Here is a 72,089-nt window from a genome sequence, read left to right as displayed (position 1 = left end):
TAAGAAACTAAAAGTTAAAATATACAAAACAGTAATTTTGCCTGTAGTATTATATGGGTGTGAAACTTGGTCCCTTACATTGAAAGAGGAACATAAATTGAGAGTATTTGAAAATAAGATCCTTAGGAAAATCTTTGGACCTAAAAGGGATGAGGAGACAGGTGAGTGGAGAAGGTTACATAATTTAGAACTTCATAATTTGTACTCATGTCCAGATATTATTAGAATAATTAAATGAAGAAGACTTAGGTGGGCAGGCCATGTGGCACGAATGGGAGAGGAAAGGGGAGTTTACAGGATTCTTGTTGGGAAACCAGATGGTAAGAGACCTATAGGAAGGCCCAGACGAAGATGGAGGGACAACGTTGAGATGGACCTAAAGGAAATCGGTAGGGATGGGAAAGAGTATATAGATCTTGCTCAAGATAGGGACAGATGGAAGGCCTGTGTTGCTGCAGCCATGAACCTTCGGGTTTAAGAAGGCTAGAGAGTTAGTTAGTTAGTTAGGTTGTGATGTGGTTTCTTGTAGTGGTAGGGTAGATATTCGTATGGCAAGGTTCCAGCGTACACTAGCCAGTAATTTCCGAAAAAAAAACTTCATTTTTTTTATGATGGTAAAGTGGTTCGGTGATAGGCTATCAGTATTACACGCCGAAGATTATAGGTTTGACTTCTGTTCGATTACCCCTATTATTATTATATATAGCAAGTAAGTATTGTATTTAATTAATAATTTAAAGAAATAAAAATGTTATATATTTTTTTTAAAAAATAACACTCCTTTCTAATGATTTTTCAATGTTATTTTTGAAAATAATTTTTCAGAATATGTTTTTGAATTTCTCATCATTTTACTAGGATTTGCATAAAAATTATCCATGTCATATTCGACGAAATGTCATGTACAGCGAAAGTTATACATTTTTATTTTAGGGAAAATTATCAAGAAACAAAACAAATAAAAAATATTGACATCCTTTTGTGAATAATATTTATTTTACATTATTTTTTGTTCACCATACATAGTTGTATTCTTGTAAAAAGGCATGAAAAACAATATATTCTCTACATTTCGCAAAGCAAATAATATACGAATTTTCGTAATTAGTAAAATGCAATAAATAATTTTTCGGTTTAATAAGAAATAAAATTCGCAGAGTTAACCGAACGGTGAATCGAACACAGAATTTTACAACCCATAAAATGCCTTGTAGCCTTTGCAATGAAGTGATGTAGATTCAAGTAATAAAATTTCATTCAAAATCGCACGTTATAAGATTGTTCAAATATATTAAATCAATGTGTCCTTAAGTTATTATACTGTCAGCCATTTGGCACATCTAGTTACAAAATCTCAGCATATCACCATTCACTAGTTAATCGAATTGATTATTGATTCACTTCACAGTTCAATGTGCAACAATAGTTTCGACTCATATCACGTGAGATGTAAACTCAATTCAATTCTCTCATTGTATGTAACTTGTATGAGGAGCTCATGTAGAGATATCAATTATGAGCTCTAAGCTAAATTTCATGCTACAATCGCTTGATCAACTCTTGCGTCTCGCTGCCAGACATTCTACGTTCCTGTTTGCTCCAGGTCGCTTCTGCATTTCATTATCATTGTTTTTACCTCTGTTTCATTCTCATCGTCGTTATAAACCTACGTAATTTCTACTGTTTACAGTAGACAGAATCTACTGTTATCAATTGTAGTACTCTACTGTGTCTCTCGGAAATCTACTCAAAATCAATGATTTCCTACTGGACACTTTCACTAGGCCTAATGTGTAATTACAGTTGAGGAACTACAAGTGAAATATTCTCTTCAGTACTACATGTAATATTGCATGTAGTGTGTTTGAATTTGAATTTGAATTCAAAATTTTGGGTGCGTCAGCACTTATGCTATTTTGCACCTGTCACTTTATACGGGGGTCCAGCCCCTTACCAGAACTAAAATAACATAACTGTAACGTCGTGTTCTAACTAAAATATTAAAATATTCTGAATTCGGATAAAAGCTGAGGCTGTAAAGAGGCACTCAGCACCCACAAGGACCAAACACAGGACAACACAGAACATTATACTGGCCACGGGGCCAGTCGCCAGAACCTCGTTCGTCTGCAAACTGAAGTCCCGGGTGTACTACATGGAAGCAACAATAGGGTGTACATACTTCGTGGAAGGTCATCCCTTACACCCTTGTAGTGTGTTTAGCTCAGCATGTTAGCTGTAAATATAACTTTTTATTCCTCCTCACTAACAATTTGTTTTTATATCTATTTAAAATTTAAACCAACCTCACTTCCATGTAGTACACCCTGAACTGCATTTTGCAGACTAACGAGGCTCTGGTGACTGGACCTACTGTTAGTATAATCTTTGTAGGACTGTGTGTGTGTTGTCCTTGTTTGTGCTGACTGTCTGTCGCTTTACAGGCTCAGCTTTTAACTCAGGTAAGGATATTTTAGTTTTCAGACACGCTTTTATTTTTGTCATGATAAGGGGCTGGACCCCGTATAGCGTGACGGGTGTAAAATACCCTAAGTTTTCAGGCACACAAATTGTAATTCAAATTTAAAAAATCTTAACATAGATGTTTCAAAACACCTATTGATCTACTGAAACCAGTACAGTAGAGAAACTGCAAGTGAAATTAATTTATTCAGTATAGTGTATAATATGTTAAGTTAAATATTTTGGCTGTAAATATTAATTTCATACTCCCTTATTATTTTTTTGTATTTATATGTTTTTGAAAATCTGAACACAGTAGATGTTTCAAAACACCTATTGATCTACTGAAAACAGTAGACAAAAGTTTCATTGGAGAAAGTAGAAAAGAGTCATGAGATAATACCCAAAGAAGTCAACCATTATGAATTAATGTTACATACTTTTTTTTTATTTCACTTTCCAAAACCTAGGAGCTCGAAATAATACATGGTATGCGATTTATTAGACAGTCTGCTTATCTGTAATTGATTCGTCGTGCCCAGTCGGGGATAACTTCAGTTCAAGGTAAAAGGGGAAGGGGAAGAAATCCACCACAGTACCATGACGTATGAAGTAACTTGTTCACAGGCATCCAATGCAACTGATAAGGGTTCACCTGACCTTAGAAGTGTGGGAAACACGTTTCACGCTGGTTTCCAAAATGCTGTGGCTAAATCTGGAACTAACGGTGGAATAAGAAATAGTTTGTAACATTTAACAATGACATTTCGCATTTACAAAATATGAGACATGTAGACTTTGATTTATTTATTATAGTAGACGGTAGAGAATTACTTACCACGAAAGTCAAGTTCTAAATTCCAGACATCAAAATCTACTCCAGGTTGTAAAATACATTTGTGATAGACAGCAGATAGGTTAATACGGTTTACAAGATTGCTAACGACTCTTAAGCCAAACGTTCAACGAAGGTTATTGAGTGATAAAATGGGAAATTGTTAAAAATAGCGGCCTAGTTGAGTGACGATCGAAGGTTCGAATCTCTTAGAGAACCGGCTATTTTTGACACTAATTTTTGGTGCGTAATATATTTAATGTATTGTCGACATTTATAAGAAACAAAATATGAAAACTCTCCTCCTCCGTAACGGTGCGGTTTAAGATTCTGTGCTTTGGACTCCGACTGCAGCGGGACGGCATAGATTCTAGTCGTCCTGGGTTCTCGGCCTGTTATTTGTATAGGACCGGTGGCAACCCACCATCGTGAGGAAATTGGGGAGCTACGAGTGACTGGTGTAACCTGGTTTCAGATATCTTCTATAACGGCTGAGGGTTCGACGTGCTGACCAACGTCAACTCGTTGCCAGGTGAATATAACTCTAGGTAGGATTGTGGAAGGGAGACTGACAGTCGGGAGATAGCCCATGGCCCTTCGAGGTTTTAAAATATGAAAACTATTCCTTCCGTAAATCTAATTTCTCGTCATTGTCACGTGAGATTTCTTTTCAGTATGACTCCTGCAATACTAATTATACCGCGTTTGTTAGAACCTGTCCCGTTTCCCGCGCTAGGGATCGCTCGACAGTTTCGGTGCCAATGAGAAACGAGGAAAAAATCGTCTGCTGGGCAGCGAGGAGCGAATGAAAGCCAGAAGAGAGAGGCGCTTACGTAGACGCTGCTGCCACGTTCCGTATTTTAATTGGCTGCCTGGCTTTGACTTTCCCCAGCACGGAGAAAAGCCAGCGATCAGCTAGCGCGGGAACCGGGACAGGTTGTAACAAACGCAGTATAGTTCCTAAGTGAGATAATGAGATGGACAGAGAGATATTAAATTATGAGTTCACTGTTTAAAAAATAAGCATTAACACATTTTTATATTCACATACCTCTTTACAAATTCCTGAGCACGTCACTACAAATGAACCAATCTAGTGCACACTAGAGCCTTGGCTTATCGATACCTATGGGGTATCCTACAATTACAGTAAAACCACAACCTCAATTCTCGAAGCTGTAGCCTCTCCATGTAAAACGATTGCGTCGTAGCTATAGTACATTTTGCTTAAATGTTTTGTGACATTCATACCACCTTTATTTCATTTGCTACAAAGGAGCGTTTGGGTGTGTCGTTTATCAAGAGGCGAATTGGTCTTAACTCATAATCATGCCGTAAGAAGGAACGAACTCGTGGGGTAGTGGTTATCGCACTGGGTTGTCACTCTAATGGTCGTAGGTTCAAATCCCCACGGATTTCTTATTACAAGAATTGGAAATTTTAGTGGTCTCAACGCATCTAAAATCCAAAATACTAGATCGACGTTATTTTCTACTGAATTCTAAATCCACGTTATACACAGATAGGCTAATGTGGCCTGGAACTACAGTTTAAAGTGAGTTACGAACCACTATGTGTCTCCACTTGTTATCCTGCACTGAACGTAAAACAAACAGCTCCCCGTCCCCATTTTTAAAACAAATTTACATTAAATATGGTATTTATAAGATAATCATCATTGATTTGATTGTTTTTATTACTGAACGTCAAATAAAACATTTTCCACAATCACCTCTTCGTCCCATCTCTCCCAATATCTTTCTGTCCCTCTCTTTTCTCCCTTCCCCATCCCCCACACACATGTATCAAAATAAATATTTTCTTAGGTTTATATGTGTATAAATATAACATTAAATACCCCCCCAAAATACTATTTATTTTCTACTTTCCGTCACCCCTCTCCCATTCCCACAACCCCTCATTATTATTGGCGTTCGCCAGACCAAGTGGTAATGTATCGACGTCTTGTAATCAGTGTGTCCTTTTCCGAGTTCCGGTCAGGTCGCATAATGTTTCAGATTCCAATTTAAATGTATCCCGAGTCGTGATTAGCCTATGTGTGCAAAAAGTGATGTTAAAACGAACTCTTGACCTCAATAATACAAGTTGTGTATTTTCTTTCAGCTGTGGTTCCCTCTTTTCGCGAGAAATAACGAATTAACCTAATCATTAACTCAACAAATAAAAATGCATATCTAAATTAATTAATGAAAACTGTTATTACACCCAAACCACTATTTTATCGTAAATGTAAATGAAATGTCATCTCACGTAGTGAAAACAATGTGAAAATTGTTCTAATGAGTGATATATGATTGTCAAACACATACATGAATACATTATATTAAGCTCGTGAACTATAATTGGGACAATTTAATACTAATTTGAAACGATTAAAGGCAATTAAAACGACAAAGTAAACTTTTGCGCAATCTTTCTGCCGATTCGCATTATTGAAACAATATTTAACCAATGGGGACGTTATCTCATATTTGGAAATGCTGCATTGTTTGAACTTCCTGTGGACAAGACCGTGAGTCACGCCTCCTGCTCCTCCGAATCGAACTTCACTCTGATTGGTGGATCGTATATTTCACAACACTTCCTTGTTTCAGAGCTACCAACATAATTTAGTACGACGTTGGACTTAGAAAAAATCCATGCGACAGATTTTTTGAACATGACTGTACAAACGGCCTTCCGTCCCTCTCCAACTGTAAACAAAATATGCCCCCACAGATGGTAGAGACAGTGACTTCGTTGTTGGGCTTTCCACCGACATCTACCTGTACCAGTTGGTAGTTCTTCTATTTGCAGATGATACAGTGAAGAAGAAGCCGTTCTCAGCAATGCAACGAACAAAATGGAAGAAGATCTACACAGTGGTTACGAAATTAAATTAAACGTCAAAATAGAACAAAGATTGTTGTATACAGTAGAAAATTCCAACGATAATAATGATAGGACATGGTTTGAGCAATACTTATGTACTTGTAATCATAGTATTAATTTCTTCTTATTCTGTAACTGTCATACAAAGCGGTTATATTTGTCTAATCTTGCTGTAGCGTTGTCACGAAAAAGCATGTTTTTACATATTGGTCTATGTTCAATTTTTGCAATTATGTAAGTGGAATTTATTGTTTTTCACTTGTTAGCTCCTTATGAAACGATTGAAAATGTATATAGTATGTTGTTGACATTTGTGAGAGGTAGTTTTCTCGCGCATGGCTACCTCTCAGCTCTTTCTCTTCAACACCAAGTAATGCTAGGAATATTCTCTTGAAACAGTCAAAATGTTGCTTTCAAATCTAAGGTGTTAAGGCTGTTGTATTTCCGTTTTGAAACGCAGAGAACGAAAAAACAAGAATTGCTGACTTTTGTATTGACTTTTCTCTTTGTTATGTAAGTGATTTTCATTTTTAAGGGGAATCCCCAAATGGCGTAATAGTAGCGCCGTCCTCTTATACCAAGGAATCCCGGATTCTATATCCGATGGAGACAATATGCACAGTAATTCGGATTCAATTTTAAACTGTAGGTCCAGTCCCGATTATCCTATCTGTGCATAAATTGGACTTAAAACATAACCAAAATAAGAGTTGCGTATAAAGCAGTTACAAATAAAAGTACCTTTTCGAGTAACCGTAACGGAAACTAGTTTCTATTTTAAGTAACAAGTAACGAAAGTTGGTGGAAATCTTAGTTACTTTTCGCTGTGTTCACGCAATTAGGTTTTTAAATAGATAAGGGTTTACGTACAATTTTTGTTTTCATAGTTTTTTTAATATATGACGTTAATTATAGTACTACATTATAGTAATTACAGTACTATGCATAATACTGTAGTAAAAGTGGCAAAAAGTGGGAGGGGAGGGCAACTGCTGAAAGTATAACTGAACTGAGTTACTTTTGAGCGAAAAACAGTAACTCCGTCACAAGTAACAAGTAGCAAGGTTCGTTTTAGGTTCCCGGTTTCGATACCCGTTTAAGGCACATAGCGGTTCGGATCCTACTTCAAACTGTAGGATCAGTACCCGATTAACCTATCTGTGCATAAAGTGGACTTAAAAACAAACTCAACCGTTTTAGGCCCAGTATGAAGTTATATAAACTAACTGGAACTGGACCTTCAAAGTGATATGCGAACCACTTTGCAATGCACCTGCACCTGGAAACAAACCCAGGACCCTTTGATAAGGTGATGACGTTTGTAGACTTTGGTGAAATAGAAGTAGCCTAGTTCTACGTTAATTGTATTGTGCCCATTACTTAACGTTATTACCTAGAAACCAACCAAGCCAGGATTCGATTTCTGGTGGCGACTTATAAGAGTGTATTAAAACTAGTCACGATTAGAGGAAAAGGTCTAAATATGGGCCCCCCATTTTATGTTGTCTTTTTTGGAGGGGAAAAAATAATATTTCAAGCACCTGCCTTTAAAATGGATATCTATGAAATATATACATAAATGTAATAGCATGCTAAAGTATAGAAAGTCTCCATTTTCTTAGAAAAAATAGCAATTTCCAAAAAAAATTTAAAATGATGTATTTCAAAATTGTGGTCTAAGTATTGGCTACTAGTGGCTATATCACAAAAAGCAAATAAAATTTTAAAGAACAGTCATTTATCGCTAAAACATTATAAAATTCATATTTATGAATAATCTGTTGTTTTGAAAATCACGCGGAATGGAAAAAATCGAAATAAGAAAAACATCCAAATATTTGTTGAAAATGTGATCTCAACATTAGACCTCATGTCATAACCCATATTTAGACCATCACGCTATTTTTCTTCTTAAATTTATTTTCACTCTCTGTGGTACATATTTCACAAACAAATCATGACATTATAAAAGCCCACATTTGTTTTATGTACCGCTAATATCATAACCTATACAAAGCAGAGGACAATTCAGAAAACGCTGAGTTAAAACATACCTCCAAACAGATTTCGGGGGTCGCAATTCTATAACAGCGTCCAAGGCCGAAACTAACCACCACTTTATCTTTCGAATTATCTTTGTCCTTGACAGATAACCAGTTCTCGTAGCCTCTGCCAGGCTGCAGCACACGGGAGCGCTGATAACTCCAAAACCCATAATTAAACCATCACCCATATTTAGACATTCTCCTCTAATGTATTTGCGAAGAACTTCGTTTCGTTCTCATATTATCCTCAACAGGATTGCTTGAACATCGTTTATTCGCTGTAATACAATATTATCCTAACATTACTTGTCATAACGCTTAATCATCCATATCGGGAGGACATTTGCCCCGTCCTCCTCCCGCTAATCCCCTAAAGGTTATCGCCCACTGAGACGTCGGAAACGCGCCACCTCGAATGGAAAATGCTATGTGCCTTTCCGAGGATAGTCCGTCCATGTACCGTACCGAACCACGCCGCCGTGCGGAACATTTTCCATGAGCTTCCCGGAGCTAAACGAAGAGACGCGGAATTACACGAGAGGGCATTTGGAGACGTGGCCAACATAAATTTTTCAGCCTATACCCTGACGCAGTAATCTCTGGAGCAGGCGAAAGAGAGTCTCTGCGCAAGTAGTGACGCGAGCCGGCTCCACCAATGAACACGTGAGAGGCAACTCGATTGCGTGAAGGGGGGCGACTGCAGTTACCAGCCTTCGCAACAGTGTGAACTGCTTCGCTTTGCCCAGTTGATTTCCTCTCCTTTTCTGCTCCAGGGATAGTAGGGACAGGGTATAGAAACCTGAAGACTTATGACACGGAAATATTTCGCTTCGGTTCCACGCCTTTCGCTGTAGAGGTTGTTAAGCATATCGCCCACGGAGATACGGGGAAAGGAGTAGAAATGCGGCAACAGAACTTCTATTGTCTGCTTCTATTGAAATCAAATGGTGTAACGCCCAGTACAGGGAAACGCGCGGAAACGAAGCGAGAATTTCCATGCCAGAAGTCTGCTGGTTATCTTAAAGGTTATCGCCCAATGAGACCGGAAACTGGTTTGTTGCGTTCTGTTGCCGCGTTTCTCAGGCTTTACCCGCGTCTCAGTGGATGGTATGATTAATGCAGTGGTTTCCAAAATGTGAGCCGCGGCTGACTTACAAGGGACGCCGCGAAATGTGATATGAAATACGGGGAAAGGAGTAGAAATGCGGCAACAGAACTTCTATTGTCTGCTTCTATTGAAATCAAATGGTGTAACGCCCAGTACAGGGAAACGCGCGGAAACGAAGCGAGAATTTCCAGAAGTCTGCTGGTTATCTTAAAGGTTATCGCCCAATGAGACCGGAAACTGGTTTGTTGCGTTCTGTTGCCGCGTTTCTCAGGCTTTACCCGCGTCTCAGTGGATGGTATGATTAATGCAGTGGTTTCCAAAATGTGAGCCGCGGCTGACTTACAAGGGACGCCGCGAAATGTGAAATGAAATACGGGGAAAGGAGTAGAAATGCGGCAACAGAACTTCTATTGTCTGCTTCTATTGAAATCAAATGGTGTAACGCCCAGTACAGGGAAACGCGCGGAAACGAAGCGAGAATTTCCATGCCAGAAGTCTGCTGGTTATCTTAAAGGTTATCGCCCAATGAGACCGGAAACTGGTTTGTTGCGTTCTGTTGCCGCGTTTCTCAGGCTTTACCCGCGTCTCAGTGGATGGTATGATTAATGCAGTGGTTTCCAAAATGTGAGCCGCGGCTGACTTACAAGGGACGCCGCGAAATGTTCCAATATTTTCAGCGAAATTATATGGTTCTTTCAAATATTTGCTTACTTAATACTTTTTACATGTAAAATGTTCCTGAATTTGAAATGTGTGTTTATTTTTTAACTTGAGGCAAGCAACCTAACCACGCTAACTGAGCGCTGCAAGTGTTAGATATACCTACATTCTGACTTGGGCGCCGCGGGAAAATCTTGAAACACTAAGGGTGCCGTGAAACGAAAAAGTATGGTAGGAAGAAGGAACGGACAAAACATTTGAAGGCGGGGTTTGCTTTCAACCTCGTTATTCGTACTCGTATTGGCTACCTGGGAATATGGTAGGCAAAATATCAAAGCGAGGGAAGAAGCGTTATCCTCTTCTTTACAAGTCCCCCGGGCAAGCATTTTCTGAGGGTATTGCTAAACTGTAAGATATGGAAACTATTAAAAAAGCCGTTACACCACTCATCATTAATGCACACGAGGTTTCTTTCTACGAAATATATTGTCCTCTTCTTCCTAACGCGATAATCCCCTCGTTTAACTCGAGGAAAAGGCTACGGTCACGTGGTTATTGTCCGCCTGAAAGATCAGGAGACGCCTGGCTGGCTTTTCGATTGGTTTGTGAAGCGCCTGACGTCACAAAGGAGGATTCTCTCGCTGCTAATTGAGAATTGTCCACAGGGGGTGACGGATTATGTAGGTGGAGAAGAGTGTTGACCTTGTACGTTGGTGAATACTTTAATAGGCTTCATGAAAATTGTACATACTGTGACACCCTTGCATATTTTCGAATGCTTGATAGAGGAAAATTCGAGTTCAAAGAGAGAGAAAACCACTAGCTGACGCGGTACGTTATCTTGCGTCAAACCTACGTCATAGATGTTGGCTTTCTAGGGGTGATGGACTAACAGAAAAATACTTAACTTGTACGAGGCACATTAAAAAAGAAAGGGTCGATTATTTATAAAAAGCGACTGGCAACAGTGAGCAGATCGCGCCTGCGCAATAACATCAACTGTTCTATTGGCGACATAACAAACATATTTTTGCTAGCCAGCTGTTGGTTATCCTGTAAGATAGAGCACGTTAAAATGGCTCCGCGAGAACACAATCCTGACTGTTGAGAAGTACGGTCTGTGATTTGATTTCTTAGCGCCAAAGGTCATAATGCTGCCGAAGTTCACGGAGAAGTGTATGGTCCGAATGTAATGACTGAAGGAAGAGTAGGGCAATGGTGTTGTACATTCACACCCACCAAAGGCGAAAAAGTTCCAGCAAACTCCATCTGCACGAGAAGTCATGGCAACTGTGTTCTGGGACGAACAAAGTTTGTTTTTGGTGGATTTCATGGAACGCATCGCAGGCGTACCGTGAAACGGTATCAAAACTGAGATGTGCCATACAAAACCAACGAAGTTGGATGCAGGCGGCAGGCAGCACACTTCTATGCAGAGGGTATGAAAAAGCTTATTCAACGGTGCCAAAATTCCTTGGAAAATTATGGTGACTATATTGAGAAATGAAGCAGATATGCAACCGCTAATACAGTATTGCTACACTTCTTTTCTTCTTTGATATAATCAATCGGTCCTTATTTTTTTTAATGCGCCTCGTACAAGAGAATTATAATATTACCAAATAATGTTCCAACTTGTCATCATTTATTTAAAATCCACGTTTTACAAATTATGTCTGTGGTAATTCAAGGTGCAATGCTCAACACGTTATTTTGCATTCATTCAGAGTAAGGAAACATTGTTTACAAATTATACTTTGAATAAGGCTGTGTGATAGGATAAATGTAACAAGTAGGTGCCACAGACGACACCTACCCTATTTCTGGATTTTAGACCCAAAACCACTTCCAATTTAGCAAATATAGTTAGAATACCTTTAGAAAGAATATCTCATTCCAAAAATATATCATATTTTTTCCTAGGCTCCCTGGCTCTTTCTTTCGGTCCAGGCTGGTGGGTCACTAAATTTCTGCTTCTATTTGGAGTTCTAGAAGTTCTGCTACTCAATGGTCTGTTTGCCGAGACAGCTTTCAAATATCTACCCAAGTGAAATTTATATCATCTTCAACTTCCATATCAATTCCATAATCTTCCAGGGCCTAATAACCTACATCCAATATCTCCCAGGGCCTCAACTATAAACTTCAAAAAATTCAGAACTGTTGTATACGTTTCATATTTAACCTAAAAATAAAAGAACATGTATCACCCTACTTAAAGAAACTTTCTTGGCTAAACATTAACAATAGAAGAAAATGCTCATCTTGATGCACAAAATACTTAAGAGTGCCCCTTCCCCCAAATACTTATTCGATAAGAGCTGCTGTCGTAGAACTTCGGTCGAACATAATATCCGCAAGAAACACAATCTAAAAATCCCCAAACATAAAACCGCCACCTATAACAAGTCCTTCATTGTTACAGGGATCAGGGAATGGAACAAACTGCCTGCACCAATGAGTAACATTATTTGCCATCAAAGTTTTAAGAAACAACTAAAGAACTTACTATTGTCCCAACAACTACATTAACCTTCATATGTAAACAATTGCACCTGCACTTACACATCACACAATGCATACCTAACACCCCCCCCCCGCACACACACAATAAACTACTGAAAACTTATTACTTATTAATTCAATGTATCATTTTATTATTGTATAATCTTTATATTATCTTTATTGTATTATCATGATCAATGTGTTTTTTCTATGTTTTTATTAATTTATTGCATCTTTCACAAGGGTTGGTTGTAAGAACGGCCCACGAAGCCGAAACACGCCAGCTTAAATGAAGACCATTCTATTCTATTCTATCCGAGTCATCAAAAGTTGGTATCTATGCAGCGCAAGCAATGTCCTCTTCGTAGTGTTAATTTGATAAAAGATGGTCCTCTGTTTCACTACCTGAGTCACCTGAACTAACCACCATCATTAACGCTTGCTTCTCCTTGCCTTATCAGTAAAGCCCGGATTTTTATGTAATATCAACCCCTAAAATATGTAACAAAAATGTCTGAAATATGTAAAAAATATGTAAATTCATAATGAAATATGTACTATAAATATTTATTCCAAACGTTACTTCCTATTTTTGTTACATTTTTACCTCACAAAGGGATATGTTTATTTCAAAAAGACTTACAAAAATTGAATTTACAATATTACAATGCTTACATTAAGTATTTTTTATGTTCTTATAGAGCAAAAATATTAACCACAATTTGCCCGACCCTGTGGCCGAGCGGTTAGCACATCGCGCTGCGACGCCAAGGGTCCCGGGTTCAAATCCCGGTCGGGCTTGGTTGTTTGTGAATGTCCATTCATCAATTTCATCCTTTCATCACTCATCCTCATCTTCGCAAATTAGCCAATAGGCACAAAACGCGAAGTAAAATAAACTAAATCAATCAATCAATCAATTAACCACAATTTGAATATATTCAATATTTAATATACAATGTCACCAGGTACCATTCAAAATGTTCAGTAGTAAATTTTCGTTGCCCAAATTTTTCACTCAAAAAGCACTTACAAAAATTCAGGTTACCTTTGATCTTGGGGCAGGCACTGTATTTAATTATTTAACTTACAATATGTTACCAGGTACATTTCCAAATGTTCAGAAGTAAATGTTTGTCGCCGATCAGATAATATGTTCTTGTACGCAGAGAAACTTCTCTCCACGTCACAAGAAGTAACCGGAGCGTACTTCAGGAGGTGAATGTGGTCGGGAGAAATATCATTGGGAGGGTTAACTGTTTCACCATTGAGAATGCGGCTCACTGTAAATAAGCTGACGTAACCTGGGTTTCTTTCAGTCACTGCGTCAAATTTTCTTCGAGCTTTCTCTCCCACATCTCCTCCAACAGCAGACAGTTTCTTTCTTGCATCCTCATATATATCCATGGCTTCCAGGAGAGGAAGCCCAACAGTTTCAAGTTTTTTTATGCTTGTATCAATCCAACCAAAATTGCTGTTTATGTATGCCATATCGCAAGCAAGTTTGGTGTCTTTGAAGAGATTTTGAGCAGTGCGTACCGATACAGCTGAGTCCGCCGAAAATGAGTCAAGCACAGATTTCACTTCTTCAAAATGTTCGTTGTAAAACTTACTTGCTCGGATCCAAGTGCCTCATCTAGTAAGAATAGGTTCCGGAGGAAGTGGTACACCTGGCAATTGTTCCTTGTAAACTTGCACACGTTGTGGTGCCTTCAGAAACACCTTTTTCGTGGAAGAAATAAGTTGGTTGACTTCCGGGAAATTGCCTCTCACCTCCTCAGCAATGCGTTGGAGAGCATGTGCCAAGCAAGTAAAGTGGATCAAGTTAGGATAAAACACTTTAAGTGCCGTAGCAGCTTTTAACATGTATGACGCACTGTCTGTGAACATGAGAAGAACTCTCTCTTCTTGTACGCCATCCGGATACAACAATTTAAGACTGTCATTCACAAATCGTGCTATGGTGGAATGATTAGTACGCTCTAGAACTTTGCAATGCAATGAGATGTGGTGTAGATGGAGAATCAGCAATTAGCGTTCCAACAATGAAATTACTTACATACCGTCCCAAAGCATCAGTTGTTTCGTCGATGGAAATCCACACATAGGAACTGCCTACTTCTGCCTTAATTGATTCTAAAGTTTCTTTGTAGGAATGTGGAAGATATCGCTTTCGAAGGGTTGACTCGTCAGGAAGTTTACGGCCACAATATTTTTCCAGAAAATCCCGGAACTTCGGTACTTGAATTTTATACCAAGGGATGTTTGCTGCAATCGTTGCTTCGCACATTTCCTTGTAAAACACACTGAATGAAGAATCCTCTTGCATCTGGGTTAGTAAAACTTGCTTCTTTTCACTCCGTAGTTGTTTGTTTTTCACATGAAGTGAAGTGCGAACATGTTGATCTAATTGAGACTTCATAGTGCACCCAACTTTTTAATCGCACACTCGACAAAAAATAACTTTACCATCCGTAGTAAATGCATCATCGACTGCTATCCAAGATCGCAACTTTTGAGATAACGAGGAGGTAGGATGAGACATTCCAGCTTTCTACAGCTAAAACACTGTTTAAATACTGAGGCAAGCTTTTCTTAAAACTCCAATGGTTAAAATGAAAAGGCGACGAAATATATATACGAAATTCTACGGTTGAGTTAACAATACTTCATTCAAGATTTGTCGCCGCAGGCTGCAAAAATCAAAACGATCACAACAATGTACGGATAAAAGGTAAGTGCCTCTCAGCGTTGTACTTGCCGCCTTCCATTGTTGGTTCTCTTCGTTCGCTGTGTGTTGCTTGCCGCTCCATGTTACAAACTGGAAACTGAAACACTGTCGAATCTTGATGTAATTATTACGATGCGGCGAATCAACGAACTGCTATGTACGTACAACGAAGGCAAATCGCACTTTTAAGTTACTATATTTTTTTAGACCTGGAAATGGGGAGGGGAAGTGAGAAGATACTTTTTAACTAGTAAGCCAAAAGTTCATTGGATTTTCCTCTTAAGGACTGTTTTATGTAAAAAATATTTCATATCTTAGGAATATGTAACATTTAGTAAAATATGTAATATAAAACTTCACTGTGACATCTCTACTGACGTAATTCGTCAATATATTTTAATTCCACGCTTGTACATATAAAGGAAAAAATATGTAATTACATAGAAATCCGGGCTTTACTTATCAGTTCATTTCGTATCTCGTCCACGGTAAAAAATCGTAAATTCATAGTCATGGCTGTAGTGGCAGTTGGAACACACACAACAAGGCAATGTCAAACAAGACACTTACATGCACACGCCCTCAAACAATATGCAACTACCAGTAGACACGTTAGGTAGTGACACAGACGACTAACTCCACGTCTACTTACATACTGGCTAGGAACATATACCAGATGTGAGAAACCTCTAACCGGTTTTCACGCGAATGAATGCAAAACAAGACCGTGGGTGTCACGTATGACATAGCCTTGTTGTACGTACAGTTTCCAATAAATTTGGTTTAAACATTGCATGCATTCGATGTTCTCAAGCTAATATGAAAATGTATTTACATTATGAATATGTGAATATCGTATAGTACCCAAGGCGTTGGGTAAAAGTAACAAGTCTGCTATTATCCTTAAACATAATAGGAAGCAGAGAAAGGAATGCTGAATAAGTGATTACTGAAACGTTAGGTTATTGACTTGAGAGAGGGGAGTTGGCGAGTGAACGGGATTGTGATAGGATCGGGGATGAAGATCGCAAGTGTGTGAGGAGTGTGAATTGAGACAGGAGATGAGCCATGTGACGGGGACAATTGAGATAATTGAGAGGACGATCTGTGGAAATAACCTACATCCGGACGAGAGGCAGGTAAAGTTCTTTTCCTCCTAATTACGTCCATATCGATTCAGTCGTGGAGAGTATAAAACCCATTTATGGTGCGAGTCAATTGTTGCCACACAACTCGAGTGCGACCTCTCGCACATCATACTTTAGGCCCAGTGAGTGATAACTTTCTGGAAGATGAATGACGAATAGCTATGCCACTCAAGAGACGATTCAGGGTATCTGGTTCGATCCCGACGCATCAATAAGGTTGCGTTACGATATATATGCAAGCATGTTATTTAAGACTATATTTAAATTTTGTGTTGAAATGTGTAACAAAATTGTATCTTAATATTTCGAAATATTTGCTGGCATAGACTGCTAAAAATCCAGAGGCTGAATGCTGGAAGGTACAAAGTTCTCTTACCGCTCCCTCCACAAAATCATAAAATCTAATTCGCACACATTCCAGAATTCCACATCTAAGTCGCCACATGCATCATATCCCTTAACCCACTTACTATTTGTATTGCATTGGTAAACTCTATATCCTATACCCGACTGCACCTTTGCACAAAATTAGTTCAGGTTGAAAAGAAGTAACACACTCAACTAAAGGAACCTAATCTATCTAATGCCTCTACTTGCAAACCACTAGTAATAAAAATAACGAAATAAAAGAAAGGAATGTTTGCTGCAGCTGGATATTGCGGGATAGTCCTACTTTTATGAGGTGGTAGAGAGAAATCCAATTTGTTTTCCACACCTGCAATGGAGCTGGAAGCTGAGATTTCCGAGAGGAATTCTCAAACAAAAGGGAGGAAAAAGTCGTAAAAAACGGAGGAGGAAAATAATAAAAATAAAGAAAACAGTAGCTAGCAGAGGAAAACGAGGAATTTTAATGCGTTTCTCCTTGTTTTTCGCGGCAAGAGTGCAATCCGATTCGCCGTAGGGAATTTCCTCTTTTAAACTTTGTCTCCCCTCTTTCTTGCTTTAAGAACCGTCACAAAACAAAATTATTCGAGCTTGTTCGTGTGCTTATCTCGTCGCTTAAGCAATTATGTGTTTCATTTCATTAAACGCTTCTTGAAAACTGTTGCGGCAGTGGCTACAATTAAACATAACTGGTGATAATTATCGAAGCGTAACTTGCACAACGTAACACACCGCTCTTGGCAAACATTTATTATCTTTACACAGACTTAATATTTATGAAAATAAAGTTTTATTTGAAATAGACAGTAAATAGTAAAGTGTTTACACACTATTTAGTTTTAAGAAATACTCAATTACTAAACAGTGTAGCAAAATGTAAATGAAGAGTTATGTTAATAAAGAAACCTAAATTTCACGATTATTGGAGTGAGAACATGACTTAAGTTATATGTTTTGTACAAAATGACCTTCTTCAGTCCGTGACTTACACTATGTGTCGATATCGTAGATATCTGTTGCTTTCTGACTATGAGATTTTTGAAAATTTATTGTCGAAACAAAGCAAACTTTCTTGTGGGTTATATTATTCAAACTTTCATATGAGTCATAAGATTCTGCAGGGTTACAATTGCTAAAAATGTAGACATATATAGTGTAACTACAAAACTACATAACAGCCGAATAGTAACTAACGCTATTTATATTTCTAATATACCTTTCAGAAGTGATAACAGATGTTGCTAATAACAAATATATATCTTATATTAATTACAAGCAAGCTTCAACGAATGAATGATCTAATTTACCCTACTTAATTCAGATTCATAAATTCATGTAACCTGTAAAAGAAGAAAATGTAGTTTTCAATTCGTTACTACATATGAAAGGGTACGTTCAGACAACAGCAACACATATTTGAAATTTTGGTATACAACTTATCCACATCACGTTTAAGAATAACATGAATAGTTAGAGCAATGTGCAGCGTTAGTCGTTATAAATACCCGACAAAGCATTTTGTATTTTTTCCACACTTAGAACATTCCTATTCAATTACAATACACCCATGTATTTTATTATGTACAACTAAGAGAGGGCACACTAGTCTCTGTACATTCTAGACAAATTGCACGCATACAGTCCTCCTGTTTTAGCTGAAACCAACGTCGGTAGTGTGCATGTGCTAACTGGATGAGTCCAGTGGGAAAGTAGGGGTCTCTGAGCTAGACAAGCAAGTGAAGCAAGTGCGAAAGGATCTGAATTCCCTGGAACAATATGACCGTCGCCTGAACCTTGTTTTTCATGGCATCAACGAAAGTGAGGGTGAAAAGTGTGAAGTGATTGCTTCAAAAATCATCAATGAGCAGGTGAAAGTGAAAGTGCCACAAGATGTGTTTCATCGTGTTCACCGACTGGGAGCACCGCGACGTGATGGCAAACCCCGGCCGATCATTGCGCGCTTTGTTACCTACGCCCAGAGAGACTTGGTCTACAAGAACAAGAAGAACCTCAAGGCTACAGGGACAGGTATTTTCATAACTGAAAACCTCACGAAAGCAAATTTGGACCTTTTTCACAAGGTAAGGCTTAGTAAAATATTCGAACGAGTATGGACAACCGATGGGAATGTACTTGCCTTACACAACGGAAACGTGGTTAGGATTAGTGACCCGGAGGACATCGCAAAGTTCAGCAGAAAGTAACGCTGTCCCGCCACACTCCCCTCCTAACGGTGGTTGTGTTTATTTTTGGAACTGCTTCCCCCATCAATGACGTACGGGCAACGGTGACCGGTCAAAAGTAGAGGGGAGGGGAATGCAGGAGAACATTCCGCGCCGAACCATACAAACCTTGCAATACTCTCTGCATTCCTCAATGGTGGCGAAAGGAGGGCATGAACCTGTCGCATAATAGACTGTTATATAAATGTAAACAACCCTCAGCTTGTATTCTAACTCACGTCAGAATATATCGGCAAGCTCAAAATTCTATATTTCTCCCATTTTTAGTTAATCAACAAATAGTTTCATTTTTTTTTTCTTCTTTTGTGTCAGTTTTCACATTTTTATACTAATTTTTACTTTTTTATTCTTAAATTTTTACATTTACATTTTTATTTTTTACATTTTTAAAAATTTGATTGTAGTAATAAGTCACTATGATAACTAGCACCTGTTTTTTTGAATTAAGTGTTATGCGTATGCACATTTTCATTGTTATTGCCATATGCAATTCACACTCGGGACAGAATATATACTCCATGACCAACAGTGGAGGAAACGATAAATATAAATGACCCTACCAATGTAGTCAATGGTGCAGAAACGCCAATCCCAATCAGAATTCACTCCAGTTACTTTGATGAGTCGCCCATTAATATCCGCCACAACAATTACAATATAAAGGAACAGCTCGAAGCTGAAATAAATAGATCTGAAAATGGCTTTAAATTATGTCATCTAAATATTCAAGGTTTACTCAACTCCATAGACGAATTTAAAGAAATGATATCGAACTTAAACTTTGACCTGATAGCCATTACAGAAAGCTGGTTAAAACCGAATATTAGTAATAATATAGTGGACATCGAAAATTACACATTAGTTCGACAAGATAGATTAAACAAATCTAGAGGTGGTGTGTGCTTATACATATCTAAATCGCTTAAATGGAAACTTTTAGACGGGTTCGTTAATAATGATATCGGCGTAGAGTACCTTGTAATCGAATTAACTATCGATAGGAAAAAAATTGGACTTATGGTAGCATATAAACCCCCAAATGTCAGCTATACTCACATCAGTCACGTAGCAGATATCCTCCAACACCTATACTTAAATTACGATTACTTCATTGCGTTAGGCGACTGGAATATCAACATGTTAAGAAAAAACGAAAGCAGTACTAGACTCCTTCAGAGTATAATCAAGGAAGTTCACGGGAAACAATTAATTACCAAGCCAACCAGAGTGACAGCGACGTCAAAGTCATTAATTGATTTAATCGTTTGTTCACAAGATTTAATTGTAAAGCAAATTGGGCAGAGCGAGTTACCTGGAATCACAGATCACCATATAACATACTCCATATTTGACCTGTACGCACCAAAACAACCTAAAAAAATTATCAAAATTAGAAATTTCAAAACCATGGACTTGGACAAGTTTCGTAAAGACGCGGAAAATGTGGAATGGTGTAAAATCGAAAGAAACGAGGACGTAGATGCAGCGGTGGAGGCCTTGAATGATAACATTATCAGATTAATAGATAAGCACGCCCCCCAGCGAAAAATTCGTGTAACCAAACCTCCCGCCCCCTGGATTTCAAATCAAGTAAGGGAATTCTGGAAGTTGCGCGACTTCTTTCATCTAAGATATGTAAATACAGGAGACCCAGACGCTCTCCTATCGTACAAATACTTCAGAAACAGAGCCAAAAAAGCAGTCAGAAACGCAAAATTTAAGCACTATAACGAAACGGTAAATATGAATGTAAAAAATGCTAAAAATTTATGGTCTAACCTCAGAAGCCAGGGACTTTTACCAAATAAAAAGAGTAATGCGCTCTCCTCAGATACATTTCGGCCGAATGCGGTAAACGAGTTCTTTGTTAAGCCGAGTGCACCCTCAGATAACAATGCAGCGGTGATTGATGAAACTAACACGTATCTTGAGCAACCCAACAATGACACGTTCTTTTTTACCCCAGTAAGTAGCGATCAAGTACGTAAAATTTTTAACAAAATGAAATCAAAAGCGTGCGGTTATGATGGCATAAACCTAACTGTTTTACAGTATTGCATCCCCTTTTGCTTAGAAGCTCTTACGCACATTATTAATCTTTCCCTTTCCAAAGGTTGGTTCCCTCAAGAGTGGAAAAAATGCGAAGTAACACCTATACCTAAGAAATCCAACCCCACAGAAATAAAAGATCTACGACCTATTAGCATTCTATCCACAATGTCCAAAATACTTGAAAAAGTAATTTATGAACAAATACTTTCACATATTCAAGGTTTCCTACCACAATTTCAATCTGGCTTCAGAAAAATGCATAGTACTTGCACTGCGCTGGTAGATATCGTAGACAATGTAAGTAAAGGAATAGATGAAAATGAAGTTACACTTTTAGTCTTGTTGGACTATTCAAGAGCGTTCGACTCGATCAATCATGAATTGCTATTGGCCAAACTGTATCACTATGGCGTTACCGGAAACGCGTTAAATTGGTTTCGATCATATCTCGGCAACAGGAAACAACGTGTGAAATATCGGGAACCGGAAGTCACATACTCTAAATGGTTAGTTGTTCAACAAGGCGTCCCTCAAGGAAGTATATTGGGTCCACTACTATACATGATTTACGTAGCTGATTTCGACCGCGCTGTCCAATATTGCCACTACCATCAGTATGCTGACGATTCGCAAATCTATATTCAGTGTAATACAGAAAACTACGATAATGCGATTACCAAACTTCAATTCGACCTTGATGCTATAACAAATTGGTCACGGAGAAACTCTCTTCAATTAAATCCATCAAAATCTTGCTTCATGACCATAGGAACTCATGGTACCCTTAAGAAACTTCACAAAAACGCACCTTCTCCTCCAACTCTTGGCAGTATGCCGTTAAGCGAAGTGGATACAAGCAAAAACTTGGGGATTGTGTTCGATAGACACTTAAATTGGGAGCCACAAGTCGAATTTATTGTGAAAAACTGTATGGGGAAACTTAAATCTTTGTATCATTTAAAACATACTCTGGACGCTAATGTTAAAGATCGTCTTATGCAAGCACTCGTCCTATCCACATTAGACTATTGCGCTCCAGTGTACAGTAATATATCCCAGGGCTTAAACTATAAACTTCAAAAAATTCAGAATTGTTGTATACGTTTCATATTTAACCTAAACAGAAAGGAACATGTATCCCCCTATTTAAAGAAACTTTCTTGGCTAAACATTAACAATAGAAGAAAATACTTAACACTCACCTTGATGCACAAAATACTTAAGAGTGGCTCCCCAAAATACTTATCCGATAAGATCTGTTCTCGTAGAACATCAGCCGAACATAATATCCGCAAGAAGCACAATCTAAAAATCCCCAAACATAAAACCGCCACATATAACAAGTCCATCATTGTTACAGGGATCAGGGAATGGAACAAACTGCCTGCACCATTGACTAACATTATTTGCCATCAAAGTTTTAAGAAAAATCTGAAGAACTTACTATTGTCCCAACAACTTCATTAACCTTCATATGTTAACAATTGCACCTGCACTTATACATCATATAATGCATACCTAACCTACCCCCCCCCCCCCGCACACACATTGAAGACTTATTACTTATCTTTACTCAACGGTACATATACTAATATATTCAATGTATCATTTTATCATTGTATAATCTTTATATTATCTTTATTGTATTATCATGATCATTATGTGTTTTTTTTTCTTTATTTTTATTTTTATTCATTTATTGTATCTTTGACAAGGGTTGGTTGTAAGAACGGCCCATGAGGCCGAAACACGCCTGCTTAAATAAAGACCATTCTATTCTATTCTATTCTATTCTATGGGAAGCACACATACAAGTAACGTGTTTGGCAAAATACATTAAGAGGGGACAGTAGTGGAAACGTATTGCTTCTACGCACTCCTTGTAGGTATGCCTACTATTTAACCTCAGTTGTAACATATTTGGATGATTTTTTTTTATGGATTTTATTGCGTTCGACGATGTTCTAGCCCTATTTTTTGCTCAATCTCATTTTGGAGCCTCTTCATTGTAGGTATGCCATGATCTTACGTAATATAACTTAACCTATTCACGTTTTTACAGCCTTTTACAGGTTAAAATAACCTACAAAGTGTAAAATGGTTGTTTCTACGCAACCCTTGTAGGTGGACCTATAGTGGAACCACAAGGAAAGAAACCTGCGCAGACCCCATCGCGCTGGCGGGTGGGGGAAAAAGACAGGAGGAAGGAGCCTTCAGAGCGGCCAACGTCAGTGTTGCCAGACCTATTGATTTCTCGGTAGGATTCCATAATAAACTATTGCTATGGCACCTCCGACGGCCTGCTCAAAAACAAGTTTCCTGGTCACCTTACTTGAACATGGAGGGGAGAGTGGAACTCCACTCAGCCATGAAAAGTGCTGTTTGAACTGTGAAATTATGCCAAACGATGTGCTAGGACATTATTATTATTTTATTACTATTACTACATTACCATGGGCGTCCGGAAGGGGGGACGTGCCCCCCCTGGAAAATGAAAGTCAACCAAAGATTATATATTTTTCACATATAATTTCATTTCAGCTGCAATAATGTGTGTTAATTATTGCATGAATATGATACATTGAAATTTAAGCAATGTTTTTTGAGGGAGCAACACTATTATTGGAGAAAATGTGCCTTCTTTGCCCTCCCTGGAAAAAAATACCTTCCTTGCCCCTGCCTGGAAAAAATCCTGCGGACGTCCATGTACATTACTATTTTTAGAAGGTTGTATTTTATCCCACCCGAAAATGTATTTCTATTGTAGTTATTTTACGTCGCTTTTGTGCCTCTACGGGTAAGTACGACAACAAGGATGAATGAAAAACTGATGAAAAGAATGAAGTGACACAAACACAGTGAAACGTCCTTGTCTTACTAACTATAGTGGAACCACAAGGAAAGAAACCTGCGCAGACCCCATCGCGCTGGCGGGTGGGGGAAAAAGACAGGAGGAAGGAGCCTTCAGAGCGGCCAACGTCAGTGTTGCCAGACCTATTGATTTCTCGGTAGGATTCCATAATAAACTATTGCTATGGCACCTCCGACGGCCTGCTCAAAAACAAGTTTCCTGGTCACCTTACTTGAACATGGAGGGGAGAGTGGAACTCCACTCAGCCATGAAAAGTGCTGTTTGAACTGTGAAATTATGCCAAACGATGTGCTAGGACATTATTATTATTTTATTACTATTACTACATTACCATGGGTGTCCGGAAGGGGGGGCGTGCCCCCCCTCGAAAATGAAAGTCAACCAAAAATTATATATTTTTCACATATAATTTCATTTCAGCTGCAATAATGTGTGTTAATTATTGCATGAATATGATACATTGAAATTTAAGCAATGTTTTTTGAGGGAACAACACTATTATTGGAGAAAATGTGCCTTCCTTGCCCCTGCCTGGAAAAAATCCTGCGGACGTCCATGTACGTTACTATTTTTAGATGGTTGTATTTTATCCCACCCGAAAATCTATTTCTATTTTAGTTATTTTACGTCGCTTTTGTGCCTCTACGGGTAAGTACGACAACAAGGATGAATGAAAAACTGATGAAATGAATGAAGTGACACAAACACAGTGAAACGTCCTTGCCTTACTAAGTAGAAATACTGACTTCGTAGCGTGGGCAAATTATTTTATATATGTATGTGTGTGTGTGTGTGTGTGTGTGTGTGTGTGTGTGTGTGTGTGTGTGTGTGTGTGTTATATATTAAATGCAGCAACATAGAGGCAGCATAACTGACGAATAAAGCATGTGTTAATAACAAGAAATTTGCTAGAGAACGAAGCGGCATAGTTCAATTACTAAGGAAATAATGCACCCTCCCCCCCGTAGTTGCTTGGAACTTTCATCGGCTAGAAAATACTTAATTTTCTATCCTTAATATACTATTCTATACTTAAATACTTAATTTTCTACAAAATTATAAAGCGGCATGGGCGTCCAGAAGGAAGTGCAAGGATGGTCGCCACCCGCACATAAAAGGACTTATTATTTCAGACGTATGAGTTAATTTCAGTTACAGTAATTTACATCCATTATTATAATAGGGATGTAGGAACGTGATAATTTCAAACTCAAGTGGTGTTTCCTGAGAGGGCAACATTAGGATATACGGGGTAATATGCCTCGTTTACCCGCCTGATAAAAATACATTGTTTCCCCCTCGCTGGAAAAAAATCTGCAGACATCCTCTTGCCCCCCAGTGCGCAAGTCTATGCCGCCCCCGAGAAGGTCGTTCATCCGCTACAATTAGATCATCGGATTTTGTAGCAGATCTTCTGGTTTCCCAAGGAACAATCTCCCGATTTTTTCAAGTCTGATCTGGCAACACTGCCCCGAGGACCGATAATGGCAGGGAAAATGCGCGAACGCTTTTGAGGGAAGGTTTTTTTCCTTGTGGTCGAGCTATAGTATTTAACCTCAGTTGTGTCATATTTTGATGATTTTGATGATTTTTTTATGAATTTTATAGCATTTGACGATGTTCTAGCCCTATTTTTTGCTCAATCTTATTTTTGTAGGTGGTGGGCCCTCAACGTAAACGCCTACGATGTATTTGGGGGCCTTATGTTTTTTTTGTAGGTGGGGGACCTCAGCGTAAACGGCTACGATGTATTTTTATGATGTGTGAGCCCCCCCCTTTTCACGATGTATGTCGTGGAATTGGTTCAATGCCCCCCACTACTTTTGAAGGGGCAACAGTGGGGGCTCGCAGTGTTGCCAACTTACTTCTAAAAAATTTTACCATAAGATATTTTACAGGCAAAGCTAACCTACAAAATAGAAGTTGGCACTACTCAGTATTGTCATAACTGCATATTGGGGGCTCGCAGTTATAGAACTCGTCGAGCAGTAGCAGATAAAGCAAGAATCGTTTTCCTACAGCCCATGGTTTAAGAATTACAAAACATCTTAGAAATTACATCTTGAAATTTTAATCTAAAATAACTCGGAACTAGCAAGCACTAATCATCATCTGTCTAATAGGTTGAAGAGTACTTCTAATTTTTTATCGAATGCTATTAAAATTTTCGAATTAGGGTCAAAACTACTAAGCCTTCAAAACAAGTTTCTTAAAAAATAAAAAATGTATATATTTCCGAAACTTGAGGGGATGGAATTAATTTTGTTTGCTAGTCGAGACTTTTTCGTCAAACTCTATCCAACAAACCTATAATTATCATCCTAGGTCAATTAGGAGCCAAGAAAATTAATTTCTTAGAAAACGTCTTAAGATATTTGTCTTAAGAAAATTTTCTTGACAGACCGGAAGTGACATCTTGACAGACCGGAAGTAACATCTTGACAGACCGGAAGTCGACTTTCTTAAAGATTAAGATATTTGTCTTAATACATTTTATAAGACGTTGAGTATCTCGACTCCTATGGGAGCTAGAACCATGTAACTTTGGTCTATGTATATACTAGTGCTTTTCCAACATGTTCACCCACCTTAGAACCTTCACAGATAAAAAAAGTAAAGTTTCCACCTGTGCACATGTATAAAATTTAAACTCCAACCCACCAACATTCCCATTATCATACTGATTTTTTACCTTCCCAAAGCTTTTTTAGCACTCCATTCACACACCTCCACTGTAGACCTCATGGTAAGTGAATTGGGCAATAAAATTCAGTCAGTTATTTCATTTGCAATAACAGAGCCATCTATGTGCAAATGTTGGAACTCGATGAATGCTTGAGGGGGAAAAGTCATTCTTTTCAGTACGTCAACATATTTAACTCTTTTTGCCAGTGAATGGGTTAGGTGAATTGCAACGACGAAGGCCATCTAGCAATACGAACTTAGCTTATGCCGGCGTAATTCGCTAAAATATCTTTAAATTTGCATATTCCTCATACCGCCGTATCTTGTTCTATTAGACCTCTTCAACAAAATTGCCAATTAGTGAAAATTAATTGAGCAACAACGGCAAAAGAGGTGCTAATAGGGGGCAAGCATACAGTGATATGAGAATATACAAATTGTCGGTTTCTTCGATTCAGGCAGATGGATCGAATTGAAACTGGGATATTTTGCATTTTTTTTAATATATGATAGCTAAAAAAACAGAGATTTTGATTGGCTAATAATTTATACGTGGTGTTTTCTGATTGGTTTAAGTAAGAAAAATTTCTATTGGCTCTTAAATCTATATAAGTCAGAGCACAGTGCTGATTTCTCACCTTTGCTGGATCGGCAGAGAAACCCACATCGCGGGGATAGAACCTGAACGGGCTCCACCAAAGTATAGGAGACTAGAAGCATATAATTTGGCGGAAAAACCCAAGTAAGGACATAGAGTCTTCATAGAGAATAGTAATATCACGTTGAATTTTAAGTTGGTGATATCCCATTAAATTTTTATATAAAAAATTTTAAAATTTATATAAATAACATATCTGAAATTTCTATCGTTTGTTTGCTCATATTTTAAAGCATATAAAAAATGGAATCACCTACCTGTTTTACTCGTAAGAATGATAAGATCGAATGTGTCACTTGTGGGATACTAATTTCAAAGAATAATTTATCGATACATAAGACAAGATGTAACGGAGCAAATTGTTTGTTACCTTCTAAAGCCTGTGCTCAATGTGGAAAAGAAATTAGCATTCGAAATCTAAGTAGACATTTGAAAATTTGCAAACCATCGACCGGACAAGGAACATTGAAAAGAAAAATTGATTATTCTGTAGCTGAAGCTTCTGCTCCAAAACAAATTAAATTAAATAATAAATATAAACCAGTTAGGTCTGCATTTAATGGTCGACTTCGGGATTTATCATTTACGTCGGAAGCAGGCCGTGACATTCCTTGCGTGAAGCGAAAACTTTTGTACTGAATACTTTGAAAAGAAATCTTGAAAATAATTCCATAAAAGTATACGTTGATTTATGTTCCGAATATGAGAAAGTCGATGGTACAACAAAAGTTTTTTTATCATCGTACCAAAAACCAGGCTCTTTATTTGGCAGATGTTGAAAATTTGGACGAGTTTTACTCTAATCTGTGAAATGAGTTGATTATGAAACATGACACTTTCGAGGCTAAGGGGTCGGGATGGTCTTTATGTGGTACTCCTCATACATTAACCGTTTACGTGAACAAAGTCATGCCTTTTTCTGCATCGAGTTACGTTCCTCTACCACCGACCATTCAAGGCAAGAAAGTAGTGTTAAATATTCAAAATAATGACTGAAAATGCTTTTTTTGGTGCATCTTGGCAGCTCTGTATCCTGTTCATTGGAAAAATAATCCAGAGCGAGTTTATCATTTCAGGCAGTACGAGACAGAGTTTGAAAATGTAATGTCTAGCATTGAATACCCCTTGACATTGTCAGACATATCAAAGTTCGAGTCATGCGCACGAGATTCTGATGGAAAACGCATTGCTATTAATGTATATTCTTATACGTCAGAAAAACATCTTGTGCATCCCATCAGGATAAATGATATCAACGATAATAATGCTCATGTAATTAATATTCTTTTAATTTCAAACAACAATATTCACCATTACTGCCTTATTCGTTCACTATCACGAATAATCAGAAGTCAAGCAACGAAGTATGCAAATCACATCGAGGTTTGTCCAAGGTGTTTGACCACGTTTAGTGATCGAAGAGAATTCAATCACCAAATATATACCGCACGGCAAATTGCTATTGAAAAACGTGTCGAACATGAAATATATTGCGGTGACAACAAACCAGCTCGAATGTTGATGCCCAAAAAGAACGAAGTCGAAGAATTCAAAATTTACAAGCCTTTGTTTGATCATTAAGCCATTATCGTCGCAGATTTTGAATCATTTCTAAATCCACTCTCCACCTGCAAACCAAATCCAAAAATTTCCTCCACAACGCCATACCAGCTTCATGAACCAAATAGTTTTGGTTACATTGTCATACGGCAAGATGAAATAAATAAACCCTATGTATACCGTGGACTGAATGTTATCGAACACTTTTTTGAAAAGATGGAAGAGGATGTTGAGAAAATTGGCAGCTTCTTGCAAATATCCAAACCGATGAATTTGTTGACATCAGAGGAACAAAAAGTATTTGATGAAACTGTCGAGTGTCCAGTGTGCAATCAATACTTCACAAACGAGAATCGTAAAGTGTTTCACCATTCGCACACAGACGGTCGTTTCATCAGCGGAATCTGTAATGATTGCAACCTCAAAATTCGAAAGCCCAAATTTGTCCCCATATTTTTTCATAATGGATCAAATTACGATTTTCATCTCTTAATTCGGAAACTTGGATATGACACACAAAAAATAGATATTCTTGCTCAAAAGGAAGAACGATACATTTCTATAAGTAAGAAAGTTAAGATTTCGGGGACAAACAAAACCATAGAGATAAGGTTTCTTGACTCGTTCAGATTTCTCTCTGCAAGTTTGGACGTTCTAGCAAGTAAACCCTTTGACGAACAATTCAAAATTACGAAAGCTAGTTTTCCCAACATAGATGTAAAACTGATTAGAAGTAAAGGGGTTTATTCCTATGAATACGTAAACAATGAATCTAAATTTAATGACGACACTCTCCCTCCTCAAAAAGAATTCTTCAGTCAACTGAGAAAAGCATTAATTACGGACAAAGAATACGAACATGCACAACTGATGTGGGATAAACTAGAATGTAAAACATTCGGAGATTATCACAACGCATACTTGCAATTAGACGTAACAATACTTGCAGATGTTTTTCAAGCATTCAGGAAAACATCAATGTCTATTTACAAGTTGGACCCAGCGCATTTCTTCAGCCTCCCGGGATTAGCGTGGTCTGCAATGTTGTTGCAAACAAAAATTAAGTTAGAATTATTAACAGATGTAGACATGTTAATTTTCATGGAGAGAGGGATTCGGGCTGATATGGTACAATGTGTACAGAGACATGCAGAAGCCAACAAAATGCACATGGAAGAAAAATATGATGCGAATAAACCATCGAATTACATTTTTTCCATCGACGTAAATAATCTGTATGGATATGCTATGGTACAAAAACGTCCTTATGGATGTTTCGAATGGATAGAACCAACTTCCATAAATATTATTGATTTTGACGATTGTGAATTTGGTTTCTTTGCAGAAGTGGATATTGAATTTCCAGACAATTTGCATGATATTTTTTCCGATTTACCACCGGCACCCGAACTTAAATGTCCACCTAATTCTAATCAACACAAGCTTTTATTAACTTTAGAGAAAAAGAAAGATACGGTCTCCATTACAAAAGTCTACAGTTTTTGATTGCGATGGGTATTAAGGTATCGGATATTAGAAGAGTCCTCAGGTTTAAACATTCCGAGTGGCTCAAACCATGCATTGAAACAAACACAAAACATAGAACAGTTGCCACTTCCGATTTAGACAAAGATTTTTTTAAATTGATGAACAATGCTGTATATGGCAAAACAATGGAGAACGTAAGAAATCACGTGGACGTGAGATTGGTTTCAGATGAAAATAAATGCAGTAAGTGGTTGGTTGATCCTAGATTTAAATAACGAAAAATTTACAACGTGAAACTGTCACTTATCAATCTAGATATAAAAGTGATAAAATTCCGAAAACCAATTTATGTGCGAGCAACAGTTTTAGTTTTATCGAAACTTCACATGTTTCAATTTCACTAGAATGTTATGCAACCTTTCTACAACGATAGCATTTTATTACTTTACATGGACACCGACAGTTTTATTTATAGCATTAAATCATCCAATATATATGAAGATGTAAAAAATCCGTCCTTGCTTGATTATTATGATACTTCTTCCTAGCCTTAACCGAACAGATTTGGAATTCCATCTAGTAACAAAAAAGTTCTAGGTAAATTAAAAGACTAGTGTAACGGTGACATCATTCTCGAGTTTGCCGGTTTGCGTTCCAAAATGTATACATTCAGAACCGAGAGCAGCATCACGAAGAAAGCTAAAGGTGTTGGTAAAAATATTGTACAAAACAAACTTTCACTTCAAGACTATCTTGACTGTCTGAAGAAATTGAAGCCGCAGCTACGAAGGGAAAAAAGAATTCAAAGTGTAGACCATGTGATTACAACAAACAAAGTTAGGAAAGTAGCATTAAATCAACATGATGATAAAATATGTATTTTGTTTTGTGGGATCCACACGTTGCCTTGGGGGCACTATCGTTTAGATAGTAGTAAGAAATACATACAATGCACTTTAAAAAAACAACCTTACGGCTGGCAATATTTCTATCAACACAAGCATATAAAACCATGCCTATGAACCTGTTTGGCTTCAGGAAGCAAGCTATGGAGGTACCCATCCAAACTGCACCATCATCATCACCTCCGAACTTGGACCTGTTGCCCTCCCTACTATCTAAACTCAACGGTTTGCTTATTATTCATCTCAAAAGCATCCTGACCCAGTACGACGAGGATGTGGGCAAAACTTTCCATATATTCAACAACAACTTGAATTATTATCGGTTCCTCATCTCCGGCAAACTGCAGTTCAACATGAACCCTGAGAACAATGGGGAGGTCAAGGTTTCCTCTGGCAGGAACATCTATCGCATCATGCACGATAGGATGAACAGTACGTACGATGTGTCTGCTGGCGATCGCCTGTACGTGGAGCTCTTGGACGACTACGATAAACATATCTCTCTTTTCATAGAAATGAAAATCACCTACCCTATAATAAATAACCATAGCAACAATGCCTAACGATATTTTTGGCCACACGAAACGCGACGATCACGGCGACGAGCTTCTCATGCTCGACGTCAGGGTCAAGAAGTTGCGAAGCGACCTGCAAGCTCTGCAGTCCACGCTCAACTCCAGCCTCCAGTCAGAGATAGCCAACCTGCAGTCTCATTGCCTGGACCCCGTACTCAACATTGACGCCGAGCTTAAATCGCTGCTGCAAAAATATACCGACCTCGTGTCAATAGACAACGTCGAGAACCTGGCACTGAGTGTAGGCAAGCTCCAAAACGAACTTGTGAAGCTGCAGCAAGCGCAAACTTCTGACGTGGAACAGCTGAAGCGACACTTGCAAGACCAAACTAGCACCATCCAGACTGAACTGCAAAACATTATCCAGAGTATCAAGACTCAAGATGACTACGATCGCGTGAACGCCAGTATTGCCAAATTGCGTGAACAGTTTCAATCGTTCGAAATTCCTACGTTGAAAAGCATCAAGGCTGAGCTTCAAACGGACGCTTTGCATGCAGCCATCAACGAAGTCAAAACTAAACTCCAAACGCTACAGGACTTCATCGACAATCTACCTTCGTCCAGTGAGCTGAACGCCATTGCCCGTAGCGTGGCCAACATCAAACTCCAACTTGAGACCTACGAGGATTTCGGGAAGCTGCAAGGCACCATAACGCACATTGAGGATGCTCTCGCCGTCATAACAATGATCTGGCAAACGTACACGAAGCACTGGAATCCAAACTGGCTGGCATCAGGGAAACTCTGGCCAGCGCCCAACAGCAGATCACCAAGTTGGAAAATCTAAACACCGAATCAGAGTTGTCGAATTTTCATCACTTGATCGACGACATACAGACTAAGTTGGAAACTTTGCAACAATCCACCCTTACCCAGGACGACATAACACAATTACAAGAAGGCATACGCGCTGCAGCTGCTGCCTCCGAGTTGGACGCGATGAAAAAAGCTTTGGAGTCGCTCCAAAACACGGTAACCACCATGCCTACCTCGCAGGAATTGAAAAGCGTGAAGAGAGCTCTCAACCGAATACTCAAATCCGACGACATCAAAAACATCCAAACCGAAATTGAATCGATTCGGGGGTCTGTTGCAACCTTAACCACCAGCCAGAACATCAGCGAGCTAGATGAATTGTTTGCGGAAATTAGAACCCAGGTCCACGACCTCGCAACCCAGAGCTCCAAGTTGACACTCGTGGAAAGTCTACAGAAAATTATTGCCAGCGTGAAAGAGCAAATTGATAGTATCGAGGCAAGCCAGGAATCGGCCATAACCAATTTAAGTACCCAACTACATGAGTTAAACGAAAAATTCAAGAGGCTTATTGTCGATGTGAAGATCAACCCTGACTATAACACTGTTGTTCATGCTATGGAGGAACACCTGGAATCAATAAACGGTAGATTGGAGGATGTGGAGAGCGAGGTTTGAACCAATGTAAACACCCAGAACGCCAGCATCGACAATCTTAAGTCCACTGTTGTCATCGAACTGTCCAGCATTACAAACAGAGAGTTTTCCCCGCCCTTCAATCCAGGTTCCAAACTCTACAAGTTGACTCCTGCAAAAGCTTCTGTTCGTCAAGGTTTCATACTGGTCTTTGCCTCACGCAACCCACTACCAAACCATGACCGTGATGAACATCGATGACGAGCCTAAAATAAGAGGAGTGGAGTTGGTCGATTTCACCCACCCCGAAACTCCCGAGACTGCCTATGCCGAAGATGCCACTCAAATTATCGACATAGAAATAGGAGACAAATTGTACATAGAAAACCCGGCATTGTCTGCAGCCAGAAATCCCATCCAAGCTATATTCATATTTTCGCGCAATATCTAGGCAGGCTATTGTGAACGAGCTGCACAAACTGCACGGCAAAACTACAAACGACTGCCAGTAGTAACCAAAATCATAGACGACCTGTGGCAAGCTGACCTTGTGGAAATAAGCAGTGGCAACTTAAAAAAATTACATAAAATCAACAAGGGATACAAGTTTCTTCTCACCGTTATAGACACATTTTCAAAATTTGCGTGGACATTACACCTCAAGGCAAAAACAGGAACCTTAGTAGTAGAAGCATTCAAAACTATTTTCGATAAAAGTGGCAGGCGACCTAGATTTCTTCAAACGGATAACGGAAAAGAATTCTACAACTCTGTCTTTCGGCAATTTATTCAAAAACAAAAATATTCAACATTACTCCACCTTTAGTCACATCAAAGCCAGCATAGTGGAACGTTTCAACCGAACTCTCAAAACACGCATGTGGAAACAATTCGCGCTTCAGGGGAATTAGAAGTGGCTCGACATGCTTCCGGTTTGCATCGCACGATAAACATGAAACCAGCTGACGTCTACAAATCTGACGAGCAGCGTTTAATTTCTACGGTTTATTGTCCAAAGTACAAATTTACAAGCAAGAAACCGAAATACAAAATTGGAGATCAGGTGAGAATCAGTAAATTTAAGCGTGCGTTTGAAAAAGGCTTCACTAAACATTGGAGTACGGAACTTTTCACCGTAGTTCGAGTCTTACCCGGAAACCGTTACACGTATATTTAAAAGATAATAGCGACGAAATTCTGAAAGGAAGATTTTACGAAGAGGAACTTTCTAAAACAAAATACACCGACACGTATCTCATTGAAAAAGTATTACGTAGAAAAGATGACAAACTGTTGGTGAAATAGCTGGGACTCGAGGAAAAAAGTTGGATAGACGTAAACGAGGTGATTGTGTAACGGGTGCTTGGGATGTGGTACGGCGACTGCCAGATTTTCCATCGGAACGTCAGGATAGGGCGAGCTTCTACCCGACAACATTCTCTGCCTCATTGTTGGACCTTCTGGATGTGGAAAAACAACGTTACTTATCGATAATTTTCTTCTTGCACCCAACTGGTTAAACTGGAAGAACAGTCACATGTATGTTTTCTCCAAACGTTTGGATCAACCGAAGTATCGCCAGCTGTCGAATCTGTACGAGGGACTAGGCATAGCTATATTTGCTTCTGAAGTGATACCACTAGAATGCTGTCTCGAAAATTCGGTGGTGGTTTTTGACGATGTGATCCTGGAGAACTAGAACGAAATTCGCAATTTTTTTACTCAGGGTCGGCATAGAGGCATGGACTGCTTCTACCTTGCTCAGACTTTTTCCAAAATCCCCAAGCAGCTACTCCGGGACAATGCTAATTTCATTTGTTTGTTTCGTCAAGACTACACCAATTTAAAACACGCTTACGATGATTATGTAGGTGGGGACATAAACTACAATCAGTTTTCCAAATTTTTTTCGATGATGATATTTTTTGATGGTATGTTGTAGTTTTATGGGAAAAAAGATAAAAAAATATATTTTTACACCCCGTAGTTTCCAGTGATTTTCCTTAATGTTTGTGGCAGTTAGCAAAAGTGTGTTATCGAATTATACTCTTCGCGTGATGTGTCACGGAAGTAGATTGTTAGCATGGAGCACACACATACAGGCTAAAAAGGGAGACTGAGAGTGAAATCTACTATCCCTGCACAAAGTTTAGCATCGTTGAACTTGATGAATTGATAGATTTATTCTGAACATGCAGTTTTTTATAGTGACGTGCACCTTCACCAGGTTTCGAAGATTCTACATTACAAAAAATACATTAGAATCAAATACTTTTTGTTTTGGGTTATAAGTGTATTCTACAAGTGTGTTATTCGATAGAAAACTGAATGTCCTTTCTCGTCAATCTAAAATTTTTGAACTCCACATTATTTGTACTCCAACCGATTAATGCAAATGGGTGACATGATAGCAAAGAATAAAATGTTGCAAAAGTTGATGCGTTTATCTCCTTGTTTCTAACTCGATAGGGAACTCAAAATGTAAAAGTTTCATTATCCTCCGCTTAACATTTTCTCTTTTCTCACGATAACTATCTTGATCAATTATCTCCATACCTCTTAGAAACATGTTCTCTACCTTTTTTGAAATATACATCAGTCGCAGCAAGAGAATAATATTGCTCAAGGAGAGGCGTGGTGGTTTAACACGTACTCACAAAACCAATCGTAAAATGCCAGTGTGTGTCAGTTTACAAATTAAAGTACTAACAAATGAAAAAAATGATAATAAGCAGTATTAATTCGGAAAATGTGTTACTTTTCTCTGTCTTCTGAAAGTTAAAATACTATATACAAAGTAATAATTTTGTCCATGGATGCAAGAAACTTTGTCTCTTTCATTAAAAAGAGGTGCATACATTAAGTTTGTTTAAAAGAATAAAATCTCGTTGAAAAAAATAAGAACAACATTGTTGCTTGTAGAATTGTTAACAAGATGAAAGAGAGAGAGAGATAGTTAGTTAATGTAAAAGGGAAGAATGAATAAGAGAATATATGTATAATATCGCAGAAAATAAAATTCTTATTTTATAAATACATAAAATCCTAAGTAGTTGGAAGACAGATTAAAAAAAGTTGTGTCTCCTAACAGATCTAAATGATAAGACAATAATATAACCAACTAATGGATATACATTGTCCGAATCCTATTACCTCGCAAACCTTACGATCAAAAAGGGACGAGTTTTTCTACTGTCTATATTGCCCAAACTGAGATTCTCTTGCAAGAGAAAGATATGTAATAAAAACATGTTCAAAAGCTAGCGGATAGAATAAACAGAGGAGAAGAAGCTTTATTTCCGACACTCTCGTCATAGCCCATGCTTTTTACGCATAACATCAAAAAACCGTGACAGGTATTTTTTTCTTTAATTCACAATACGAAAACTCTCATGGAAAAAATGTTCTCCTCTTTACATCGCAACGACGAATATAATTAATGATGGTCAATTCCAATGTGGTTGAGCGAACGCACTAATTTTCTTTTTCTTTTTTCAGATGACGAAATCAACTTTTCTCTCCTCCAATCACACTAAAAGAAATTTTAGTTATCACACTTCAATTCATCCATGTTAATTAACTAAGAATATGCTGTTTTTTGATAGGTTCTATTTTTTCCCATACATGTCAAGCGAATTCAAAGAACGGAGACCCATGTTCGTCATCAACACGTCGAAGAGGAAGCAGGTCGTGGTCAACGATCGCACTAACAGCAAGGTCGTGTGCGAATTTCACGACGCCCTACCCGACGACACGTCGTGCAGCGTCATCCTGGTGGCAGAGAAATCTTTCTTCCAAGACGTGAAGAACAAGAGGGTCACGGAACAGTTTTAAAAATATCGCCTTCGTCGAGCAAGAAAAACCCATTACAAAATTTTAATCTAAAACGCCAAGCACTCCAATAGGTTGCAGAGTTTTAGTATCAAAACTAAATTTCTTAAAAAATTGAGGGGGGCGCTTGCTAGTTGAGTAGTTATCATCAAAACCTATCCAACAAACCCACAATCATCATCCTAGCTCAATTAGGAGCCGAGAAAATCAATGTCTTGGAAAAGTCTTAAGATATTTGTCTTCTGGCTGCCTTACAGGAAAACATCGTAAGGGGAGACAGCCTTATAGGAAAATGTCGTAAGTCATTTCAAAAGTAGGTCACTGAACACGAAGATTTTTTCCCCTTAACACAGCACAGTCGATATGCAAAAAAACATGAGGAAAAAGCAGCAAACATTTTTTAGGTTTACAAAGCTCACGATATAGAAACATGGACGACACAGGTTCCAGCGTTGTAACTTTCTAAAACATGTGTACCTGAAAGTACGTTTTTGACAATCACTTTTCAGAGCCTTTTTTCCGTTCTCTTACTTCGTCACTGCAATAAAACAGCCGAGAAACGTAGAGAGAAAGTGAGTTCGTGCAGTAAAATGACAGGGTTTTGAAGGGTCCAAGTTGGGGTTGATCTCAAATGAAGGTTTTTGACCTGCTGATATCATCTATCCTAAATCTATTGCTCTTCGTGCATTCTACAGCATGTACCTGATACCTAATGTGACGGTACACAACAATACCATCAAAATTGGCAGCGAAAAAATCAGCATCACCCCTTGCCAGTACCATCTGTCTACCTTGCAGGCTCAATTGCCAAGAAGTGTACTGCTGTCCCAAAATTCTGTAACTCACAGGGTGGAACTAGTGTCTGCCACGGAAACCGTAGACCTGGGTACCATTGGAGAGCTTTTGGGATTCGAGAACAACACAAAGCTCGAACCTGACATCAAGCACATCGGTGCTAACATTCCTAAATTTCTAGCCATCGAGACTCTGAACATACATTGCAATGTGGCAGAAGGTATGATCACCAAATCCTCGGACGGCATCCCAGGGAGTCACAAGCAGACAGGTATTATCGCTACGTTCAAACCAAACTCTGAGTTCATGGAGCCAATTATCTACACACCCTCCCCACCGATATACTTTCCTGTATCTCGTAATCGTATAGACAAAATAGAATTGGCAATTACCAACGAAAAGGGAGAGGTGGTTGATTTTGCAGGAGCCACGACCACTGCCGTCGTGGAGATTAACATATAATAAATAACCATTATGGAGCAAATCGAAAGTTACGAGTTGCAGTCCTTCCCACTCAATCGTCGCACGTATGCCAACCTCAATGAAGCGAATGGAGAGATAGAATACGACGTGGATGTCGGGGACGGGTTCATTCACCCTCACAGAGCTAATTTGTATATCAAGTTTGATGTTGTGAAGAGAGACAACGGCGAAGCATTCCTTGCCAATGCAAATTTAAGACTTGTAGATAATTTTGTCCCGTACCTATTCTCGCAGGTAGAAGTTAGAAAGCATGGCACCGTCATCGATAGGGTTGACTACCTCGGGATTACCTCTACAGCTGTGGGAACACTGAAACTCTCCAAGACCGATGCAGCATACTACCAGGCAGGGGGATTCGAAGCAGGTACAAAAATCAAAACTAAAAGTCACACAGTACTGTTTCCCATGCGCCTGCTTCCTGGCTTCTTCTCCGACTACACAGAGATTATGTGGAAGGGTGGTTTGCGCGTCACTTTTCGCTGAAGCGCCAACGACAACGATGCGCTGATGCGTTACAGCACCTTGAGTGCAGACGGTTCAGCACTTCCCAACACACTACCCGATCCTGCCAAGTGCATCATCCAGTCCACGGAGCTGCGCATGCCCGTAGTGGAATACGAAACTAACTACGCTCTCAAGTACAAAGCAGACATTTTGAAGAATCCCCAAGTACCCATCCAATTTTACGGTTACCAGTGCGTGCAGAAACCTGCTTCCGGCAACCATTTTGAATTTGACGTGATCACACAGTTTAACAGCCTCCGGTACGATATGCCAGAGTTTGTGGTCGTGCTCTTCCAGACAGGGGAGGACAACAACCAAGAAAAAGATTCGAGTCAGTTCGACAACTGCAAGATCAAGAACATCTACCTCAAAAATGGCAGGAACGAGATATTCCCGCGAGAGAACTACAACCGGAACATTGCAAACAACGACTACCTGAAACTGTACGAAGCATACACAGTTTACAAGAGAGTGACCTCCGGCAATGTAGACGTGTACTACAACCCCAATGAGTTCATACCTCGCAGACCCATGTTCGTCATTAACACATCGAACAGAAAGCAGGTGGTTGTTAACGATCGTACCAACATCAAAATTGTGTGCGAGTTCCATGACACCTTGCCTGCCGATACTCTATGCAGCGTCATTCTTATTGCAGAGAAAACTTTTGTGTATGATGTCAAGAATGAAAGAGTGACTGACCAGTTTTAGATACAAGAAAAAAAAATTGGATAATTCTATAAAAATTACACTGACCTTAGAACCAAACATTCTTCACACATAAAAAAAATCACTATACTATAGAAATTTATGACAACTTCTATTTGTAGGTTAACTTCCTGTGAAATATCATATGGTGAAATTTTTGCGAAGTAAGTTGGCAACACTGCGAGCCCCCACTGTGGCCCCTTCAGAAGTAGTGGGGGGCATTGAACCAATTCCACGACATACATCGTGAAAAGGGGGCCTCACATATCATAAAAATACATCGTAGCCGTTTACGCTGATGGCCCCACCAACAAAAAAAAACATAAGGCCCCCCAAATACATCGTAGGCGTTTACGTTGAGGGCCCACCACCTACAAAAATAAGATTGAGCAAAAAATAGGGCTAGAACATCGTCAAATGCTATAAAATCCATAAAAAAATCATCAAAATCATCAAAATATGACACAACTGAGGTTAAATACTAGGTCCACCTACAAGGGTTGCGTAGAAACAACCATTTTACACTTTGTAGGTTATTTTAACCCGTAAAAGGCTGTAAAAACGTGAATAGGTTAAGTTATATCACGTAAGATCATGGCATACCTACAATGAAGAGGCTCCAAAATGAGATTGAGCAAAAAATAGGGCTAGAACATCGTCGAACGCAATAAAATCCATAAAAAAATCATCCAAATATGTCACATCTGAGGTTAAATAGTAGGCATACCTACAAGGAGTGCGTAGAAACAATACGTTTCCACTACTGGGGACATTAAGAGTTGTAGCATTCTTCATAAACAGAACAAAGCAAGCGATAAGGAACAGCAATCGAACGCATGCAAACGAAATACTGATCTCAAACTTACATGTTTCCACCTATCTACCCTATCACACACAGACTCGACCTCTTCAGCTAGTCTGGTTTTTAGGGGTCTGACAGGTCTGGTCTGACTTTGCTGTAGCTGACCTGAACCATGTACGTACAGTGTCTTTGACATGTTGCTGTAGTCTTACACGGTTTCTGAGGAACTATAAAAGTCTTGCCATATCTTTTAATGTGTTGTGTGTGTCCTGTGCACGTCCCTTTACAGCCTTGTACTTCTAACCTTTCTCAAGGGATTCTTTACACCCCCTTTTTAACTTTAAGTTAAGGGGTTTAGATAAATATTTTTTCCTCGTATATTTTGAAGGTTGCGCCTTCCCTATGGCGTAATTGTAACACGTAACTTCAATACGAATGTTTCTGGTTGTTCTGAACTGAATAGCTGACATGACACTTTCAGAAGGAACGTAGTTTGTAGTTTGCCATTTAGGAGAGGGGACTCCCATCCTCACACACAATACAATCAGTGATCTGAGGGGTAAGAAGATTAAGGACATGTCAGCTTCGGTTCCTGCTGGAGATATTTTCCCAAAGCCCAGAAATCAGTACAAATGACGCGATATTTCGATGTCTGTTCGCAAACGTGCAGAGAACCGGACGAAAAACGGACTCGTATCAATCACAGCCGTGAACCGAAAGAAAGCAGAGGAGACTGGAACATTATGTCCGCCCCGTGCATGTATGCACAAAACCTGTGCGGAAATCGTATCCGTGGGCGTTGGTAATAGCAACAGCAAATAGTGTCCCTTTCTTACTTGTCACAACCGTCCATCAGCTATGTCTGTCTACTGCTGGAAGCAACATGAAGTAAGTTGAACAGTGAAACATGTGGGTCTCACCATGCAGTAGTATGTGGTAAGGGAAAATTACTAAAGCCGACCTCCGTGGTGGAGTGGTTAGTACAGCGGTCCCGGACTCGAATCCCTGCCTTCGCATAGCTGTTCTTCGTTAGTGTTCCTTCATCATCCTAATTTGCATCACTCGTCCTTATCGTCGCGATTATCCAAAGTGACAAAAAAGTGAGGCTAAATAACAAAAATCAAAATCAATTATACCATACCTAAACTAACAAAGATAACACTTTTCGTTTAGCGTTGCTTTTCTACTAATCGCGACAATGAGGATGATTGGATGAAATGGATGGACACTCACAAAGAACACTTATACTAAAGACAGGAGTCGAACCCGGGAACTTCCGTGGTGAGACCGGAAGTCGACAACTTAAAGATTTTTATCCCCAAGTGTTATAGTTTACGTTGTACTGGCAACGAAATCCCTTGCATTATCCCCGATTTCCGCTGCCGTTGAGCAGACAATTCAGTCAGCATGCGCTCTCTCGTCCCCCCTTCACCTCACATCAGACAGATGGCAGCATCGGCCAGCCTCTTCAGTTTATATTGTATTCAACCCCCAAGTGGGAACCAGGCAAGTCCATTTTCTTCTGCCATCCTATACATCCCCTGCATATTCCCCCTTGTGGCGTAAAAAGAATCGGACGAACGTGCTGCTTGGCCACAATGTATTCTACGCCGTTCTCCTATGCAACCCACACAACAGTGTTGACGTGCAGGCTAACCGGATTTGAAGGAAAGTGTGTGACGAGACGTAGTTCACTAACACTTCTAACGGCACCTCTGAATAGCGGACACCACTAACTAACGGACATATCTCAATTCATTGGGTAATATGCATGGAAATATATAGGGTGTCCAGCCTAGACGTATACAAAAATAACTGCTTACAATGCGAGAACTACTCCTTATTTTGTCTCGTAGTGAACCTCAGTCGATAGACCGTTGATCCCAGATTTCAGTAGTCCAATTGTACGATCAATCGTGCTGTTGAGTCGCGCATGCGCAGAAGCAGCATGAGAACAGCTCTCAACACGATGGGCCACCGATATCCACAGATTTAGCACCATTAGACTTCTTTCTACGGGGCTTCATTAAAGTTCGCGATTTGGGTGATCTGAGACAGCGTGTCGTTGCGCTAATAACGCCTCAAATGATGGTCAACAACGGGCACGAGCCTGAATATTGAGGTGTATCAGCGTACATAAAAACTTTCTGAGTTACTTCGAACAAGAAAGTTACAGGAAAGTTATTAAAGTTTAGAGATGCTAAAATATATGTTTTATTTTTTGTATACCTCTAGCCCGGACACCATATACAGAAATATTACTTCTTAATTACAAACGCAGAATCTGAAATCTATCTCCAGGGCCTAACTTCCCAACAATGGACAACTGTGAGAAACAACAATGCCGATTTCTGAAACTCGGAGGTCACAGGTCTGCAACAAATGTCTTTTCCGCGCAGAGGTTGTGATGATTTGTGACGACCCCTTTTCGGGCTTGAAGAGTACTTAATTGTTGAAGCTCATTGTTGTATAAATGCATGCTGTTTTATTCGTGTGATGTATCTGGCACTTGTGTTACGATGACAGACATGTAAAAAATAAACTTATATGAAAAATTCCAAACAATTATTTCATACGAGAAAGAGAAAATGAACATGGAAAATTTACGTATGATCAATTTGCTTTGTTAAACTTCAAGCATTTAAAAACATGAAATTTTATTGGCGCAAATCGAGTCGAGTAGGTTTTTTCGAAACACTCCAACAATGGACAATGTTACATTCAGCATTGGTTCGTTATAAAGATGTTCCACTGTATAATATTATTTACAATCTGTGATTGGGCTTCCAATAATAAATATTAATTATGAAAATTCAGTAGCAATTAAAAGGCTCAAGGTCCTACAGCAGAATATTTGGACCTGGAATTAAGGTCGCGAATTTAATATAGTAATAATGATATCTGTCCCCTTAAATCATATTCTTCCTCATATAAAGGTTATGTCGTAAGATGGGAAGACTGATGAAGGATTCCTCTTCCAAAGAACCTCCCTAATATCCCATTAACCTCAGATCTTCCGACGTTCTATGTGACATTCGCTGATGGCTTTTCGAGTCACTCCAACATACCTCAGAGATTCTTCTTCAACTTCTTTAGTAGCGCAGCCATAAGTCAAGGCAAAGGCACGACCCTAGATATTGATTCTTGTCGCATGTCAGCTTTTGTTCCATCCTGTGACCTTGACAACAGATCAGGAGAAATGTGGAAGAGACTAAAGGAAAGTGCCAAAGGAGTAAGGATAAATGGTGGAAAACACTAGTTAAACGAGGGAGAGTCAAGTTAAAACCTTAAAAATCTGTCAAAAACCTGTATACAGGGTGTTTCCGTGACCTGCAATCAAACTGGCGGAGTGGTTATCACATCGCGCTACGACGCCAGGGGTCCCGGTTTGGATGTTTCATCATATCATCATTCATCACCATCTTCGTAAATTAGCCACAATTGGCACAAAAAGCGAAGTATAATAAAGCAAAACAATCAATCAATCAATTTATCTATAAGAAGCTGAGCATCACCGTATTCAAACCGTCGCTAAATCATGTGAGAAAGCGGGAAATGGGGGGGTTTGGGAACGTAGAGTAAAATTTGAATTTGATATTAAAATTTTGGGTGCGTCAGCACTTAGGTTATTTTGCACCCGTCACGTTATACGGGGTCCTGCCCCTTACCATAACAAATAACAAATCTGCAACGTTGCACAACTTAAAATCTTAAAACATTCTGACTTTGGTTAAAAGCTGAAGCTGTAAAGGGGCACTCAGCACACATAAGGACAACACACAGAATTATACTGGCCATAGGGCCAGTCGCCAAAGCTTCGTTAGTATACAAACTGCAGTCCGGGGTGTACTTGTGGAAGTGAGGTTGACAAGTGGGTGCACTACGTAGAAGGTCACCCCTTACACCCCGTAGAGTAAAAAAAAAATGTTACTGATTTTATGGAATGTTCATAACGTTGATAAAAGAAATATTTTGCTAACTTAGCAATTTCAACTTAAAATCTTCAAAATTTCGTACATGCAAACTTATAAAACATAACAGTCGCCAGTCTGAAATTTTTAGTCGCCATGGCGATGTGGCGAACGGAAATTTTCGAGCCCTGGCTATGATACACTGTATTGATACCCCTATTAAATACACAAGCAGAAACTTTCAATAATTTTTTAATGACACGTTTCCGGACCTTGGTTCTTTATTGGTAGCTGGGTCCAGCTTCTTATAGTATGCACAATTGCTAGTTTCCTGGCACCCGATTTTCAGAGCTGGCACCTAGCTCTGAGGAAGATTTATCGAGCACTGAAAAACGTTACAAACGTTGTTCAACTGGCGCTCCCAGGCACGACAACGTAGCAAGAAGCTCTGTCGCATATCCGCTAACATCCCTGGAGTCATTCGGACAGGAGAACCTTATCTCATATTGGTACTTGGACCAGTCTCCATCCACCATGACAATTTGATTCAAGGTCACGTAAACACACTATGTAGCTAAAATTTACATGACGTATCGATTGTTATTTCGAAGACTACCTCAAGGATGCAACAGTCATCAATAATGCTTTAGAACGCCATTTTGGTAATTTTAATATGTCGCTTCCTCCACACACTTGCGCCAGCGAATATCAGTGGTTTCTTAGCCTCGGGAAGTCTAAAACTTATAGACATTTTCCAGCAAATGAAAATTCAAAACATCTATACATTTTTACCACACCAGCAAGTTTTAGAATGAAGGAGGAAGTTCGACAATTGCCTCAGTTCGTAAGCAGGTGAGTGGAAAGACCTTCGCAGTGGCTCATAAGTGACTGCACGTGCATCCCAATAACCTTTCCTACAAGACTTTTCCTCCATCTTAATCACAATTGTCCCTAAAAAGTTTCCTACAACCTGTCTATACAAGAAGCATCACGGAAGGAAAGTTCCCGCAGCAGTCATTGGTTTCGAACAGAGGACTTTCCACAACAAGCAGTGTACTACCTCAGGGACAGGCTCGTCAAAATCACAACCCGAAGGGACGTAGGCAGGCAACACACTACCCCAGCTAATAATTTTGAACCCAGGACAGAAATCGAACATGGAACTTCAAGATTCAGTGGACCACAGGCAGCAAATTATACATTACCCAGCAAGATAAAACAACGAATCCTGGTATATGGGGAGTTCATGCATCTACGCAGGCAACAATCACTTTGAAAAATAGTTACCAGTGATTGCAGATGACCTCAGGCACTGGACCGATATATTCACCTGGCGCCAGCATCATTGTCAGTTCATTGCATCTCATTACATTATATAGCATCTCCAGCACGTACCATTCTTTCGAATGAGGGACCGAACCAGCCACTCCTAATAGACTTATTGGGTGATGTACACTAAAATCTCTTTCATCCTCAGAGGAGAGTCTTACTCGCTAGCTAGTTTGCCTGATGGTAACGGCCCTAGAGGTACTACTGAAACAAGTTACACCAGAAAAGAACTAAAATGGCAAATAGTCAACACTTGGATTTTAAAACCTTCGAACCTGAATCATACATGGTGAGGTTAGGATAATTACCTGTCTAACGTGAAGTCTGATGTGTAAGCCTGTACAAGCTTTCTCTAGGCTTCTGGTTGCTTGTCAGCCTAAGTCAGGCAGACTCAGCCTGTTCGATGAGAAACCAAAAGAGTCCTCTTGACTATTCCAAACCAATCCAAAGAGTGTCTCTGCTCCTCTATCTCTGTCGCAGTGGAGACTTCCTCTATGCCGATTCACCAAGTTTATGACTTCCTATTCTCTTAGCAAATTACTACCTGTTTACCTGCTAGCTACACCAATACTCCAGGAAGTCTGTTAACACTTGACTTAGCATATTTGAAATACCTAAGAGGAGTCTGCAGCTGATAGGACAAGTGAATGACCCTTGGTCACATGGAAGCTTCTAGAAAAGTACAGGCTTACAGCTTCGTTACGAATTCTTCTTCTTGAGATATTCAGACACTAACTCGGACTTGAAAATATATGTACAGGGTGATCCGAATGTTCTACTACCCCCAGTTGGTTATCACAGTGGAACTAGTTAAATTTGTTCTCTGCTTTCAGATGGCCGACACAAGCAACTACAGCGTGGATGAATGGTGAGCAGCATCGATATTGATACATGAACGTCCACAGACCAGCAAAGCTATTAAGGAAATGCAATATGACTTCACTGCAACGTTTGACAGAGAGGTCTAATCGAGACAGACAATACTCTCACACAGAACCTGCAGACACATTATTTCTGTCACAAAAACGGTGGATCTGAAACTTTGTAAATTGCTCTGCAAGGGGTGAACAGGACATTTAAGTCAGCTAAAATGGAGCAAACTTTGGCAATCCTACATACAGAAATGTACTACATAAAAAAACAATAAAGAACAATTAAGTTTTTTCATTTTTTGGAACATCAATCATGCCTAAGTGATAAACTTAGAGACGCAGGTCTGGTCAGATAGGTTAAGTCGTTTCGCTTTTCCAAAACAAAACATGCCTCCCATCAACAGCAACAAGCCAATCCACTCAGTGAATTATATCTTTGTCTTGTCGCCTCAGTCAACGGATACCATACGAAAGAGTGTGCTTCAACGAGAGAAGGTAGGCAAACCAGAAAATCTCCAATATTAGGCTATGCCAAAAAAGGAAAATAAAATTACACTGTTCCCTAGGGTATTACCAATATTTCCGTAGTACCTTTGTTCAAAAATTTTTGAAGATAACGTAAATAGGGGAAAATTCACGTGGTGGACCTATCAGCCCCTCACCGCTCAGGATGTGTGTTCCGACATGACACTCATACCTGAAATATTGTAGAATTGGTTGATAACGATGGTATTTCTTGTAATTATTATAATTACTATGTAACTGCACGTATGCAAACAAAGAAAGCACTAAAGCGACACTAATATTTTTTTTTTGAAGTTAAGTGAATGTTAAACCTGTGTGTGACACTCGTGCAATAATTGGTTCTTATTTTTATTAATGATAGCAATTTTTGTAAATATTATAATTAATTTATAACTGCACATATGCAAACAACAAAGGAAGCAGTGATTCAATAACGAAAGAGTTTCTTGAATTTTAGTGATAATAAACAAGGGTTGACCTGTAAGGCCTCCCCTGAGGTAAGTAAATTTCTCGTACAGCAAGGGTAAGGTAGGGTGAACTAAAAGCAGAAAGAGTGAAACATTATCGTTGTGGCCCCAACCAAATAGTTTACTGTAACAAATCGACAAGGAACCGAGAAATCAGATCTTATATTCCGAGTAATAGAGGATACCAAGTCTCCGTGTTAACACCATAAGAAGTAATCTGAAATGACAGCCACTGACAAGTTGTAAGTATGGACACGGAAAAGTACAGGGGAAATATATTCCTAGAAACGCATTGTTGTACAGAAAACTGCATTGAATCGAATGGTGCGAGGAAAATTGTGATGAAAGGAGAAGATGTCAACTTTTCCCACAGGTGCAGCCACTGGATGGAAATTCAATGTGAGGGAGGAAAACAATGAAGATATTTGCGGCTACATATCCTAATCAATTTTCTGAAGCCTCTGAAGGAAATCAACAGATAGAAACTTGTTGGGAAGGTGCTACCTTGATTTGCGAGAAACTGTTAGCAAGGGGACTCGAAGAAAGGAATTGGACTAGACAGCATGTATCGTTTCTGTTACTCAGTGGCGTAACAAGGAGTGGGCGACCGCCCGAGGCCTCGCGTCCCATGAAATTGATAAGAAAAATGTACGTGTCGTTCAATATATAAGTTTCCCTATGCTGTAAAGAATGTTATTTTTAAGATACATTAGAAAACTATACATACATGTTATAAGAGACGTATCCGCCAGTGGAGGGGTCTTCCCTACATTCCACCGCGTGACAAGAACCACCAACTAATATTTCAACCTTGCCCGAAACTCCCAACTAAATTCCTAAACCATTCAATGTGTTCTCGTACGTCTCGCCAGTAGCGCTAGAAGCTATGACTGGAGGGCCACAAGTTAAACTTATGTTCGTATAATGTGATTCCAAATAAATTTAATAAATTTCCCACGGAAACCACCTTTCGTTGTCGAATAAACGCTCGCTATAGGTAAAGTGGAGCCTAACTTCCACAATAAATCACAAAGTCTTTCATTTATTTATTAACAAACTATACCTTTCCTTTAGGTACACCCTGTACGTTAAGTTAAGCCACACCTGATTAAGTCTTCAAGTTGTTAGTTAACAAATTTCATAACACCATCCGACTTTCTCATTTAACTAAAATGTACCCCCTTTTTAGGCACACCCTATATGCTGAATTAGACCAAACTCAAATAATCCCCTGATTAGTCATTAGTCGAAATTTCATTTCTCAAAGTGACAGGTTATACTAAACTGGTATGCCACCTGGGATCAAACCACTGACAATTCCCGCGAGAGATGAAACTAGAACTTTACTTAAGGCCTATGCCACCATACTAGATTCCCTTGAAATTACCATGGAACTATCATTCCGATGATTAAGAACACCCTTTCAAGGTAGTACTGGTTAACAACTTAACAGTAATGTATGCCCCTAGATATCCTCATAATTCAATTATTACTGACAAATCTCAGGATGAAAAGTGGGAGGTGGGCTTCCCCCCTTCTGGAAAGAAACTGGTATTAGTTCACAAAATGCTAATATGTTCTACACACTGAGGTACCCTTTGGGTTAAATTGCAACACCGCGAGTTAACAATAGGAACTTTATTCACCAATTAACATGATAAAGAATTCGTATATTAAGGTTCACAATTATTAATTAACGCTGAACAAAGGCCATATGTTAATAACAACTACTACGTTTTACTCGTGTCGGTATGAAACAATTAAATTGACCCTGTTCAAAACTTTCTGGAAGTACACCGATCTGTGACAGACAACACTTTAATATCACTCAAAGGATGGCGGTGTACCTTTTATTCAATCTTTCCCGACTCTATGCATCTCTTACAGATATGGATGCGTAATAAAATAATAAACATCAGCCGGAATTCAAAATGAACTTACCATTAGACTTTTGTTTTTAAATGAGACGTTGGTCACATAAACAACGAATTTTACTGAGATTTCAACATCTACTTTGATGAGAGCTAAATCATATGATATCATGCGTCACGTGACCTTGACCTAATTACGCCTTTGCGCTACATACAAGCCAATGCATGAGAAATCAATACTCTTTTACAGTCAATATGAATAGATTACCTATGTTGTTCATAAATGTTTATTATGACTAGTCAACGATATTTTTTCACATAGCTATTCTTAGAATCCTTTGTTACCGACCACGTTTTGCGGTATTGCGTTAACGCGAATATGTTATGGCCATAACCCGTTGCACACGAATGCTAGCATAATACAGAATGCGATGATTGGTGGTTTTCTCAATTATCCTTACATCAGCATCTGGTAGTCACTTAGATAAAAGAATTATACGTACTTACATAGTCACTGTGCATATCAACCATCAATTCCTGTAAGCCGAAAAGAAAATTCACTTATCCTTCGTAAAAGCGTCCATCGGCTTCATATTATCATCAAATCATTAAACATCAACTTTCGTGCTCCAATCTTTCTATTTAGATCAACTCGTACGTTTATGATTGACCGGATATCCCTTGATTTCCATCATCATGTCCAATTTACTCGTCCATTTTTTCTCCTTCTTCCCTTCAGAATCCTTTCGTTCCGTCCCTTTTTCCGGGTTTTCCAAACACTCCGATCCTGCCGTACTCTCCACCTCAGATCATATGCACATTCATTCTTCCCAAGATGAATGCATAAATCCCAGATGATTTCGTATTAATAGTACAATTTGCATAATGTCATTACTTAATTAAATTATAATTTACAAGAGTATTTATATAACTCAACGAATAAAAAAAATAAGAAAGAAGACTATTTCTTTACAAAGTGTCAACCGAGGACATCTATTGAGTACCAGTGGTATTACAAAAGAACTTCAAATGTATTGCCGCCTAGTGATGCCATCTCACGTGCAAACAATAAATTAGGTAACTTGTTACGCTAAATAAGCCATTTGAGGTTGGCAGTCCTGAATCAAATATCTTACAAACACTCACTTGAGTAAATGGCAAATTAATTCACAGCAGAATGTCGCTTATGACCAAGTTTGTCATAAATGGCGCCCAACAAGGGCTGAACCCAGTACACTAACATCTCTTCTTGAAATTCAACACCTTACAAACATCTCACTTCAAAGTACACACATAGACATTAGACATACTGCACAAGATTTACATAATAGCTAATTATGAATTATAATATACATTATTTACACGAATCTGATCTTGCTACAAGATAAAGTTGCATGCCTTCTACCAAAGAGTAAGAAGCCCAAGCTCGCACTTGTCACCCTTTCCTGAAGTACCTCAATATAGATACTGACTCCTGAATAACCCCTTCAGTCATATGTTGACCTGCCGTAAGATTATGCCCACTTGACAAGACTGCCCGCCGCTGGCATAAACTCACGTGGCCGTCGCAATCACGAACCTTCCTTCGCCACTAACCCTTACAACTGAACTACATCTTTATTAGAATGATCAGTTTTGCACAAGTCTAAAAGATTAGGCTTAATATCTGTAATAATATCCAATCCCATAGCCATAACCTTCTGCAACCAATATTTTAATTTCTCCTGAGTGCAACTCCACACTTTACAATTTTCAATGGAATGATTTTCCAATATATCTCCAGTTATGCAATCTACCAAATTCAACGTAGAATCATTGGTATTTTTTATACATAAGTACGGTCCTACGTAAAGTTCACAATACTTTTTATAACCTTGTCACTCAAGTTGCCAAGTTGATGGTTTTTAACAAAGACTAAATTCCCCATTTTAATAGCTGGTCTGTTGAATCTTCTCTTATTGATTTGATTCAGCTTATTTCGTCTTTTAGAAGAACTCGACCAACTTGCCATCAGCAATTTTGAATCCCAAGTGCCATTCCCAACATCGTTAGTATAGAATGAAAGTCTACAAGTTTTCTACTCACATTCAGTCTCAGTTCAGCAGGAGTGAAACCTGTTTGCGACGATACTGAATTATTCAAAAGGAAGAGAGCTTGCTCAATTCTCTCAGGCCATTTCGCATGATTATCGAAACATAAGACCCTCATAAGCCTATTTAGTTCACTATGGTAACGTTCTACCATATTTGAGGAAGGATGATATGTTGGAGTATATGCAACCTCCACTGGCGGATAAGTCTCATAATCTTATAAGAGACGTATCCGCCAGTGGAGGGGTCTTCCCTACATTCCACCGCGTGACAAGAACCACCAACTAATATTTCAACCTTGCCCGAAACTCCCAACTAAATTCCTAAACCATTCAATGTGTTCTCGTACGTCTCGCCAGTAGCGCTAGAAGCTATGACTGGAGGGCCACAAGTTAAACTTATGTTCGTATAATGTGATTCCAAATAAATTTAATAAATTTCCCACGGAAACCACCTTTCGTTGTCGAATAAACGCTCGCTATAGGTAAAGTGGAGCCTAACTTCCACAATAAATCACAAAGTCTTTCATTTATTTATTAACAAACTATACCTTTCCTTTAGGTACACCCTGTACGTTAAGTTAAGCCACACCTGATTAAGTCTTCAAGTTGTTAGTTAACAAATTTCATAACACCATCCGACTTTCTCATTTAACTAAAATGTACCCCCTTTTTAGGCACACCCTATATGCTGAATTAGACCAAACTCAAATAATCCCCTGATTAGTCATTAGTCGAAATTTCATTTCTCAAAGTGACAGGTTATACTAAACTGGTATGCCACCTGGGATCAAACCACTGACAATTCCCGCGAGAGATGAAACTAGAACTTTACTTAAGGCCTATGCCACCATATTAGATTCCCTTGAAATTACCATGGAACTATCATTCCGATGATTAAGAACACCCTTTCAAGGTAGTACTGGTTAACAACTTAACAGTAATGTATGCCCCTAGATATCCTCATAATTCAATTATTACTGACAAATCTCAGGATGAAAAGTGGGAGGTGGGCTTCCCCCCTTCTGGAAAGAAACTGGTATTAGTACACAAAATGCTAATATGTTCTACACACTGAGGTACCCTTTGGGTTAAATTGCAACACCGCGAGTTAACAATAGGAACTTTATTCACCAATTAACATGATAAAGAATTCGTATATTAAGGTTCACAATTATTAATTAACGCTGAACAAAGGCCATATGTTAATAACAACTACTACGTTTTACTCGTGTCGGTATGAAACAATTAAATTGACCCTGTTCAAAACTTTCTGGAAGTACACCGATCTGTGACAGACAACACTTTAATATCACTCAAAGGATGGCGGTGTACCTTTTATTCAATCTTTCCCGACTCTATGCATCTCTTACAGATATGGATGCGTAATAAAATAATAAACATCAGCCGGAATTCAAAATGAACTTATCATTAGACTTTTGTTTTTAAATGAGACGTTGGTCACATAAACAACGAATTTTACTGAGATTACAACATCTACTTTGATGAGAGCTAAATCATATGATATCATGCGTCACGTGACCTTGACCTAATTACGCCTTTACGCTACATACAAGCCAATGCATGAGAAATCAATACTCTTTTACAGTCAATATGAATAGATTACCTATGTTGTTCATAAATGTTTATTATGACTAGTCAACGATATTTTTTCACATAGCTATTCTTAGAATCCTTTGTTACCGACCACGTTTTGCGGTATTGCGTTAACGCGAATATGTTATGGCCATAACCCGTTGCACACGAATGCTAGCATAATACAGAATGCGATGATTGGTGGTTTTCTCAATTATCCTTACATCAGCATCTGGTAGTCACTTAGATAAAAGAATTATACGTACTTACATAGTCACTGTGCATATCAACCATCAATTCCTGTAAGCCGAAAAGAAAATTCACTTATCCTTCGTAAAAGCGTCCATCGGCTTCATATTATCATCAAATCATTAAACATCAACTTTCGTGCTCCAATCTTTCTATTTAGATCAACTCGTACGTTTATGATTGACCGGATATCCCTTGATTTCCATCATCATGTCCAATTTACTCGTCCATTTTTTCTCCTTCTTCCCTTCAGAATCCTTTCGTTCCGTCCCTTTTTCCGGGTTTTCCAAACACTCCGATCCTGCCGTACTCTCCACCTCAGATCATATGCACATTCATTCTTCCCAAGATGAATGCATAAATCCCAGATGATTTCGTATTAATAGTACAATTTGCATAATGTCATTACTTAATTAAATTATAATTTACAAGAGTATTTATATAACTCAACGAATAAAAAAAAATAAGAAAGAAGACTATTTCTTTACAAAGTGTCAACCGAGGACATCTATTGAGTACCAGTGGTATTACAAAAGAACTTCAAATGTATTGCCGCCTAGTGATGCCATCTCACGTGCAAACAATAAATTAGGTAACTTGTTACGCTAAATAAGCCATTTGAGGTTGGCAGTCCTGAATCAAATATCTTACAAATACTCACTTGAGTAAATGGCAAATTAATTCACAGCAGAATGTCGCTTATGACCAAGTTTGTCATAATGTGTAGGAGGATCCTTCCTCACTTCTCCATATAATCCCAATAGAGATTCAGGCATTTGTCCCACCGTTGCAGCAATTTGTCCATACCCTTTGCAAGAAAATCAGGGCTCTGGCTATTGAGCACTATTCTCACATTACGCTTCACTTCTTCATCTGCTTCGACACGGTAACCTTGCAATTCAGACTTTAACACCGGAAAAAGGTGAAAATCACTCGGCGCTATTTCGGGTCTGTATGGAGGGTGGGGCAGCCGTTCCCACCCCAATTCTTCAATTTTGTGTTGTGTTTGCACTGCTGAGTGGGGGCGAGCGTTATCGTCAAGAAGAATGACACCAGCTGACAGGAGACCTGGTCGCTTATGTCGAATTGCGTTTTTCAGTTTGTCCAATGTTTGACAATAACGGTCAGCATTAACTGTTCTTCCTCGTTCCAAAAAGTCCATAAGCAGAACGCCCTTAGCATCCATGCTTCTGAACTCCTTATGACGAGAGCTCGCGTTTTCCGAACAAACATTTACTTTTCGACCTTGAGCGCATGCGCCTTGACGTCTGATAACGAATCGATTGTTGTTCCTTGTAGACCAAGGATGGCGCTTGTCAACCATGTGCTTCTTTTTAATGGTATTGCTTTATACAATATTTTATAGCACAGGGAAACTTATATATTGAACGTCCCTAGTAATTATAGAACTGAGGAAAAGATGGAAAAGGCTAATTTATGTAGGCATTAAAATTAAAACAGTGTTTTTATCTGCTTTAAAATTCTAGTTAAACGTTATAATTTGAATGAATACGTCAAATCAGGGACTTAACATTCAGGGGGCGGCCCCTAAGCCTAAGGGGACCAAAGAAAGTAAAAATTATTGTCGACTTCTCATGGAAAAATTTATGCAAAATTTCGCGATAACTTCCATCGAAAGATATACCCATGTATATCATTATTGAATAAAAAGACTCTGGCTTGTCTTTTCTTCTTTCTTTTGGCCTTGTACTCCAGATTTTAGCATGTTAACAATTAAAAAAAAATCCCACAACTGCAACGAAGCAAGTGTGACAAATTTAAATGCTTGCGTTGCTTTCAACCCAAGAAAGGCATGCATAATATTAGCAGTTCTTCCTTCCTTTCTACAGCTTCAGATTTCAGCTCCCGGAAAACAAGAACGACGTTTTAGGGTGAATAAAATTATTAAATATCACTTTCGTCAGTAATTTATTATTAATAAAATATAATTTGCTGACCTATCGATGACGATTTTGTACCGATTCACTTTGAGATTTCAAATTTAAAGAACGGTTTGGGGCTTTGAATTCTAATCTCTCCCAGGTCTTCGCGATATGTTGCTACGCCACTGCTATTACTGACAGTTTTGCCATGGAGTTTTAGTATGCTTTTAAATTATAGTGCTGTAAATTCCTTACAGTAGACATGTGTGCAAAGTAAGATCATGCTATATTTCTACTGTCATTATTTAAAATTTTCACCCAGGTGCCAAAAGTCATGGGATAGCAGTATGCAAATATTCACGTGGAGCTAGCATCGCGTGACGCGTGTAGAAATAGACAGTTCTTGCAGTTGTACTTTTCAGAGTCTTGTGATACGTCTTCTAACGTGATTATGGCTACACGGCGAGAATTATGAGAGTTTATTGATTGACTTATTGAATTGGTGTTTAAGTCCACTTTATGCACAGTAAGGCTAATCGAGACATACAGTTTAAAGTGGTATCCGAACCAGTATGTGCCTCCACCGGGACCCCTTGATTACAAGGCGGCAACGCTACCACTGCGCAATCGGGGAGGACTTATGAGAGTTTAAAATCGGAATGATAGCTGGAGCTAGGCGTATGGGCCAATCCATTTCTCAATCCACCGTGTCATTATAGGCACACCTTTCACCATGGACAGCCAAGAATGATTTTAATATACATTCAGACACTCAGACACTCAGGGCTGTAACTAGAATCCCAAGTTATAGTTGAAGCAGTGACGAAGCGTGGTGTCGCTGGAAGGGTAGGCACAGGAGTCTGAGTTCGTGTTGTTATGGTTGCGACTTTTTTTTTTAAAAAAAAAATATATATCCTTTAAAGTTATTTTTGAAAATGTAACAACATGTTCTTGCATCTAACAACGTACCTGAATAGTAACGCTTGATGTGTGCTAACTTGTAAATCGTATTTCTTAGTTTTATTGTAAATTGATGCTTTAGATGTCATACGAGTGGGAGTCCTCAATGCTCCGATGCCCCTTCTTTCTTCCTATGCCCGGTAATAGGCTTCTATGCTTGTTTTTGTAGCATTCCAGAGTAATACAAGTCATTATTCCGCTTTCTCACTTCACGCTCACAACAATGAAATCCGACCCTCCCGGGCGGAGTGGTTAGCACATCGAGCTACGACGCCAGGGGTCCTGGGTTCGAATCTCGGCGTGCGCATGGGTATTTCTGGTAAATTTAATCATATCAACACTCTTCCCCATCCTAATTAGCCAAAAGTCGAACAAAAACCGAAGTAAAAAAAAAACAATCAAAGAACAATAAAAAATAAATGAGCGAAAAGAAAAAGCAAGATAAAATGTAACAAAAAACAACAACGCAACAGGAGTAAATCGAGAAACCAATGAAAACACAGAACACTGTGATATAAACATTTTTTCGCCCTCGGAACAAGTTGTCTTTACCTTTCTACCCTCACCTTCCCTTTCCCCTCGTTACACACCCCGCGCTGGACAAGAAACAGATGTGAAGCTAAGTTTGTACCGTGTGTCCAGCGTTGCCAACCTCCCAATCAGGAAAAGTGTGCTGATTAAACTCTTAAATTTTGCTAAATGCCACTAAATTGTGCTCGGATGACTTAGGTCTTAAGTTCATTTTATGCATCTATTTTGGGGGCAGTTGTGATGTGAACATGCGTTTTTGATTAGTTAAACAATATTGGTAATTTCCTCCATTAAATTACTTACAATGATTTAACCAATATAATTGGTTCAATATAACGCTTGAAAAAGTTTGAGAAAATTCGACGACTACAAAAGGCGGCGGCTTGTTTTATCTGTGACCCCAACTTTCTAGCAATTTCCTTCAATAAAATGTTTCTCGTGAGCTAAGTAAGGAAAGATAAAGAAAAGATGAAAAGATGACGGTGGACCAGATGTAGCTGGATCAGCATGCTACCTTTTGATTGAAACAAATAAGATTTGTGATTGTATTTAAATTTATTTATTCAAAATATATTCCTCTGAATTCAATTTGTCTGTCTCCCAGGGGCGCATGTTTATAGATGATGCTATATTTTACCATTATTCCAAACACAGGGTGCTAGGTGCCAATGAAGTTCAAATTGTACTACGTTTAGCACAATTATGCTAGGGTTGGCATCACTGCGTGAGGCCGGACTCACTGTGTCCATTTCGGGCGAACTCGCCTCTGAAATTATGCTTTCCCGCATGTATCACATAGAATGTTATGGGGTCAGATGAGGCCCTCGGAGAAGTGGCTCAACATGCGACGATATAGTCTCTGGCAGGGATGGAAATTTGTGGAAATTATCGTAAGGCCTAGAATTTCAGTTTTCTTGTATTAAGGCGCCGTTTAATGAAATTATAAGTAATAAAATAATCCGTAATAGCCAATTATATTAGGGTAGGCCCGGCCTCTTATGACCCTTCGCCACTGAGTTGAAGCGCTGATTCGAACGCCAGTTCGGTATCTTTGACAGCTCGATAAGGGGCCGACTGGACGCGTATCTGGTTTCGAACAATTTCTCCACATTTATATTAAAAAAAGCACAACACAACATAGCAAAGATAACGTAACCGCAACTTCACGGGAAGGAATCTCTAAAGAAACTGAGTTGGCAACATCTCATTTACTACACGTGGACTTGACAAGTACGTACTGTCAGTTCCTAAAACGGACGCTATTGCTGGGAAAGGTTTCAGGGCGAGGATATCAAGACTATTAGAAGGAGAAGGCTTGGTCCATACCTGATCACGTGGTCCTTGACGTCAGGCGTGACGTCACCGGCGGACAGATCGCTCTGCGCTCCGGTTTCGCAGCCGAAACAAAGCAGTAATTATGAACCAAAAAGAGCCGTAATTATGCCCAGAAGCTAATTGGGAGTGAATACACAGACTTACTTAGGATCCGACATAACGTATGTCCTTACAGTTGGATTACACAGCCATTTACGCGCACACTTTATCGGTAGTTTATATGTCGTCACATTTCTCTGTGAAATATTAGTTTCATGTAAAATTGGGGTTAATACATAATGCGTTTTGTTAGGGAAGAAAGAAAAAAAATATGTTGAATGCGTAAAATAATAATAATAATAATAATAATAATAAATGATGCGGATTTACCGATTGTTATACTTATGAAGTCGTCTGTTTTAGAGGTGAGGGAGGAGCTGTTTCACTTCAACTTTTTCAATTTGTTGACTTTGTTTCTGCTATTAATATTCACTTCTTCGTTTACTTTCCTCATTCGGATTACAGTTCTGAGTCTTATGAATCTTTAAACAACACTTGGAGGAATGTGTGGAAGTTCTGGGGCCATACCTGATAACGTGGTCCTTGACGAAAGCGTGACGTCACCGGTAGAAAGATCGCTCCGCGCCACGGTTTCGCAGCGGAATCAATGCAGAAATTATGAACACAAAAGACCCGTCATTATGCCCAGAAGCTAGTTGGGACTGAATATACAGGTTCACTTAGGATCCGAGATAATGTATGTCTTCAGAATTGGATTATACAGCTATTAACACATATATTGCATCGGTAGTTTTCAGGTCGTCACATTTCTCTCTGAAACCTAAAGTTTCATGGAAAACTGAAGTTAATATGTCTGGTCATGCATTTTGTTAAATAAAGAAAGGCAGAAAGTCAAAATTATGGATAAGTTGAATATGTAAAAGAAAACAACCTCATCTATTGCTCTCTTTTAGGAGTGAGAGAGGAGCTGTTTTCACTTAACTTCTTCAAATTTGGTAACTTTGCTTCGACTATTGATATTTATTTCTTCATTAATTTTCCTTATTCGGATTCTGAGTCATATGAATCTTTGAACTACACAGGGAGGAATGTGAGGAAGTTCCGTGTTTATTATGTCACAAAAACTTTAAACAACTTTCGACTGAACTAAAACTTAGGACATACAAGGTGATCCAAAAAGGCCGCCCCTTTTCAATTGGTGAGCATAACTTTATTTAGGCGAATAATTGCAAGCTACAAGGACAGAAGTGTTGAACAGACATGGGAGTTTGATACAAGATATGTCAATCAGGTTGTGAATGTCACATCACATCACGTCTCACTTAAGGTTTGAATATAACATCACTCAGGTGAGCTACACCGTTGTTGGAGCACTCATGAAGCCGAGCCACGAAGCTACGCCGCAATGTATTCTCCAGCATAGCAACCGGAATAGCAGAGATTTCACGGCGGATGTTCGCCTCCAGTTCCTGGATAGTTCCTGGGCGGGTTTCGTAGACCCGGGACTTCAGGTATCCCCACAAGAAAAAATCAGCTGCCGACAAATCCGGCGAACGTGCCGGCCAAGCCACGTCGCCATATCGGGAGATGAGGTGGCCGGGAAAAAGGTCGCACAATTTGGCAATGGACACACGGGCTGTGTGTGCCGTTGCACCGTCCTGTTGGAACCATGTGATCAGATGAAGGCGTTGGAGTGCCGGCACGAGAAAGTCTTGGAGCATGGTCACATAACGCTCTGAATTGACAGTACACGTGGCACCAGTGGCATCGCGAAAGAAGTATGGTCCGATGATTCCTGATGTACTGATCCCACACCACACAGTTAACTTGGGACTGTGCAACTCACGCTGATGCAATCGCCGCGGGTTTTCTGTACCCCAGAAACGGCAATTCTGTTTGTTGACCGACCCCGATAGCAAAAAGTGTACCTCGTCAGACATCAGAAGGTTGTCGACAATGCGTGCATCTTGTGCCCACAAACGTGTCACAAAACTGAACACGTGCCACTTTGTTGGCTGCGGTCATAGCTTGCACTACTTGCACCTTATACGCTCGTGTATGTAAATCCAAGTGTAAAATGCGATGTAAACTGCCATACGTCATATGCAATGCTTGCGATCTGCGGCGCACTGATCTTCGTGGACTTCTTTGGATGTCATCCCGCACACCGTTGATGTGTTCCTGTGTCATTACAGCTCGGGGTCGTCCAGGAGACGACCTGTGTCGTACTGAACCCTCCTCGTGATATTTCGCTACCCAGCGCCGTATGGTGTGTTTGTCCGGTGCGTCTCTACGCTGGCCTAGTCGGCGGAAAGCTCGTTGGGTTGCAACAATGGACTTGCTTTTTATAAACAGCTCTACCGCGCGAACACGGTCTTGCACATTCCACTTCTCCATCGCAACTGATTCTCCCACTATTCGTGAATACGCTTCACTGCCGCCAGCGCGCGCCGGCCAGTGTTGGCTTTGCAGTAGCCAATTGAAAAGGGGCGGCATTTTTGGATCACCTTGTAGAACTGAAGAAAGTCGAGGCTCACTTTATATACGTATATATATAATCAATGGGATGTCGAACAGGGGTGCCCACAGGAGGGTATGTGAAAGCTGGTTGAGTCCACTTAAGTTTGGGGGGGGGGGGACGATTGTGATGAAAATTTGACTGAGCAATGGAGGACGGAAGTTGTACTAAGTTGTCATTTAAGCATCACTCGTATATAAATAGCAAGTTGTATATTTCCAAGGGAATTATAACAGTTACTATGTATTATTAGTGTTGTTAACGAGACTAGACACGAGAAGAGATGGAATTTTCACGCGACGAGACAGACTAATGTCGTCTCTCGGCAACACTGCATCTACTATTTAAGGTGCACAATATCCAGCTATTACATATTAAACCTTAAATTTTAACGTGAATTCTTTCCTCTATAGTAAGGAAATTGAGCACTAGGCTGGGAGATAGCTAAGTCTTGAGTATCAATTACTGTTGCGCTTAGATTGTTGTAGGAATTTTGGTGTGGCGATTGAGAATTAAATTATTTGGATGAGGTCAAGATTCAACTCTTCAATACAATGAACCTAAAATTGAGATAGGAATTTTGGTGGGGGACTGGTTATTAAATTGGGGTGTGTATGCTTACAGTTTTTATCTTACTATACTCGTGAGAGCCTTTATTATGAATTACAATATCATTTTTTTATTCTAATAATTGTAACCCAATTGAAGTGTATGGTAGCCTGATGTTGTGTAATGAGACTACTGGTATCGCAATCCACTAACAAGTCTCGTTAGATGCGATGTGTTCAGTCAGTTATATATTGTCACACGCTGTTTTTATTTTCCATCGGACATCATGACACGTCGCAACACCTCACTGAAGGCATTGTAAACTGCAACACTTCACAACCCAACAATCCAGAAATACAAGAAAAAAAGGAGCGAAAAGAACAAAACAGATCAGAATTTCCACGTTTCTTTCCGTATACTCAGCTGGGTTTTGTCCGTCGCATTCGCGAAAAGAGGCGTGTCTGGCCCCAGACTTTCCTTCTAGTAGTCTTAGGAGGATATACGGGGCTCCAAGCGAACTTGACATATAGTTTTCAGAACGGAACTGATCTTTCGGAACTTTCTTTGAAGTAAAGTGGCATTCTCAGGGCCGGATTTACCTCTTTGCCACCCCTAGGTCAAACAAGCTCTGCCGCCCATCATACCGTTTATCAAGAATGAGAAATAAAATCATTATTTTCTGCATTACTATTTTTACTAATAACAGCATGCAGTATTAATTAAATGATACTTATATACAAAAAATGTAACAAAGCGATACGACTTTTTCCCGATTACATTTCTGTATAAAAAAAGAACTGATTTTCGGAACCTTCTTCAGAAATGCTTCCTGCTTTTCATCTTCCTCCGCTTTTCTATTTTTGTATTGTGACCCACTGAGTCTTACTCTTTGTTCACTCGTAATGAGCGTAATGCCGTTTTAAACTTACCCAACAAAACAACATATTAGTAAACTAGTTCCGAGCCTGTCTCTCTTAAGAAATATTCTTCGTTAACTTATATTTACAATACAACTACATTAAGTCATTCCATTCGTGTGTCCGGAGGAAAAAAGAGGCAAACAAACAATCGTGCCGTCCCTATCAAAGTTCCGCCCTAAGCCCGGGCCTATGAGGCCTATTGGGAAATCCAGACCTGGTTAGAATCAGGATTTCAACTTCATTTCTTATAGGGTCGGCTTTACCTCTGTTATACTTCACTTCTATAGAAGCAACCCTGTGAAATCAAGTTTAGAGCAATTCTGTTTCGTTGCAGTCACATAGGTCAAAAGCAGTTAAATGTATTACCTGTCAAACAAATTTACTCTACAAAATTATCTTTGAAACGTGTCCTTTAGATCTGCTTTGGTGGTTTGCTTTATCGTTCCAGCTTCCTGTAGCGGATTGCATAAATATGCTAGTAACGTTACTGACACAATTTCGACTTCATTCGTGGAATGCGTTGCTAACAGCATCGTAAAAATCACATGCAGGTTAAGGATACCTTGGTATCCTACGTGACGACACGTGACCTTTTGTTACTTGACAGCAACAGCCATTTGGATGAAGAGTAACTTGTTATCTCTTACCTTAACCATGACAGAAAAAAGTGATTGTTGAGCATTTATGTCCCTATTAGAAGAGGAGAAAGGGTTATGTCGCCCTGCAAGTCAAGTGTCTCTCTCTTCCTGGTCATGGAGCATTATTGCCAGTTAACAAGTTTAAGGGTACTTTGCTCCTGCTTTATAACACGAGGACGGATCTCTTAGCATGAAGTGGCTTGAATATCAAAGGGGTGGTACTACTGCTATAACTTGACAAGTTTAAAAACAAGAAGCTGCAAATAGCTGTTGCGCAGCTCACACCACATTTCCCCACTCCATTTTGGAGCGACGTTGGTTCGCAGTGTTGCAACCTGGAGGGAGGGGAATGGTCTGAGGATTTTCAGCGAAATTTGTATTCGCTTTTTCCTGGGCTGTTTTCTAAATGTCGGAGTACAGAACATCAGCTCATCTTTCGCCAACGACTCTTTTCCTTCTTTTAAAACTTGAACTCTCCGATGGCTCAGTGGTAGCGTCGTCGCCTAGTAATCAAGGGATCCCGGGTTCGATTCCCGGTGGAGGCACATAGTGGTTCAGATCCCACTTTAAACTGTACGTCCAGTATCGATTAGCCTTACTGTGAATAAAGTGGACTTAAAACAACAAATCAATCCAATCCAATTATTTTTAAACTTGAGAAACCATCCATTTAAATACTCCCGTGGACTCGACAACATTATACTTAAGTTTATGTAACTCCTTCTGATTTCGCAAATATGTTGCAACACTGTAAACAATTTCTCTGGCCTGTCCTCTAAGAGGCTTTCCAGAGCAGATTGTGGATTTCGTTGGACCCGGCATGATTTGATTTTTTGCATTTCAGAAATATGCAGCCAAGAGTAAAGAGCAGGAACATTTCAGTGCTTTAAAAAATAACACAGGCAAGCGTGTTATCAGATTTCCTTCTCGTAGTGATTGTTGTACGATAAACAAAATAACCCCCACCCCACTCAGCTTTTAAAAAAAAACAGGCAGGCCACTGCTCGATGTCGCATTCAGAAAATGAAGTCATTCGCCCTGTAGTTTCTCTTCGTTATGAACGTTAACGCGCGTGCGTAATACTACAGTTTACGATCCGCGCACGCTCGCATTTTGAAAGACCGGATTAAATCAAATGAACCACTGATAAACTGACATGAGTCGGCACCGACAATCTACACAGTAAAAATAGTTTGTCATTTTTGTTTTAGCTTAATTTTGCTGAGTTGGCACCACTGGCAGTCTCAAAGCCAGACCAGTACGTAGAAGAGTGGTGGGGAGGATGACGTAATAGGAAGTGCTCCGCAGCCATCTGCGCATATCGGGACTTAAATTGTCAGGCTATACCACTCGCATCTCCAGTGACGTAAACTGACGTTATGAACTCTTATGGTAAGTGGTAGAGTCGATAACATAATCCAAATCAGTGGCGCTCGGAGGGGGGGGGGGGCAGTTGCACCCCAGTTTTCGTCACTTTTGCCCCCGTACTATGCTAAACCTTACATACAAAGGGAAAAATACTGTCTTTATACCTGGTTCTTGTGTAGTAGTTCCTCCATTCATATTGGGGGTTAGGCGTAGAGCTGACAACTCTGCACTGTAAAAAAAAAAAAAATAATAATGTCAAGAAACAGCAATATAAGGCCATGGATGTTCCCAAGGTAAAATATTCCGGAGGTAAAATAGTCCCCCGTTCGGATCTCCGGGTGGGGACTACTTTGGGAGGTCCCTGGACTAAGGATAAGATCTACGTTAGGAATAAGGATATTAAATTAGGCACCTGGAATGTTCTGAGCCTTTACCGGCCTGGGGCATTTCACTGTACAGTTAAGGAGATAGTTAAGTATAAATTAGATGTAGTAGCTGTCCAGGAAGTTAGGTGGCCAGGAGAAGGGAATTGTAAATCTAAAAATTATACTTTTTTCTATGGTGGTACTGAAAATCATAATTTTGGAACAGGCTTTTTCATAAATAATAGAATTATCTCGGCTCTTAAAACAGTAGAATTTATTAATGATAGGATATCATATGCAGTTTTACAGGGTAGGTGGTGTAAAATTATTTTAATAAACATACATGCACCAACGGAAGATAAAGATGATAATACTAAAGATGATTGATAAATTTTCTCAGTAAAATATGAAAATTCTGTTAGGTGACTGTAATGCACAGATTGGCAAAGAAGAGACATTTAAACCCACGATTGGTAAAGAAAGTCTTCATGAATTAAGTAATGACAATGGTATAAGATTGATTACTTTTGCAACCTCAAAGAATTTAATTGTGAAAAGTACCACTTTTAAACATAAAGATATCCATAAATATACCTGGTCTTCTCCAGATGGTAAAACTCATAATCAGATAGATCATATTCTCATTGATAAGAGAAGGCATACTAGTATAATTGACGTTCGTACACATAGAGGTGCTGACTGTGCCAGTGACCATTATTAGTAATTGCTAAATTAAGAGAAGGACTCTCAGTGATAAATCATAAGCAACAAAATCTAAAAGTTCTAAAATTTGATACAGGAAAGTTTACCGATGAAAGAATTAAGAAAGATTACCAAATTAAACTGTCAAATAGATTTGATGTTTTGCAGGATTTAAATGATGATGAAAATATAAATGAAACAGACGTAAATAAGAATTGGGAGCACATACGTAATGCAATAGAATCAGCAGCTAAAGAAAGTATAGGATACCATAAACCGAGAAAAAGTAAGCCATGGTTTGATAATGAATGTCATAATCTAATAGAAATAAGAAATCAGGCTAGACTTAGGTGGTTAAATAACTCTGATGATACAAATCTAAACAATTATAATAGAATAAAGCAAGAAGTTAACCGCACGTTTAGAAGTAAAAAAAGAGATTACTTGAAAAGCAAAATTAACGAAATTCAAACAAACAGCAAAAATAAAAATATCAGAGATTTATATAAAGGTGTAAATGAGTTTAGAAAGGGGTGGCAACCTAAAGTAAACTTGATAAAAGATAAAGATCCAAGCGATATTCTAAATAGATGGAAGAACTACTTTAATGACCTTTTAAATGTTCATGTAGGAGATAAATCAGAAGTAGATGAAGTCCACACAGCAGAACCTTTAGTTCCAGAACCTAACTTGACTGAAGTTAAAGATGCTATTAAAAGGCTAAAGAATCACAAAGCACCTGGCATTGATTTAATATCAGCTGAGTTAATTAAATATGGAGGAAATTCATTAATATGTCAAATTCATAAATTAATTTGTTTAATATGGAATAAAGAAGAAATCCCTCAAGATTGGAAAAAATCCATAATTGTTCCTGTGTTTAAAAAGGGTGATAAAATGAACTGCAATAATTACCGTGGAATTTCTCTACTCTCAACAACATATAAAATATTATCTAACATTCTTTTAACAAGACTAACCCCATATGCTAATGAAATTATAGGTGATTATCAATGTGGATTTAAACGTAACAGATCAACTACAGATCAAATTTTTCACATCAGACAGACACTTGAAAAAAAGTGGGAATATAATCAAAATTTGCATCAGCTATTCATTGATTTCAAAAAAGCATATGATTCGGTGAAAAGAGATAAATTATATAATATATTAGTAGAGTTTGGAATACCTAAGAAGCTTGTTAGTATGATAAAAATATGCACCAGTGAAACAGAAAGTAAAATTCGTGTGGGTATTAATATGTCTGACAAATTTACAATTCATGATGGGTTAAAACAAGGAGATGCATTATCTCCATTGCTCTTTAATTTTGCCTTAGAATACGCTGTAAGGAAGGTAAAAGAAACTAACGAAGGACTAAAATTAAATGGTGTGACTCAGTTGTTAGCATATGCAGATGATGTAGACTTACTGGGGGATGATGTGAATACAATTAAGAATAATGCTAAAATATTTTTCAAACCTGCTAAAGAGATAGGTTTGGAAGTTAACAAAGAGAAAACTAAATATATGCTTACAGGCCGAAACCAAGTGTTAGGTAATAATCAAAATCTAATATTTGATAACAACTCGTTTGAACCAGTTTCCAAATTCAAATACTTAGGAGTAATATTAACAAATGAAAATTATATTAAAGAGGAAATAAAAAGTAGGCTTAATTCAGGAAATGCATGTTACTTCTCTCTTCATACACTTTTGTCTTCTCGTTTAATATCTAAGAAACTAAAAGTTAAAATATACAAAACAGTAATTTTGCCTGTAGTATTATGTGGATGTGAAACTTGGTCCCTTACATTGAAAGAGGAACATAAATTGAGAGTATTTGAAAATAAGATCCTTAGGAAAATCTTTGGACCTAAAAGGGATGAGGAGACAGGTGAGTGGAGAAGGTTACATAATTTAGAACTACATAATTTGTATTCATGTCCAGATATTATTAGAATAATTAAATCAAGAAGACTTAGGTGGGCAGGCCATGTGGCACGAATGGGAGAGGAAAGAGGAGTTTACAGGATTCTTGTTGGGAAACCTGATGGTAAGAGACCTGTAGGAAGGCCAAGACGAAGATGGAGGGACAACGTTGAGATGGACCTAAGGGAAATCGGTAGGGATGGAAAAGAGTATATAGAACTTGCTCAAGATAGGGAAAGATGGAAGGCCTGTGTTGCTGCAGCCATGAACCTTCGGGTTTAAGAAGGCTAGGGAGTTAGTTAGTTAGTTAGTTTTTTTACCTCTTTTTGGAACCCAATCTCCGCCACTGATCCAAATCAACAAAAGGTACAGGCTTACATGATACGTCTACGCTGCATTAGGCAGGTCTAAATTTCTAAAAAGATACTTAGAAATTGTTGTCAGAACATGTGCAACTAGGAAAAACAAATAGCCTAATTGTTATTGAAAATGTACTAAATTCTCAAACTTAATAGTTGAATTGCAGAACACTATGTGGCAGCTCTATTTTATCTTTGTAGAGATTATTTTTGTTAATGATCTGTCACAATTCTTACTACGCGTTACACATTAATAAACAAGAATACATCGTACTTTAAAGTGTATAATTGAGTATTTAGCATGTGGTTAGCATGTGGGCAGTATAGTGCAACAAATAAAAAATACTCATAGGTATGAGGTTACCGTTAATACAGTATATGGGAAACTTAAGGCAATTTAATATGTCTGACTATAGCTCATCATCCTGCGACGCCAAGGGTCCCGGGTTCGAATCCCGCTCGGGCTTCGTTGTTTATGAATGTTCATTCATCAATTTCATCACTCATCTTCGCAAATTAGCCAAGAGGCACAAAACGCGAAGTAAAATAAACTAAATCAATCAATATAACTCATCATCTTTATCATCCAGCTCATATTAATATTAAACATGTAATACTCTATTAAGAAAGATTTCCAATCTCTCAGGGCTCTTGGAGTGTCTGAGTATTGAGTAAGTTCGAACTTTTATGCCTACTGTAAAGTACAAATCTGCTTGCTGCAATGATTTGCCAACAATAACAGGACATTCTTACAAAAAAGGAAAAATCCCGTAAGCTTAGGTTTACTGGCCTGACTAACACCATTGATTTTAATGGATTATATTTGTTATATCTATGTAAAAACTGAACTTTCACTAGCATTGCTAACGTTGTTTTAGCCTACGCTTGATAAAAAGTGCCCTTCTTTAAATTCGTTAATCATTTCCTTTAAGAATAATTTATTTATTTAAATATTTATTTATATCAATATTCCAGATGGAAGAATCGTTTCATGATAGAGCAGGATCCTAGAAGGTAATCGGGAATGTTACGTCATTAGAAATAAGTCAATTTAGCAGGAATGATCAATGATTGGATATTCGGATCGTCTCGAAAGGTAATGGATACTTAAAGGACAAACATAAATACACGACATCAGAATTTCTAAACTTCAGAAAAAATATCCGACATCCGAAAAAAATCTGTGACATTTCTACTCTCCACAGTGGACATCTCCACTGAGGTAGGACATCTCACTGCTACACGGGAAACTCTATTCCGTTTCCGGGGAGAGTGATTTCAGAGGGGATGCTGTATACACCAATGTCCCTAAATGGAGTAGCTCTAGGATTCATTCAGTGTCTATTAAATGCGTACCCGAAGGAAACCCTAGAGAAGGGGTAAAGGCGGTCGGAGCGTGGTGCTGATCTCATCACCTCCACAAATGTGAGGGCTTCAGAGCACAAGTTGCGTAACTCCACTTTTCATGGAAATGGAGTTACACGTATAACTTAGAACTGTAAAGTATCAACATTTCAGTGCCAGAAGTAAGTATCTCATAAGTTTCAAATTCTTGCTCATGGAGGATACACTATGTTTGTGCTCCAATAGCTAAAAATAGTACTAAGCAGGATGGATAAAAATCACGATTTTTATTTTTAAAAAAAATTTTTTGTGTAATTCTTGTGAGTTAAATCAGATTTTTTATTTACATCGATTTTTTATTTTTAAAAAAACACACTCAACATTGCATATATGATTTTTGCCACCATACATATAGGTATATCTTTTTTTTTTTAAATCTACTTTTGGTAAACGATCCTGTAAAATATTTAAGCAGTTTGATTAAAGCAAATCAAAAAAATCTGTTTCTGGCACTGTACATATGTTTGTTGTGTGTTTTAATGAAACTATAATAATTTCAGTAACTCTTCTTCCAGTGAAACCAAAACATTCTGGATGTACTACATAATTGTACCTTAAAATATTTTTATACCCTTTGTAGCTGAATTTTGGTAATGTTTTTTAATGATAGTTTGCAAATCTTCAGCTGCCATGTTTATTTACAGTTTAATGACAAGGATACCATTTACAGTTTAACATGATTAGTATTTTGTATATTATTCTACACAAAATATTTGCTATTTTTGTCTGTAAAAATTATTGAATTTTAGATCAAGAGGAATTCAAGTGTGTTTACAGTTTACATATTATATTGCCTTTCGTATGAGCTTCACCTCATCAGCACGTGTTTTTTCCTTTTTTTCCTTTCTTAGAGCCTAATAAACACCATTAAAAGTTTACGAGATTAATGTACTTTCATCAAAAGTGGTTATGATATCTACAAAATACTTATGCACATTGTTCTGTAAATTATTTATTTAAAGTGATTTAAATCAGTGATTATTATTTTTTAAAAATCACATTATTTAAATCTTGATTTAAATCAATCCTAAACTATCTAAATGTATGTTTTTTCTCAAAACTGTCTTCAATGGAGTTGCGCCACTTGTCATCTGACCCCTCATATGTGTCTCGACCTCTGCACCTTTCATGTACCACTATGGTATATTGCAATATGCAAGGGATTGCTTTAAGATTGGGGTAGGTAATGAAAGAAAGGGAAGAATGAAAGGAGATGGGTAATGAAGTAAAGGGAAGAATAAAAGGAGGTGGGTAGTGAAAGAAAGGGAAGAATGAAAGGAGATGGGTAGTGAAAGAAAGGGAAGAATGAAAGGAGATGGGTAGTGAAAGAAAGGGAAGAATGAAAGGAGATGGGTAATGAAATAAAGGGAAGAATGAAAGGAGATGAGTAGTGAAAGAAAGGGAAGAATGAAATGAGATGGGTAGTTAAAGAAAGGGAAGAATGAAAGGAGATGGGTAATAAAGGGAAGAATGAAAGGAGATGGGTAGTGAAAGAAAGGGAAGAATGAAAGGAGATGGGTAATGAAATAAAGGGAAGAATAAAAGGAGGTGGGTAGTGAAAGAAAGGGAAGAATGAAAGGAGATGGGTAGTGAAAGAAAGGGAAGAATGAAAGGAGATGGGTAGTGAAAGAAAGGGAAGAATGAAAGGAGATGGGTAATGAAATAAAGGGAAGAATGAAAGGAGATGAGTAGTGAAAGAAAGGGAAGAATGAAATGAGATGGGTAGTTAAAGAAAGGGAAGAATGAAAGGAGATGGGTAATAAAGGGAAGAATGAAAGGAGATGGGTAGTGAAAGAAAGGGAAGAATGAAAGGAGATGGGTAATGAAATAAAGGGAAGAATGAAAGGAGATGGGTAATGAAAGAAAGGGAAGAATGAAAGTAGATGGGTAGTGAAAGAAAGGGAAGAATGAAAGGAGATGGGTAGAGAAAGAAAGGGAAGAATGAAAGGAGATGGGTAATGAAATAAAGGGAAGAATGAAAGGAGATGGGTAGTGAAAGAAAGGGAAGAATGAAAGGAGATGGGTAGTGAAAGAAAGGGAAGAATGAAAGGAGATGGGTAATAAAGGGAAGAATAAAAGGAGGTGGGTAGTGAAAGAAAGGGAAGAATGAAAGGAGATGGGTAGTGAAATAAAGGGAAGAATGAAAGGAGATGGGTAGTGAAAGAAAGGGAAGAATGAAAGGAGATAAGTTTTTAAAGAAAGGGAAGAATAAAAGGAGAAAGACAAGGGGTAGTGAATAGTAGTACCATAACGAGTAACAATCCAGTATAATGCATACAGTTTTGCTGCAATTCCGAACCGTTAACAGTAAGTTGAGAATAAGACAACCAGCCTTAATAGTTGGCATATGTGGAACGTAACTGCATTCACATTATTTTGGAACATCGAACCACTTGTCTAGTCTGCTTGGCAACTATTCTCATTGCTTCTCTAAAAGCGTTCCCTTTTACCTAGCCGTTCGAACGTCTCCTACCTACCTAATGAATATGGAGTCACATGACGACTATCAAGGAACCAAAATGGGTCTCGACGATTCCTAAAGCGATTCTGTCTGGACCACAGCATCCCATTACGCCACTTATCTTAATTAGACAGAGATCTCCGAAGAGCTTCGTGGACAAGAGAGTAGGGATTTTCGCAGAAGTCGATGAATCAGAATGCAATTATTCCGTTTATAGCAATTTATACGATTTAATTTCTAGCTAGAATTATGTAACTTTAATTTAAAATTTTACACGTATATCCCTTGTGTTGGTTATCGCTGCAACTACGAGGGTAGGGACGATAAAATTTGGTAATTTGAAAGACATCCCTTATCAAATACAAGATTATCGGCACATCTCGACAGAACTTTCTGTCCTACCGTTGCGAGTTAACAATCGATATAAAGGAATTTATCAATATTTTAAATGGTATATCTCCTGGAGGTATGAATAATGGAGTACATGAAAGCATATGCTTCTTGAGGGCCGGTGAATTAGATAAGATAACACTTGAAGAAACATATTACCCATGATTCAAACCAAAGACTGTTAGATTTCCAACCAGTTGAAATAGTAACAAAAGTTGTCTAAGAAAACAAAGACTGCATAACCCAGGGGTGCCCAACTGTATTTGTATTCACGCCCAACCTACTACTGGAGCTATTTGTAGTCGGCCATATTACACTTTACTAAATATCATTCTTCATATACAACGTCAATTGAGGGCGGAGGGGAGTCCTTGGCATTCTCTTGGTTAGTTTGCACACTGCGTAAAAAAAAATCACAAAAAATGTGATCAAACCGTAAAAAATGTATTAATTTTAAATTCATAATTTTATGAAGCATTGTCATGTATTGGGAATTTCCTGTTGTACAAGTATGGTGAAACCGTAGAGTTAGCGTACT

Source organism: Lepisma saccharinum, chromosome 1 (genome assembly GCF_977018435.1).
Source record: "Lepisma saccharinum chromosome 1, izLepSacc3.1, whole genome shotgun sequence".
Classification (NCBI taxonomy): domain Eukaryota; kingdom Metazoa; phylum Arthropoda; class Insecta; order Zygentoma; family Lepismatidae; genus Lepisma; species Lepisma saccharinum.
The sequence above is the reverse complement of the archived record's forward strand: the minus strand, read 5'-3'. Positions refer to the sequence as shown.